General features: G+C 36.8%; 1 pseudogene; it reads right to left on the bottom strand.

The window, feature by feature from the left end:
• Window positions 1-44,455: 44,455 nt before the first annotated feature.
• LOC109557064 (ubiquitin-conjugating enzyme E2 variant 1 pseudogene) lies at window positions 44,456-44,739 on the bottom strand (annotated as a pseudogene).
• Window positions 44,740-72,089: the final 27,350 nt, after the last annotated feature.

Below are 72,089 nucleotides of genomic sequence, written 5' to 3'. Positions count from 1 at the left end.
ACATACCCATGTATGTGCAATGCTTTAAAATTCACGTGTATGAGATAATAAAGTAAAAAGATTTCATCCTCATAAAGACTACACCATTACATAAATAATTACATTTCATCAACAGCAAAAAGCAAAGGAGAAAAGGAAAGATACACCCACCTAAATGCAGAGTTCCAAAGAATAGCAAAGAGAGATAAGAAAGTCTCCCTCAGTGATCAGTGCAAAGAAATAAAGGAAAACAATAGAATAGGAAAGACTAGAGACCTCTTCAAGAAACTTAGAGATACAAGGGAACATTTCATGCAAAGATGGGCACAATAAAGGACAGAAGTGGTATGGAGCTAACAGAAGAAGAAGATATTAAGAAGACGCAGCAAGAAAACAGAGAACTGTACAAAAAAGATCTTCATGACCCAAATAACCATGGTGGTTGATCACTTGCCTAAAGCCAGACATCCTGGAATGTGAAGTCAAGTGGGTCTTGGAAAGCATCACTAAGAGCAAAGCTAGTAGAGATGATGGAATTCCAGCTGAGATATTTCAAATCCTAAAAGATGATGCTGTGACAGTGCTGCACTGCACTCAATATGCCAGCAAATTTGGAAAACTCAGCAGTGGCCACAGGCCTGGAAAAGGTCAGTTTTCACTCCAATCCCAAAGAAAGACAATGGCAAAGAATGTTCAAACTATCACACAATTGCAGTCATCTCATATGCTAGCAAAGTAATGCTAAAAATTTTCCAAGCCAGGCTTCAACAGTATGTGAGCCATGAACTTCCAGATGTTAAAGCTGGATTTAGCAAAGGCAGGGGAACCAGAGGTCTAATTGCCAACATTCGCTGGGTCACTGAAAATGCAAGAGAGTTACAGAAAAACATATATTTCTGCTTAACTGACTATGCCAAAGCCTTTGACTGTGTGGTTCACAAAAAAAAGGGAAATTTCTTAAAGAGATGGTAATACCAGACCACCTTACCTGCCTCCTGTGAAATCTGTATGCAGGTCAAGAAGCAACAGTTGGAACTGGACATGGAACAGCAGACTGGATCCAAATTGGGAAAGGAGCATGTCAAGGCTGTATATTGTCACCCACCTTATTTAACCTATATGGAGAGTACATCGTGTGAAATGCTGGGCTGGGTGAAGCACATGCTGAAATCAAGACTGCCAGGAGAAATATCAATAACCTTAGATACACAGATGACACCACCCTTATGGTAGAAATTGAAGAAGAACTAAAGAGCCTCTTGATGAAAGTGAAAGAGGAGAGTGAAAAAGTGGGCTTAAAACTCAACATTTATAAAATGAAGATCATGGCATCCAGTCCCATAATTTTATGCCAAATAGATGGGGGAACAATGGAAATGATGACAGATTTTATTTCCTTGGGCTCCAAAATCACTGGTAAAATTAAGATATTTTTGTTTTTGAATAGAGCTATGACCAACATAGACAGCATGTTAAAAAGCAAAGACATTACTTTGGCAACAAAGGTCCATATCTAGTCAAAGCTAAGGTTTTTCCAGTAGTCATGTATGGATGTGAGGGTTTGACCATAAAGAAAACTGAGCACTGAAGAGTTGATGCTTTTTAAATGTGGTGTTAGATAAGACTGTTGAGGGTCTCTTGGACTGCAAGGAAATCAAAGCAGTCCATCCTAAAGGAAATCAGTCCTGAATATTAATTGAAGGACTGATGTTGAAGCTAAACCTGCAATACTTTGGCCATCCGATGGGAAGAACTGACTCATTGGAAAAGCCCCTGATGCTGAGAAAGATTGAAGGCAGGAGGAGAAAGGGATTACAGAGGATGAGATGGTTGGATGGCATCACCAACTCGATGGATGTGAGTTTGAGAAAGCTCTGGGAGTTGGTGATGGACAGGAAGCCTTGAGTGCTGCAGTCCATGGGGTTGCAAAAGTCAGACATGACTGGGTGATGCAACTGAACTAAAGATACCACCATAGCATTACACAACAAAATTCGGTAAGGAACATTTAATATACAAAATCTCCAATGAATTGACATGATTTTAGGGCTGTCCTCATGGCTCATACAATAAAGAATCTGCCTGTAAGGCCAGATACCTGGGTTCCATCCCTGGGTTAGGAAGATCCCCTGGAGAAGGGAATGGCTATCTACTCCAGTATTTTTGCTTGGAGAATCCCATGGACAGAGGAGCCTGGAAATCTGCAGTCCATGGGTCATGAAGAGTCGAATACAACTGAGTGACTAACACTTTCACTTTTTTTCATTATTACATAAAAGAGTAGATAAACCTTACACAATGGGAAAAACTCTAAGAATCTTATTTCTTATAATAAAAGTTTTGGTAAACATCCTCAACAACAACAAAACTTCAGGAGCAAAGAAGCCTAAGTTTATATTATCTGTTGAGTAACCTAGTGCCTACAATTTCAGTGCTACCAAAAAATGATGTGTCTGTTTTGAAGATTAGGTGAGATGCTACCTTATGGTCGGGAAGTACACTAGCTATAACAGGTGCTTGAGTGGAAAATTATCCAACATCTGCAGAAGTTGGTGCAGAACATATACAGAAGCAGGTAGACACCTGCCTCAGGTAACTGCTCTGTGTCCAATCCAACATACTGGCCCAGTTCACAGCCAAAGATCTACCACCGTAGGAATAGCTTTAGTAATTTTAGTTTAGGCGTATTTAAAGCAGATATAAAGAGTTTTCCATCAAAACCTTAAAAATGGCACTTTTTTTTTTTTTTTCACAATCCAACTATATGGTGAATTCCACAAAAAGAACTGGTTGCATAAACGCTTGTTGCTGTTTTAGTTTCTAAGTCTTGTCTGACTCTTCTGTGACCACATGGACTGTAGCCCACCAGGCTACTCTGTCCATGGGATTTCCCAGGTAAGAACACTAAAGTGGGTGACCATTTCATTCTCCAGGGGATCTTCCCAACCCAGAGATCAAACCCACATCTCCTGCATTAGCGGGCAGATTCTTAACCACTAAGCCACCTGGGAAACTCAGTGACTAATTTTGCCCTAATTGATATCTATAGGACATTTTATCCCAAAACAATGAATTTTCACCTTTTTCTCAAGTGCACATGGAACCTTCTTCAGGATAGATCACATCCTGGGCCATAAATCTAGCCTTGGTAAATTCAAAAAATAATAGAAATCATTCTAAGCATCTTCTCTGACCACAATGCAGTAAGATTAGATCTCAATTACAGAAGAAAATCTATTAAAAATTCCAACATATGGAGGCTGAACAACATGCTGCTAAATAACCAACAAATCACAGAAGAAATCAAAAAAAGAAATCAAAATTTGCATAGAAACTAATGAAAATGAAAACACGACAACCCAAAACCTGTGAGACACTGTAAAAGCAGTCCTAAGGGGAAAGTTCATAGCAATACAGGCATACCTCAAGAAACAAGAAAAAAGTCAAATAAATAACCTAACTCTGCACCTAAAGCAACTAGAAAAGGAAGAAATGAAGAACCCAAGGGTTAGTAGAAGGAAAGAAATCTTAAAAATTAGGGCAGAAATAAATGCAAAAGAAACAAAAGAGACCATAGCAAAAATCAACAAAGCCAAAAGCTGGTTCTTTGAAAGGATAAATAAAATTGACAAACCATTAGCTGGACTCATCAAGAAACAAAGGCAGAAAAATCAAATCAATAAAATTAGAAATGAAAATGGAGAGATCACAACAGAAAACACAGAAATACAAAGGATCATAAGAGACTACTATCAACAATTATATGCCAATAAAATGGACAAGATGGAAGAAATGGACAAATTCTTAGAAAAGTACAACTTTCCAAAACTGGCCCAGGAAAAAATAGAAAATCTTAACAGACCCATCACAAGCACAGAAATTGAAACTGTAATCAAAAATCTTCCAGCAAACAAAAGCCCAGGTCCAGACGGCTTCACGGCTCAATTCTACCAAAAATTTAGAGAAGAGCTAACACCTATCCTACTCAAACTCTTCCAGAAAATTGCAGAGGAAGGTAAACTTCCAAACTCATTCTATGAGGCCACCATCACCCTAATACCAAAACCTGACAAAGATCCCACAAAAAAAGAAAACTACAGGCCAATATCACTGATGAACATAGATGCAAAAATCCTTAACAAAATTCTAGCAATCAGAATCCAACAACACATTAAAAAGATCATACACCATGACCAAGTGGGCTTTATCCCAGGGATGCAAGGATTCTTCAATATCTGCAAATGAATCAATGTAATGCACCACATTAACAAATTGAAAAATAAAAACCATATGATTATCTCAATAGATGCAGAGAAAAACCTTCGACAAAATTCAACATCCATTTATGATAAAAACTCTCCAGAAAGCAGGAATAGAAGGAACATACCTCAACATAATAAAAGCTATATATGACAAACCCACAGCAAACATTATCCTTAATGGTGAAAATTGAAAGCATTTCCTCTAAAGTCAGGAACAAGACAAGGGTGCCCACTCTCACCATTACTATTCAACATAGTTTTGGAAGTTTTGTCCACAGCAATCAGAGCAGAAAAAGAAATAAAAGGAATCCAAATTGGAAAAGAAGAAGTAAAACTCTCACTATTTGCAGATGACATGATCCTCTACATAGAAAACCCTAAAGACTCCATCAGAAAATTACTAGAACTAATCAATGATTATAGTAAAGTTGTAGGATATAAAATCAACACACAGAAATCCCTTGTATTCCTATACACTAATAATGAGAAAACAGAAAGAGAAATTAAGGAAACAATTCCATTCACCATTGCAACAGAAAGAATAAAATACTTAGGAATATATTTACCTAAAGAAACTAAAGACCTATATATAGAAAACTATAAAACACTGGTGAAAGAAATCAAAGAGGATACTAATAGATGGAGAAATATACAATGTTCATGGATTGGAAGAATCAATATAGTGAAAATGAGTATACTACCTAAAGCAATTTATAGATTCAATGCAACCCCTATCAAGCTACCAACAGTATTCTTCACAGAGCTAGAACAAATAATTTTACAATTTGTTTGGAAATACAAAAAACCTCGAATAGCGAAAGCTATCTTGAGAAAAAAGAATGGAACTGGAAGAATCAACCTGCCTGACTTCAGGCTCTACTACAAAGCCACAGTCATCAAGACAATATGGTACTGGCACAAAGACAGAAATATAGATCAATAGAACAAAATAGAAAGCCCAGAGATAAATCCACGCACATATGGACACCTTATCTTTGACAAAGGAGGCAAGAAAATACAATGGATTAAAGACAATCTCTTTAACAAGTGGTGCTGGGAAAACTGGTCAACCACTTGTAAAAGAATGAAACTAGACCACTTTCTAACACCATACACAAAAATAAACTCAAAATGGATTAAAGATCTAAACTTAAGACCAGAAACTATAAAACTCCTAGAGGAGAACATAGGCAAAACCCTCTCTGACATACATCACAGCAGGATCCTCTATGACCCACCTCCCAGAATATTGGAAATAAAAGCAAAAATAAACAAATGGGACCTAATTAACCTTAAAAGCTTCTGCACAACAAAGGAAACTATCAGCAAGGTGAAAAGACAGCCTTCAGAATGGGAGAAAATAATAGCAAATGAAGCAACTGACAAACAACTAATCTCAAAAATATACAAGCAACTCCTACAGCTCAACTCCAGAAAAATAAATGACCCAATCAAAAAATGGGCCAAAGAACTAAATAGACATTTCTCCAAAGAAGACATACAGATGGCTAACAAACACATGAAAAGATGCTCAACATCACTCATTATCAGAGAAATGCAAATCAAAACCACTATGAGGTACCATTTCATGCCAGTCAGAATGGCTGCAATCCAAAAGTCTACAAGCAATAAATGCTGGAGAGGGTGTAGAGAAAAGGGAACCCTTTACACTGTTGGTGGGAATGCAAACTAGTACAGCCACTATGGAGAACAGTGTGGAGATTCCTTAAAAAACTGGAAATAGAACTGCCTTATGATCCAGCAATCCGGCATACACACTGAGGAATCCAGAAGGGAAAGAGACACGTGTACCCCAATGTTCATCACAGCACTGTATATAATAGCCAGGACATGGAAGCAACCTAGATGTCCATCAGCATATGAATGGATAAGAAAGCAGTGGTACATATACACAATGGAGTATTACTCAGCCATTAAAAAGAATACATTTGAATCAGTTCTAATGAGGTGGATGAAACTGGAGCCTATTATACACAGTGAAGTAAGCCAGAAAGAAAAACACTAATACAGTATACTAACGCATATATATTGAATTTAGAAAGATGGTAACAATAACCCTGTATATGAGACAGCAAAAGAGACACTGATGTATAGAACAGTCTTATGGACTCTATGGGAGAGGGAGAGGGTGGGAAGATTTGGGAGAATGACATTGAAACATGTCTAATATCATGTATGAAACGAATCACCAGTCCAGTTTCGATGCACAATACTGGATGCTTGGGGCTGGTGCACTGGGACGACCCAGAGGGATGGTATGGGGAGGGAGGAGAGAGGAGGGTTCAGGATGGGGAACACATGTATACCTGTGGCGGATTCATTTCAATAAAAAAAAAAAAAAAGAAAGAATTATATATGGAATATCATGTCAATGAATATGTAAAATTTATGCTAGCTAATAACAAATTTTAAAAATGATATGGTAGAACAAGTACCTTTTTCATTTATTTTTTAATCTTTTGGCTGCTGTATAGCATGGAGGATCTTAGTTCCCCAGCCAGGGGTCAAACCCAAACTCCCTGCAGTGGAAGTGCAACATCTCAAACACTGGACTGCCAGGATTGTTCCAAGTACCTATTCATGGTAAGTCAAATCACTTATTAGAATCCCTAAGAAAATACATTATTTCAGAAAGATACATTCACAATTCATTATGTTGTCTAATCATAAAGACAGTTTTTTAAAGAACAGATTAAAAATAATTGCATTTTACTTAACAGTTGTCTGTTGCTGTTGTTTTTAATTGCTCTTTTTTTCTATCATAACTTTCCTGGTAGTATATAAACAATATCAAGAAAGCAAAGACCAAACACTCTGGTTGAAAGAAAACAAGAGATTTCAAACCTTTTGTTTAGAGATGAAGTAACTTGCATGCTAAATTTGCCACACTACTTTTTTGTTGCCATGGATACAAGCTACATTTCAAATTTTCCTATTCTTCAAATAACTGATATCAGAAATGCTGCAAGAGCTCAGATTTTGATGATCATGGGATTAGAGTTAGGGTTAGGAATTATATGCACTTGACAACTACTGTTCTATTTATATTTTGGTTGACTCCTAGAGAAGAAATCAATGATATTGCTTTGGAGCCATAAAGGAGAGACAGTGGAAGTAAAAGAATCGTTATCCCAGGATTTCATTTGATTTTTGTCTAAGAGAAAATTCTATGGCACAAGTATTCTTGACTAAAGCAAAACTCCAGTTCACTTTGCCATACATTATTTTTTTTTTAGGTAAGAGGCATTGTTAATTCTTTTAATCCTGTTATGCTGTTCAGTTATACCCCTGAATCAATTATATCATACATTTATGTCACTGGAAATGGTTTTCATGGATAATCTATCCTTTGTTCAAAACATTGCTTGGCAAGAATATGTTAATTCATTACTTCCAATCATGCATAGATGAAATATAAAGTTTTCTTCCTTATGGATCAGCCATCCTATTTTCTTACTGGTGTAATATAATTATTGTATTGGTCTAAAACAAATCCATTTGTAACAGAATTATATTCATTATTGGTTAGAGACTTCACATGTCCACATTGTCCCATATACACAGTTTTGGTCTATCATGTGGAAGTTTAAAATAAGAAAGGTTTTAAAATTGCGCTTTACATACTCAAAACCCTCTAGTTAGAGTTTCTTTCTAAAATATTTGCTATTATCCAGTATTTATGAAAGTGATTTTTACTAAAGCCCTATACAAATAATATTCTTCCCAATATTCTTCTTGATTTTTACCACTGTTTCCTCCATAGTATTTTTCCCTTTGTTGAAAGTTTCACTTTATTACTTTCCTGTATTGATTATGCTATGTCAAGATCATTTCGGTCTAACACTTTACCATCTCTCAATTATTTCAGAATCTAATGAATTAGTCATTAGAACTTCAACATATTTGAGAGGCCATTTTTACCCCATAATTTCTAAAAGTATGAATAGATTTGTGTACCTTATTCTTGACATTAGGAAGACTTGATATTTAGAATAGAATAACATTTGTGTTCTTAATATTCATCAATATTTCCTTCTAATTTTAAAGTAAAATATATTCACACAAAAGAAAGCTATCAAATGTATTAAATGTAATGAAAACATATAGAACATTTTGTTTTTTCATGTTTTCATGCAAACTATACAATTACATATGCTATTATGTTCAAGCATCAGACCACTCAATGTTTTATTCTTCACTATTTTTATAAGTCAAGTGTGCCTTAGAAAGCATCACTATGAACAAAGCTAGTGGAGGTGATGGAATTCCAGTTGAGCTATTCCAAATCCAGAAAGATGATGCTGTGAAAGTGCTGCCCTCAATATGCCAGCAAATTTGAAAAACTCAGCAGTGGTCACAGGACTGGAAAAGGTCAGTTTTCATTCCAATCCCAAAGAAAGGCAATGCCAAAGAATGATCAAACTACTGCACAATTGCACTCATCTCACATGCTAGTAAAGTAATGCTCAAAATTCTCCAAGCCAGGCTTCAGCAATATGTGAACCGTGAACTTCCTGATGTTCAAACTGGTTTTAGAAAAGGCAGAGGAACCAGAGATCAAATTGCCAACATCCGCTGGATCATGGAAAAAGCAGGAGAGTTCCAGAAAAACATCTATTTCTGCTGTATTGACTATGCCAAAGCCTTTGACTGTGTGGATCACAATAAACTGTGGAAAATTATGAAAGAGATAGGAATACCAGACCACCTGATCTGCCTCTTGAGAAATTTGTATGCAGGTCAGGAAGCAACAGTTAGAACTGGACATGGAACAACAGACTGGTTCCAAATAGGAAAAGGAGTTCGTCAAGGCTGTATATTGTCACCCTGCTTATTTAACTTATATGCAGAGTACATCATGAGAAACACTGTACTGGAAGAAGCACAAGCTGGAATCAAGATTGCCGGGAAAAGTATCAATCACCTCAGATATGCAGATGACACCACCCTTATGGCAGAAAGTGAAGAGGAACTCAAAAGCCTCTTGATGAAGGTGAAAGAGGAGAGTGAAAAAGTGGGCTTAAAGCTCAACATTCAGAAAATTAAGATCATGGCATCTTGTCCCATCACTTCATGGGAAATAGATGGGGAAACAGTGGAAACAGTGTCAGACTTTATTTTTCCGGGGTCCAAAATCACTACAGATGGTGACTGCAGCCATGAAATTAAAAGATGCTTACTCCTTGGAAGGAAAGTTATGACCAACCTAGATAGCATATTCAAAAGCAGAGACATTACTTTGCCAACAAAGGTTCGTCTAGTCAAGGCTATGGTTTTTCCAGTGGTCATGTATGGATGTGAGAGTTGGACTGTGAAGAAGGCTGAGCGCCAAAGAATTGATGCTTTTGAACTGTGGTGTTGGAGAAGACTCTTGAGAGTCCCTTGGACTGCAAGGAGATCCAACCAGTCCATTCTGAAGGAGATCAGCCCTGGGATTTCTTTGGAAGGAATGATGCTAAAGCTGAAACTCCAGTACTTTGGCCATCTCATGGGAAGAGTTGACTCATTGGAAAAGACTCTGATTCTGGGAGGGACTGGGGGCAAGAGGAGAAGGGGACGACAGAGGATGGGATGACTGGATGGCATCACTGACTCGATGGATGTGAGTCTGAGTGAACTCCAGGAGTTGGTGATGGACAGGGAGGCCTGGTGTGCTGCGATTCATGGGGTCGCAAAGAGTCAGACACGACTGAGTGACTGATCTGATCTGATCTGATTTTTATAGTTATAGAAAATTGATTAATCTAGACATATAAATTGATACTCATAATTATTCATGTGTACTTGGAGATACACCATTGGAGTAGGGGATAAAAGCCATCAAATTTTACTGTTTTATCCTTTTTGGCCTCTTTCTCCATTATTCTTTGTCAATTTTCATGCTCTACAATTTATGGGAGACAAATTATATATTTAATGTTAATTCTTACAGACCTACATATAATAGAGGGTGTCTGGTCAATACATTATCGAGAATAAAACTAGTTAATGAAAAAATAAGTAGCATAATTTTATAATCTTAGATTATTTTTAACTTTACAATATTGTATTGGTTTTGCCATATATCAACATGAATCCACCACAGGTATACACTTGTTCCCCATCCTGAACCTTCCTCCCTCCTCCCTCCCCATACCATCCCTCTGAGTCATCCCAGTGCACCCGCCCCAAAGATCCAGTATCATTCATTGAACCTGGACTGTCTACTCATTTCATATATGATATTATTCATGTTTCAATGCCATTCTCCCAAATCATCCTACCCTCTCCCTCTCCCACAGAGTCCACAAGACTGTTCTATACATCAGTGTCTCTTTTGCTTTCTCATATACAGGGTTATTGTTACCATCTTTCTAAATCCCATATATATGCGTTAGTATACTGTATTGGCGGAGAAGGCAATGGCACCCCACTCCAGTACTCTTGCCTGGAAAATCCCACGGACAGAGGAGCCTGGTAGGCTGCAGTCCATGGGGTCGCTAAGAGTCGGATACAACTGAGCAACTTCGCTTTCACTTTTCACTTTCACGAATTGGAGAAGGAAATGGCAACCCACTCCAGTGTTCTTGCCTGGAGAATCCCAGGGACAGGGGAGCCTGGTGGGCTTCTGTCTATGGGATTGCATAGAGTCGGACATGACTGTAGTGACTTAGCAGCAGCAGCAGCATACTGTACTGGGGGAGAAGGCAATGGCACCCCACTCCAGTACTGTTGCCTGGAAAATCTCATGGATGGAGGAGCCTGGTAGGCTGCAGTCCATGGAGTTGCTAAGAGTCAGACACGACTGAGCGACTTCAATTTCACTTTCCACTTTCATGCATTGGAGAAGGAAATGGCAACCCACTCCAGTGTTCTTGCCTGGAGAATCCCATGGACAGAGAAGCCTGGTAGGCTGCAGTCCACGGGGTCGCACAGAGTCGGATACGACTGAAGTGACTTAGCAGCAGCAGCAGCATACTGTATTGGTGTTTTTCTTTCTGGCTTACTTCACTCTGCATAATAGGCTCCAGTTTCATCCACCTCATTAGAACTGATTCAAATGCATTCTTTTTAATGGCTGAGTAATACTCCATTGTGTATATGTACCACAGCTTTCTTATGCATTCATCTGCTGATGGACATCTAGGTTGCTTCCATGTCCTGGCTATTATAAACAGTGCTGCGATGAACATTGGGGTACACGTGTCTCTTTCAATTCTGGTTTCCTCAGTGTGTATTCCCAGCAGTGGGATTGCTGGGTCATAAGGAAGTTCTATTTCCAGTTTTTTAAGGAATCTCCACACTGTTTTCCATAGTTGCTGTACAATTTTGCATTCCCACCTTAAAATCTTACATTCTTATAGTTGGAAAAAATGACACAAAATATGAAAATCTTATTGCCATCTGAGTAGAGAAAAATTCAAGGTTTTTTTGTGCCTGAAATGTTAATATTTGATAATTCCATATGCAGAAAGAGATTTTTTTCACATTATTTTTCCTTTATAATAGATCCTTGTTTGTTATCTATTTTATATATAGTAGTGTATATATGTTAATGTAAAACTCCTAATTTATTCCCCACTTCCACTCTTGTAATCAAGTTTGTTATATATGCCTGTGAGTCTATTTCTGCTTTGTTTATAAGTTCATTTGTATCTTTATTTTTTTAGATTCCACCTATAAATGATATTATATGCTATTTTCTTTTCTATGTGGTTTACTTCACTTCATGCAAAGAGTTGACTCATTGGAAAAGACTCTGATGCTGGGAGGGATTGGGGGAAGGAGGAGAAGGGGACGACAGAGGATGAGATGGCTGGATAGCATCACTGACTCGATGCACATGAGTTTGAGTGAACTCCTGGAGTTGGTGATGGACAGGGAGGCCTGGCATGCTGTGATTCATGCAGTCGCAAAGAGTCATACATGACTGAGTGACTAAACTGAACTGAACTTACTTCACTTAGTATGATAATCTCTATTGCTACAAATGGTATTATTCCATTATTTATTATGGCTGAGCAATATTCAGTTGTGTGTGTATGCATACAAACCACATCTTCTTTATTCATTCATGTGTTGATGGATATTTAGGTTACTTCTGTGTCTTGGGTATTATAAACAGTGTTATAGTGAAAACGGAGGTGTATGTATCCTTTTGAATTATGATTTTCTCCAGATATATGCCCAGAATTGGGATTATAGGATGATATGGTAGCTCTGTATTTAGTTTTTAAGAAATCTCTAGACTGTTTTCCATAGTGCTGAACCAACATACATTCCCATCAACAGTATAGGAGGGTCCCTTTTTTTCCACATCCTCAACAACATTTATTATTTGCAGACTTTTTGATAATGGTCATTCTGACTAAAGAATAAGAAAATAATGGAAAAGATCAATGATACTAATTGCTAGTTTTTTTTTTTTTTTAAGATAAAATTGATAAAACTTTAGCATGATTCATCAAAAAAAGGGGGAGGGTAGGGAGGAGGCCCAAATAAATAAAATTAGAAATAAAAAGGAGGAATTCTAGCTAAAACCACAGAAAAAATACAAAGCACCATAATACAGTACTATAAACAACTTCATGCCAATAAAATGGCAACCTAGAAAAAACTGACAAATTCTTATAAAAATATAATCTCGCAAGACTGACCCAGGAAGAAATAGAAAATATGAACAGACCAATTACAAGTACTGAAATTGAATCTGTGTTTAAAAACTCAACAAACAAAAGTCCTGGACAAGTTGGCTTCACAATTGAATTCTATCAAATATTTAGAGGAGAACATAGGCAAAACACTCTCTGACATAAATCACAGCAGGATCCTCTATGACCCACCTCCCAGAATATTGGAAATAAAAGCAAAAATAAACAAATGGGACCTAATTAAAATTAAAAGCTTCTGCACAACAAAGGAAACTATAACCAAGGTGAAAAGACAGACTTCAGAATGGGAGAAAGTAATAGCAAATGAAGCAACTGACAAACAACTAAACTCAAAAATATACAAGAAACTCCTGCAGCTCAATTCCAGAAAAATAAATGACCCAATCAAAAAATGCTTGGGGCTAGTGCACTGGGACGACCCAGAGGGATAGTATGGGGAGGGAGGAGGGATGTGGGAGGAGGGTTCAGGATGGGGAACACGTGTATACCTGTGGCGGATTCATTTTGATATTTGGCAAAACTAATGCAATTATGTAAAGTTTAAAAATAAAATAAAATTTTAAAAAATGGGCCAAAGAACTAAATAGACATTTCTCCAAAGAAGACATACAGATGGCTAACAAACACATGAAAAGATGCTCAACATCACTCATTATCAGAAAAATGCAAATCAAAACCACAATGAGGTACCATTTCATGCCAGTCAGAATGGCTGTGATCCAAAAGTCTACAAGCAATAAATGCTGAGAGGGTGTGGAGAAAAGGGAACCCTCTTACACTGTTGGTGGGAATGCAAACATTTAGAGAAGAGTTAATACTTATCTTTCTGAAACTATTCCCAAAAATTGCAGAGGCAGGACCACTTTGAAACATTCTATAACTCTGATACAAAAACTAGACAAATGTGCAACAACTAAATGAACTTTGCAGGCCAACATCACTGAGCACAGACACAAATATACTCAACAAAATACTAGCAAACCAAATCCAACAATACATTAAAAGGATAATACACCATGATCAAGTCAGTATTATCCTAGATATGCAAGTATTTTTCAATACCTGTAAATCAATCAGTGTGACATACCTCATTAACACAATGTACCTTACTAAAATGGAATTGTGTTCAGTTCAGTCGCTCAGTAGTGTCTGACCCTTTGCAACCCCATGGACTGCAGGATTCCAGGCCTGCCTGTCCATCACCAACTCCCGGAATTTACTCAAACTCATGTCCGTTGAGTCGGTGATACCATCCAACTACTTCATCCTCTGTCATTCCCTTCTCCTCCCACCTTCAATCTTTCCCAGAATCAGTTCAGTTCAATCCAGTCACTCAGTTGTGTCCAACTCTTTGCGATCCCATGAACTGCAGCACCCCAGGCCTCCTTGTCCATCACCAACTCCCAGAGTTCAACCCAACTCATGTCCATTGAGTTGATGATGCCATCCAACCATCTCATCCTCTGTTGTCCCGTTCTCCTCCTGCCCTCAATCCTTTGCAGCATCAGGGTCTTTTTCAATGAGTCAGCTCTTTGCATCAGGTGGCCAAAGTATTGGAGTTTCAGCTTCACAATCATTCCTTCCAATGAACACCCAGGACTGATCTCCTTTAGGATGGACTGGTTGGATCTCCTTGCAGTCCAAGGGACTCTCAAGAGTCTTCTCCAACACCACAGTTCAAAAGCATCAATTCTTTGGCTCTCAGCTTTCTTTACAGTTCAACTCTCACATCCATACATGACTACTGGAAAAACCATATCCTTGACTAGATGGACTTTTGTTGACAAAATAATGTCTCTGCTTTTTAATATGCTGTCTAGGTTGGTCATAACTTTTCTTGCAAGGAACTAGTGTCTTTTAATTTCATGGCTGCAGTCACCATCTGCAGTGATTTTGGAGCCCAAGAAAGTAAAGTCTGTCACTGTTTCCACTGTTTCCCCATCTATTTGCCATGAAGTAATGGAACCAGGTGCCATGATCTGTTTTAAGCCAACATTTTCACTCTCCTCTTTCCTCTTTCACTTTCATCAAGAGGCTCTTTTGTTGTTCTTTGCTTTCTGCCATAAGTGTGATGTCATCTGGATGTCTGAGCTTATTGATATTTCTCCAGGCAATCTTGATTCCAGCTTGTGTTTCATCCAGTCCAGCATTTCTCATGATGCACTCTGCATATAAGTTAGATAAGCAGGGTGACAATATATAGCTTTCACACACTCCTTTTCCTATTTGGAACCAGTCTGTTGTTCCATGTCCACTTGCAACTAACACACACACACACATACACACACACATAATGCAATATACAATCACAATTATTCTTGTGTTTACTAAATAGAATGATAGGGCCATTTTATTACTACTGTCTCCCAGTACCTAGTACATTCACTGACCTAAGTATTTTCCAGTTGGTAATGAAACCACAGATAAAGGTTACAGTTAATACATATGAAACATATTTGCCATTTTTGATCAGATCCATGAAGATGAAAACTCCTTATTTTCTTCCATTTTTAAAGAACTTATTTTTTTCACACAAAGGCTGTAACTGTTCCTAGCAAATCTGACTTATTTTGTTTGAGATCCAATTTTAACATCAGTGTCAATCACAAAGTCTAAAGTGACGGGGTTGTAATTCACATTCATTAAGATAATACAAGTAAATTAAGCAATTAGATATGTATTCAGTCATCCTTAAATGAATGATCCAGTATTTAAAAGTAGCAAAATTTGGAGAGTCATTAAAGGTACAAATGATTCGGGTCATTTCAATTTTACAAAATTGAATTCAGAAAACGGTGGAGAAGATAGTGGTTAAGTAACTAGAATTTGAATGTCAATTCTGGCTGCATAATCTTGAAGAAGTCACTTTCTTAGTCTTTGTTTTTCATCATCTATGAAAATAAGAACAGTACCTTCTGTCCCTCCTGTACAAGAATTCTGAGAAGGATAATGAGAAGGATCATCACCAAATTTATAGTTAATCAGGAAAGAGGAGCAATAAAACAAAAAGTACAAAAAAATTGAGTAAAGATGGCACTGTAATTTCTTAAATAAGGTCATGAAAAGTAATGTTTTCTAACTCCTTTACTATGGTTGAACTTGTGATTTGTTTATTTAATCTATGATATATCATTTAGACCTCATGCAGCCTTGCAGGAGATGTACTAAATGTACATGAAAAATAAGGAAATGTATTTGGAAAGATTAAACTAATGGATTTAAGAATTTCTAGGACTCCGATTTGAACTCTAAGCAGTTCTATGTGATTTCAAAGTTAAAATTTTTGTTCTTTCTGTAATATCTGAAGACTATCCTGCATTGAGGTAAAGAATCTGCTTGCAATGCAGAGACCTGGGTTTGATCCCTGGGTCAGGAAGATCCCCTGGAGAAGGGAATGGCAACCCACTCTAATATTCTTGCCTGGAGAATCCCATGGACAGAAGAGCCTGGCTGGCTGTAGTCCATGGGGTGGCAAAGACTGGACACGACTGAGCGACTAACACTGCTGTGTTGTAACCTGGTTCTCTTATTGTACTATTAGATTGTCCAGATTCTCAGTTGAAATAAAAAAGTTTTAAATAGCTCTTTTTAAAGAAATATTATAGCAAAGATTTGTTTTATCTCTTTTTCTTTTCTCCAATGAATTAATTGGCAGATTTGGTGTTATGTCAACAGAACTATTATGATAAACATTAGTCTGATAAAACATGATAAAACATTTTGTAATGAAAATCAATCCCAGCATTTTATCTAAGCTTTAAAAAGCAAGTAGAATAAATTGCAATCATAATTTTTGCCAACATTAGTGTATATTATTCTTGCTTTAAAATGGAATTATCTTCAAATAAATCCATACAAACAATATTTGGACACAATACAATGAGTTAGTTCTGTTTCTGTACAGTCCATTAGATAATTTCTGCACCATGTATATAGACTTCTATATTGAGGTGACACTAAAATAAGACACAGAGGTTGATGGATATTTTACAATGAGTCTATTCTACATTGCAATCCTATGTATAACTCATGATTTTAAAATTTCTGCTGAAAAATTCAGGTAACTCAATGTAACCTAATAGAAGATGCCATGCCACCATAAATATCACTTGTGATGATTAAAACTTTTTATAGAGATGTTTAGAGTAACCTGGAAAAAATCAATGTGTTTAAAAATAGAAATAACAGGACAAATTTAAAGATATATTCAGTACAGGACAGCTCTTGACAGATGGCAGGAATACATAAGAATTTACTAAATGAATGAATGATAGAATGGGGAGGCAATCAAGTATGAACTCAAACTTACACCCTATTAAGTGTAAATTTTATTTCTTTCCATTCTTAATGCTTGCACGTAGAACATAAATTACTTCAGAATAGGGAAGCAAGGAAAAGGTCTTTGTATACAAAACCCTGGACTTTATGCTCTTTCCTACTTTAAAAAATAAAAAGTAGCAGAGGGGTTGAGTCCTCTGAGAAATCAAAGATGTTTTACCCTCTGCCTGTGGCTCACAGACAGCTTTCTCCATGGAACACTTGATCAACAATGTGTTTGAGCTGTGAGCGCCTGGGTTGCCCTGCTGGGAGCATGGTACTCTGTCTGTTAAAGATGTATATTGCTGTCTGTAAGTTTTGTCAGCAGGAGTCTGGGGGAAAAAACGCAAAAAAATTCAACAGAGGTAATTCACAAGGGATGAAATCAGTAAAGCAGAGGTGGCAGAGTGTTTCAGCATCCACCAGGAACACTATCAGAAAAAAATGAAAGTACTACTTTGGATTGTAAGGAGCAGCATGGGGTGAATGCCACAAAGAGAGAAAATAACACAAATTGTCTACCTGTGATAAACTAGTCAAGTTCCTGGAGTAGTGGTTTCAGAACATCCTCCCTTCTTCCTTCTGGTCAATTGAATGCCTTTCAAGTGGGGGTGATTCAGAGCAGGGGTTGTATTAGAGTAATCAAATGTTTGAGGATAAAACATTTGGAAATATATAATGTCTAAGTGGTTATGGCCAGTGAACACTCACTTGGGCAAAAGGAAAGTGTGAAAAATAAACTATTTTTACATAGATAAAAAGCCTCTTTAACTCTTCTAGGACTTTAAAGCATACCACAAGCCATTTGGGGCAAATAAAAGGAATTTTTCTATCTTATACAATGTGACATTTTGAAAGGTTGACATTCACCCCAAAGAGATTATAATAGACTATCATAAAATTCCACCCCTCACCCTACTTTTTACATCCTGATGTCTAGCAGTGTTTCCCAAATCAGCAAGGCATTTGATATTGCTCACGTAATTATAGTGCTTGAAAGACAAAAATAGAAGCAAAGAAGTCAAAGGTGGGATTTCCATCTTATCTAACATTTAGGATGTTACTTAGCATTGTGTGACTTTGAAACAGCCATAATAAACAGAGATATACTGTTCCTTTTTTGTTTTAAGAAGCAAGAGCCTCATTATTCATGCATTCATTTAGCACGTACTATTGTAGATTTTAGTATTCGATGTTTTGCATGCCTCTAATACAAAATCAAGTAAGAATGCCATTAAAATTTTACAAAAGTATTATGAAACCTATCAACCACCTGACATCTAATTTAAATCAGACCTGCCATTCATTTTTAATAACATTTTTGAATCTCTGAGGTGGAAGAAATCAATACATATTTTTAGAAAAACAAAATCAGCAGGAAGTAGAAGACCCTCAGCAGCACTTTGATTTTCTTCTGGAAAAGGAGCAAACGACGTTGTTTTGTTTTTTCTGTTATCTAAATGTTCCCGAATTCCTTTAGTCATCCAGCAGTGTGCTGTTAAAGAAACATTTTTACTAAAAAGCTAAAGCCTTCAAAGTGATTGTTTACTCTGATCCTTGCACATCTCTTCCTTCCTCTCTATCTTTCTCTTTGTGCCTTGATTACCTAAAAAGACAAATAAAAGTGTATGAAAAAGACTCTATGTCTTTCGTTTTTCCAAGACTAACAGGAATCAAGGAAGGTGACTACCACAGAGTCTAGGGAGCATCTGCTAGAGGGAGGGGGCAGGGCAGGAGACCACTACAAACACAGACAGGAATGATTACGAGAGTGGGAAATGTTTAATAGAGAAAGTGGTTTTCAAAAATATTTTAAGGCCTGAGGGAGACATGACTGACGCTTTTGAAGACAGAATTTTTACCTGAATGATCATAAGCCTGGTTTCAATGATTAAGGAAAGCAGATTTCTGAAGGCAATGTGTTTTCCTAAGTAAGAGTGAAGACATTCTAAATAAAGATGCTCGTTCACTGCTAATACATCAATTATCAAATGATAAGTGTTCTGGAATGTCAGGGAGCTAATGGACCAGAGTCCATATAGCCATCATAATAATGTACCATCTTTATATATCAGGCTTTTTTAAAGTGGATCCCAACCCAAATTTCTATCTGTAGAGTCCACCACTCTCCCGTCCTGATTTGCTAGCCCAGAGCTTCTCAATTCCAATATTACTAATATTCTGGGCCAGATAATTATTTGTTGTGAAGACTTGTCCAGTGCTTGGGGATGTTAGCAGCACACCTGGCTTTACACACTAAATACCAGTATCCACTCTCTGCCGTGACAATAAAACAGTCTCCAGACTTTGCCGTGTGTTCCTTGGGGTAGGGAGGGAGGTGACAAAATTGCCTGTCATCCAGAACCACTGTGCTAACTTCAGTGAACTGGTAAACTACTTCTGAATTAATGAATTTCTTTTTATTTCTGTAATATGCACAAAGCTTCACTACCCTGTGCTTTTCCCATTATTTTCTATGATTTCAATAATTTCCTAACTGTTTTAGCATGTTTCTTATTCTTTAATGTGTGAAAGTGTTAGTCACTCAGTTGTATCTGACTCTTTGTAACTCCATAGATTGTAGCCTGCCAGGCTCCTCTGTCAATGGAATTCTCCAGGCAAGCATACTGGAGTGGGTTGCCATTCCCTTCTCCAGGGGACCTTCCTGACCCAGAGATTGAACCCAGGGTCTACTACATTGCAGGCAGATTCTTTACCATCTGAACCACTAAGGAAGCCTGGCTCTTATTCTTTAAAACCAAACAAAAATAAATAAATAAATAAAACCAAACAAAATGTAACTCCCTGTAAAATTTCTGACATCCCCAAATAGTCACTTCCTTTACTTAACTCTTAAAGCAGTCTATATAAACCTATATTATATAATACTCACCTGTGTAAATATGCATTTCCCTACTGAAATTAAAAGTAGTTAAGGGCAGTAATTAATTTTATCCCATTTTCCCACCTACACAACCCAATATAATATGTAATGCCTAGTTATATCAATAAAAAATAACCACAAAAACACCAGCAAGCATCAGGGTCTATTAAGGTACTACTCTAAGCACATCATATGTACTTGCTCATATTATCCTCACAGTACCATTGTGAGGTAGCACAATTACTACTCCCATTTTACAGATAAAGAAACTGAGATCTATAGAGGCTAAGTAGCTTATCCAAGTAAGACATGATTGGTTTAAAACCAGACGATCTGACTTCATACCTACATTTTGTAACACTGTTATGCAATACCAGCCACCCAAGTAAAATAATTAATATGTACAAAATTAAAGCTGTTAAAGCATCAATTTATACAGTGAGAACATGGCTTGGTATTATCAATTGCTGATAAAATAGAAATGTGCAGACCACAGGGATACAGCTTAATAAAATATAGTAGATCTAATGGATGAAGATACAACTTGAGAGATAACTTCAATGAAATCCACTGTCTGCCATTTGATATAAGCTAGGCTTGACAAACAACAATAAAGAGGCAAAGATTGGTCACTGAACTTAAAGAAAATTGTAAAAGTGAGAAAATTAGCTGAATTTATAGAAAAGCCTGCTTTTGTCTAAAATACAAAGTAGAATAAATAGCTCTATTCTTTCAGATGACATCAATCCTCATGTAAGCATCAGTGGTCTAAGTATGAGGCAAATTATAACTTTCCAGTCTCTATTAAACCTCTACAGTATTTTATTTCTACAGTAAAATATACAGGTGCACAAATATGCTTCTTAAATTACTCATTGTCTTTAACAAATTGCTTTAAAGTTCAACCAGTATAATGAATAAAATAAATGTGAAAGTAGTAGATCGGTTTTTTTCCAATAAGAAATCAAATAAGTCTTTATAGATGCATTTAGAAATTCATTAAGATTCTTATATTCTTCAAAGGTCACCTCTGCAGATAATTTCACTAAGAAGCACAAAGCTCTTAGGACATGCTCATATCTGTCTGAGAATAACCTTGAAATTCTCAGCAGCTCTTACACAGTCATTGATGGTTGGGACTATCAAACTGTATCTATCCCTTAGGTACCTCTTTTTGCCAATAACATGATGTACTAGAATCAATAGAATCATGTTACAAGCATGGAGTATATTCAGAAATTCCTTGCAGATATGGAAAAATATCAGAAAGTTTTTTTTTCTTCAGCCATTTGAGAATAAAGCTACTTTTTTTTAAGTCTGCTAAGGTTGAGCAAAATTAAGCAGGGATGTAAACAGTTTAAAATTCATGTATACTCTCTATTTTCAGTCTTTTGCTAAAGGATAGGAACTAGTTATTCAGCTATTGCAGACCTGAAGTGAAGAAAATTCGCTCAATCATGTCTGACTCTTTGCGACCCCATGGACTACACCCTACAAGGCTCGTCCATCCGTGGAATTTTCCAGGCCAAGAGTACTGGAGTGTGTTGCCATTTTCTTCTCCTTAGTTAAGCATTGTATGCAAATGAATTATTTTAAAATAACTGAACACCACTGTATAGTTTAAGTTACCACTGATTTCTGCAACAGTTAACCCATCCCCTCCTAAGTCAGTAAGTTGACACTAGGTGTAAATTTTTGCCTTTTCATACTGTTCATGGGGTTCTCAAGCCAAGAATACTGAAGTGGTTTGCAATTCCCTTCTCCAGTGGACCATGTTTTGTCAGAACTCTTCTCCACGACCCATCCATTTTGGGTGGCCCTAAACAGCATGGCTCATAGTTTCGTTGAGTTAGACAAGGCTGTGATGTGATCCATGAGATCAGTTTGGTTAGTTTTCTGTGGTCAACATTCAAAAAACTAAGGTCATGATATCTGGTCCCATCACTTCATGGCAAATAGCTGGGGAAACAGTGGAAACAGTGACATATTTTGTTTTCTTGGGCTCCAAAATCACTGTAGATGGTGACTGCAACCATGAAATTAAAAGATACTTACTCCTTGGAAGAAAAGCTATGACCAACAAAGACAGCATATTAAAAAGCAGAGACATTACTTTGCCAACAACGGTCCATCTAATCAAAGCTATGGTTTTTCCAGTAGTCATGTATGGATGTGAGAGTTGGACTGTAAAGAAAGCTGAGCTCTGAAGAATGGATGCTTTTTTTTTTTCCCCATTTTATTTTTTTAAATTTAATTTTATTTTTAAACTTTACAATATTGTATTGGTTCTGTGATATATCGAAATGAATCCGCCACAGGCATACACGTGTTCCCCATCCTGAACCCTCCTCCCCCCTCCCTCCCCATACCATCCCTCTGGGTCGTCCCAGTGCACCAACCCCAAGCATCCAGTATCGTGCATCAAACCTGGACTGACAACTCATTTCATATATGATATTATACATATTTCAATGCCATTCTCCCAAATCATCCCACCCTCTCCCTCTCCCACAGAGTCCAAAAGACTGTTCTATACATCAGTGTCTCTTTTGCTGTCTCGTATACAGGGTTATTGTTACCATCTTTCTAAATTCCATGTATATACGTTAGTATACTGTATTAGTGTTTTTCTTTCTGGCTTACTTCACTGTGTATAATAGGCTCCAGTTTCATCCACCTCATTAGAACTGATTCAAATGTATTCTTTTTAATGGCTGAGTAATACTCCATTGTGTATATGTACCACTGCTTTCTTATCCATTCATCTGCTGATGGACATCTAGGTTGCTTCCATGTCCTGGCTATTATAAACAGTGCTGTGATGAATATTGGGGTACAGGTGTCTCTTTCAATTCTAGTTTCCTCAGTGTGTATGCCCAGCAGTGGGATTGCTGGGTCATAAGGCACAAAATAGACTTTAAAACAAAGGCTGTGAAAAGATACAAAGACGGTCACTACATAATGATCAAAGGATCAATCCAAGAAGAAGATATAACAATTATAAATATATATGCACCCAACACAGGAGCACCACAATATGTAAGTTGTAAGGCAAATGCTAACAAGTATGAAAAGAGAAATTAACAATAACACAATAATAGTGGGAGACTTTAATACCCCACTCACACCTATGGATAGATCAACTAAACAGAAAATTAACAAGGAAACACAAACTTTAAACTATAAGATAGACCAGTTAGACCTAATTGATATCTATAGGACATTTCATCCCAAAACAATGAATTTCACCTTTTTCTCAAGTGCACATGGAACCTTCTCCAGGATAGATCACATCCTGGGCCATAAATCTAGCCTTGGTAAATTCAAAAAAATTGAAATCATTTCAAGCATCTTTTCTGACCACAATGCAGTAAGATTAGATCTCAATTACAGGAGAAAAACTATTAAAAATCCCAACATATGGAGGCTGAACAACACGCTGCTGAATAACCAACAAATCACAGAAGAAATCAAAAAAGAAATCAAAATTTGCATAGAAATGAATGAAAATGAAAACACAACAACCCAAAACCTGTGGGACACTGTAAAAGCAGTCCTAAGGGGAAAGTTCATAGCAATACAGGCATACCTCAAGAAACAAGAATGGATGCTTTTGAACTGTGGTGTTGGAGAAGACACTTGAGAGTCCCTTGGACTGCAAGGAGATCAAACCAGTCCATTCTAAAGGAAATCAGTCCTGAATGTTCATTGGAGGACTGATGCTGAAGCTCTAACACTTGGTCACCTGATGTGAAGAACTGACTCATTGGAAAAGACCCTGGTGCTAGGAAAGATTGAAGGCAGGAAGAGAAGGGTATAACAGAGGATGAGATGATTGGATGGTATCACCAATTTGATGGACATGAGACTGAGCAAGCTCTGAGAGTTGGTGATGGACAGGGAAGCTTGGCATGCTGCAGTCCATGAGGTTGCAAAGACTCAGACAGAACTGAGCAACTGAACTGAACTGATATTTAACTTAGCCAATGTCCTAGTCTAAGCAATTGCTTCTTTCTGGGCAGCCTTCCATGTGGTGACTCAGGTTCTTTTCATACTGTGGCTCTCCCCTCCTCTCCATCAAAGCCTATATTCATCATCATCTATGTTCAGTTAATGGGTGGGAAGAAAGAGTGAGAATCACTTGAGGGAGATTTCTAAGGGCCAGGATTCTAAGTCACACACATCATGATGTGTCTTTCCCGCAGGTCAGAACTCAATGGCATGGCAGGCAACTCCAAAATGAGGAAGGACCAAGATCAGCAGAAAAGTAAACAGAGTTTGGAAAACACACAGTATTCTCAGCCACAGCATTATGAACAATGAGTTAGTGAAATACATAGATTTACACATCACACACACATAAATATTTTATACATATATAAAGCAAAGTAATTAAATTGCTTCTTCAGTTTTGTTTCTCATTTTAACCACCAATCATTCCCACTCAAGTAGTCTAGTCATGTTGTTTTTATATTTCCTTCTTGTTTTTGTAGATCTTACTTTGCTGATCTTTGCCCTTCCTGTGTCTTGCAATGTCTTCTCTCTTTCAAACTATTTAGTTGTATTTCCTATAACAATTGTATTAGTCAAGTACTAGTATTCCCTCTCTCTCTTTAGATTGGAAAAAGGATACAATGGATTTCAGAATACTAAACAATTAGACACCGAGCTCTTGGAAAGACTAGAGATACAGCTGGGGCTCAAAAACAAGTAGAGCCCACAAACCAAATCTGCAAGGGCTCCATTTCTAATTCTCATCTTTGCTACATTATGGGTGTCAGATTCATTCTCTTTCTACAGAAAACCTGCCCAAAATGTTGGAAAACATTGATTTTATATCTTAGGAAGTTCATCAGTGAAGAGTAACTTTTTCTTTATTTCAATTTTAAAATTCCACTTGGTTTTGTCATATGCTCAACTCTAGATCAATTGAGGGGTTTAGCTGGGAGGTCATGGAGCACAATGACAACTTCCTTGGGTGTGAGATATTTTGCAAGGATGTGGAACAATTCCCAGAAGAGGTAGGGTTGGAGGAGAGAGGTAAAGTTGAGGAGATTGGAGGTAAATTCCTGGTACTTGAATACAAAATAACATATCTACTTCTGAAGAAACTCAGATTTTCCTCATTAAGATTTTCAGCCCAGTTATTATGCTGCAAAGATTTGTATACTTTGCTGGAAATCTCTTTGCTACTAAACTGACTAAATGACTTTCTTTCTTTCCTCTTTCCTTGTGATCATGATTTATACATAAATTTCTTTTTCTCATTTTTATCACTTTAATCTCTGAATCACCATGTACCATACAATATTGAACTTCCCTTAAATACCATGTACCATTTTATATTACTCTCACGATAATTTCTAAAGTTGCATTCTCTCTTTGCCCACGTATCTACCAAAAATATATTTTGGTCTATAGCTTCATAAAGAGTAAACCTTCACCCTTTTTTGATTATGACCCAAATACAAATTATTTTATTCATCATGGCTTAGTTCAGACTCCACACATACATGCACATATACATGCTTTTGTAATGAAAGAAAAAAAATGTGAAAAATATTTGTGTGATTGGTCTTATATTTATTGTATCATATTTCATTTGTAAAATTCTAGTCACTAACAAGTAAATTTATTTCACAACGCTTGGCTCTAAGGTAACAAACTCATAGAAAATAGACTATACGGGACATATTGGCCAATGTCATTTAGTGGTCCTCCTGGTTACCTGCTAAGCATGCAGACCTGGCATTGTCTTAACCACCCATCTTGGAAGTTACAGAGTGACTACAGCATCACCAACCCTAAAACAAACTAGAGCATTCCATCTTTAAGAACCAGAATATCAAATTTCTGGATTATGTTCTGTCCTCAAGGGGTTAAAGGCCACCCAAAATAGTAATAGCTCTGGAATGAAGAGTTCTCTGAACTTGTTATTTTTTTGTTTACAAAACAGGAGGAAAATGATACAGAAGTTAAATCACCCCATAATTCTAAAGAACATATCCTGAAGCAGCTTGGTAAGAATATGAATAAACCACCACAAAGCAGCATTTGTGCATTACCTCCCCACCTCCGAACAAAAAGAGTGATTGTGTTTTCTCTACTGTTTTCAAGTAAACCTTCAGTGTAAATTACTTTAGTCAAGACTTGATGAAGTACAATTTTACTAGGAGAAATAGAGAGCAATGGGCATCCAGGCAGAATGAATATCAGAGCAAGTTACAGGTCATTTAATCACATTATTCCCTTTCTATGCATATCATCTGAGAAGACTTCAGATTGGATAATAATAGCATGCTAATAATAATTGCAGTCACATACCACACAATGACAGAGCACCAGGCACTATCCCTGCTTTATGTCATTTAATTCTCATGACAGCCTTATGATATGGGGGCAGATATCATTCTTTGCCTCACAGTGGAATTTGGTTATGTTAATTTGCCCAAATACTCACTGCTAGATGTTTAGAAATCAGAATTTAAACCCAGGTCTGTCATTTTTCTGTCATTATTTAGTCACTCAGTGGTGCCCAACTCTTTGCCACCCCACATATTGTAGCCCAATAGGCTCCTCTATCCATGGGATTTTTCCGGACAAGAATACTGGAATGAGGTGCCATTTCATTCTCCAAGGGATCTTCCCAACCCAGGGATTAAACCCATGTCTCCTGCATTGGCAGGCAGGTTTTTTACTACTGAGCCACCAGTGAAGCCCATCTCATTCCTTAGTTGAAGCTTTTAACCACACTCCGTGTTGTTCCCTGTTCTCTACCTTCCCAGCTCCCAGCTGCCATGTTATGATTCATCACTTCTGAAGTTGTTGCCACCATTATCTGATACGTGTTCTAACTGTCATGTAGGAATTTTAGTGAAACAGTTCTTTGAGTTGTTACTCATTTTCTTTTTCTTCTTCTGAGCTGCACTGTCCAAAATGGTAGACACTAGTTACATATGGCTATTTAAATTAATTAAAGTTAAACTTTTAGTTTTTCATTTGCACGAGCTACATTTCAAGTGCTCAATAGCTGCATGTGGCCTGTGGCAACAATTTTATCCAGCAGAGATATAACATTGCAGAAAGTTCTCTTGGACAGGATTGTTCTTGACTTTACCCTAGAAATCAGATATTGTTTCTACTGTGCTGCCCTGAAGAACAACATGAGGCATATAAGTTCTGACCATTTTTTATATTCTTTGAACCAATGAAATGTGATTTGATTCCATTTTATTCCCTCTCATCTTTAGTTATGACTCATTAAAATTAATTTCCTGAGTCCTGAGAACACTTCAGCTATGCTCATCAATCTATATGTATGTGTTTACATTTATTCCATTGTTAGAAGTACTTCAATCTTAACAACAACAGCTACCTTGTAAAACTGATTAAATATCTATTTAATTCTGTTAGCCCATATGGCCAAATGCCAATAATTCCCCAGAAATTAGTTAATGCAAATGAAAAACTTGACTGTTATCTACAGAATCTTCATATGCCCTAGTCATTCATTCACTGTTTCTTTCATTGAACGTGGACCAAGTGTCTACTACTGACAGGCAGTATGACAGGTACAGGAAAGGTATAAAAATATGGTCACAACATCATGGGTCTTATAGATGCTATGAAATGTATCCTCCATGGGGGCAGGCTTTCCATTTCTTTTGAATTCTGGTGTATTACCAGCGCCATTTGACACCCAATAAGCAACTCCTAGATATATTTTTTGAAAAAATGAAAGAATGAGTTATTTTTATTTATATTTATTCTTTTATGCCTGTCATGACAAGATACATATAATAGAAAAATAAGGTGAAAGGAGCTGGCAAAAATACTGATCGCATTCAGTTTGCCCATTCCCCAGAGACTTGGTTTCAATGTAATTTAATTTAAAGCAAAATTTTCTCTCATAAAAACTTCAGATAAATCTCGAAAGTGTTACTTAGATACTGCTTTTCCTAATAGGTTTAAAATGTAAGCTAAATTAGAAATTGAAACAGCAGGCCTAAAATTAGATATGAATTCCTTTGTGGTACTGGTCATCACACTTCACATACCTGATTCCATAGAAGCATTATTGGAATTAAGCCGAGGTGAACCCCAGATGTTCAAGAAACACTCACTCTTCCAGGCAAAATTAAAATAGAAACCCCTCATTCTGGCAGTTGAAATGCTAACAGTTGGCATGAAGCCTCTTAGAGACTAATGAGAAAGATGAGAGCGCTAATACTACTTTGAGAGTCTATTTCATTATTCATCTGCTCTCTGCGGAGGCTTTACAAACATTAACTAATGCTCAAAAACATCCCTAAGAGGTAGTTTATCATTGATGTCTTTGTCTTCTAACGTGGAAACCAAGGCACAGCAAAGAATGCATTTATTTGGTCAAGTTCTTCTAAAAAGATGACAACTACAAAATGAAGAAGCCGTATTTTTCTAAATTTCAAACTCCACACAATCCTTTTAATAATAATAGTTATACACAGATAAATATTAGAGTTGCTAAACTGTTTTCAGGTGAAAAAAAATCACTGGGTTATTTTACAGATCCTTCTAAGCTGACACAGCCAAATTTTCTGAAGGGGAGAAAAAGTGTTCTTTAATCATTCTTCCTTAGGTTAAACTATAGCAAAATGACCTAGAAAACCCATCATCTGGTATAAGATCCTTGTGAATTGTTGGCATTTAAAAAAGAGCCCCTGAATTATTTAGATCGCCTTGCCCTGCTCTTCAGTTCACTGTGCTACATTACACCATGTTTTCAAATAGTATTAAAGCATAAGTTCAATAATATCATATCCTAAAACATATAAATAGCAGGAAAGAGGAGAAGTGAAAGGCAAGGGAGAAAATGAAAGATATATCCATCTGAATGCAGAGTACCAAAGAACAACAAAGAGAGATAAGAAAGCCTTAAGTGAACAATGCAAATAAATAGAGAAAAACAATAGAATGGAAAAGACTAGAGATTTCTTCAAGAAAATTAGACATACCAAAGGAATATTTCATGTGAAGATGGGCACAATAAAGGACAGGAAAGATTGAGGACAAGAGGATAAGCAGGTGACAGAGGACAAGATGGTGGGATGGCATCATTGACTCAATGGACATGAGTTTGAGCAAACTCCGGGAGATGGTGAAGGACAGAGAAGCCTGGCATGCTTCAGTCATGGGGATCACAGAGTCAGAGACTACTGAACCGTCGAACAACAAAATATAACTATAGTATTATTTAGACAGTATTTCCTTTTTTGGAATATTTAACTTTGATACAGTTTACTAATTTGAGTACTTCTGCAATGAACAATTTTTGTCCATAAATCTGTGACCTAATCCTCACTTATTTGTTACCTAGTAGGTTCCTAGAATAAAATTCAAAGGGCATGCTCAAAAGTATAGGGGAATTTTTATCACTCTTTCTACTCTCCTAATGTTCTCTTCTAAAAGAGTATAAATCTGGCATCCCATTAATGGTATGAGAGTGCTTTCTTTGAGGCATTTTCCCCAAACTTGATTATAAATATTTTCTAATTTAAAAAAATACATCATTGATTAATTTATGATGGAGTGTGAATATTTCAACCAGTGCTTTTTTTTTTTATTTTATTTTATTTTTAAACTTTACGTAATTGTATTAGTTTTGCCAAACATCAAAATGAATCCATCACAGGTATACATGTGCTCCCCCTCCTGAACCCTCCTCCATCCTCCCTCCCCAGGACGACCTCCAGGTCGTCCCAGTGCACTAGCCCCAAGCATCCAGTATCGTGCATTGAACCTGGACTGGCATCTCGTTTCATACATGATATTTTACATGTTTCAATGCCATTCTCCCAAATCTTCCCACCCTCTCCCTCTCCCACAGAGTCCATAAGACTGTTCCATACATCAGTGTCTCTTTTGCTGTCTTGTACACAGGGTTATTGTTATCATCTTTCAAAATTCCATATATATGCGTTAGTATACTGTATTGGTGTTTTTCCTTCTGGCTTACTTCACTCTGTATAATAGGCTCCAGTTTCATCCACCTCATTAGAACTGATTCAAATGAATTCTTTTTAATGGCTGAGTAATACTCCATTGTGTATATGTACCACTGCTTTCTTATCCATTCATCTGCTGATGGACATCTAGGTTGCTTCCATGTCCTGGCTATTATAAACAGTGCTGTGATGAACATTGGGGTACACGTGTCTCTTTCCCTTCTGGTTTCTTCAGTGTGTATGCCCAGCAGTGGGATTGCTGGATCATAAGGCAGTTCTATTTCCAGTTTTTTAAGAAATCTCCACACTGTTCTCCATAGTGGCTGTACTAGTTTGCATTCCCACCAACAGTGTAAGAGGGTTCCCTTTCCTCCACACCCTCTCCAACATTTATTATTTGTAGACTTTTGGATCGCAGCCATTCTGACTGGTGTGAAATGGTACCTCATAGTGGTCTTGATTTGCATTTCTCTGATAATGAGTGATGTTGAGCATCTTTTCATGTGTTTGTTAGCCATCTGTATGTCTTCTTTGGAGAAATGTCTATTTAGTTCTTTGGCCCATTTTTTGATTGGGTCATTTATTTTTCTGGAGTTGAGCTGTAGGAGTTGCTTGTATATTTTTGAGATTAGTTGTTTGTCAGTTGCTTCATTTGCTATTATTTTCTCCCATTCTGAAGGCTGTCTTTTCACCTTGCTGATAGTTTCCTTTGATGTGCAGAAGCTTTTAAGGTTAATTAGGTCCCATTTGTTTATTTTTGCTTTTTTTTTTTTTTGCTTTTTTTTAAAAATTTCTTTATTTTTAAAAATAAACCCTCCTCCCTCCTCCCTCCCCATACCATCCCTCTGGGTCGTCCCAGTGCACCAGTCCCAAGCATCAAGCATCGTGCATTGAACCTGGACTGGCATCTCGTTTCATACATGACATTTCACATGTTTCAATGCCATTCTCCCAAATCTTCCCACCCTCTCCCTCTCCCACAGAGTCCATAAGCCTGTTCTATACATCAGTGTCTCTTTTGCTGTCTCGTATACAGGGTTATCGTTACCATCTTTCTAAATTCCATATATATGCGTTAGTATACTGTATTGGTGTTTTTCCTGGGAGGTGGGTCATAGAAGATCCTGCTGTTATATATGTCAGAGAGTGTTCAACCAGTGCTTATTATTCTTTTTGTTTCACCTTTAGTGAACTTTTCTATTAGGTGTAAATCAAACACTGAAATAATTATATTCTTTTAGCTAAAAAAAAAAAAAAAGGATAATGCTTGAACCAATACAAATAATTTGAAATATTTTTATTTAAATATATAAAATATATATGCTATTTATTGACATCTACAAAAGTGAAAAGTGAAGTCACTCAGTTGTGTCTGACTTTTTGCAACCCCTTGGACTGTACAGTCCGTGGAATTCTCCAGGCCAGAATTCTTTAGTCGGTAGCTGTTCACTTCTCCAGGGGATCTTCCCAACCCAAACCGAGGTCTCCTGCATTGCAAGCAGATTCTACAAGGTGTCCTCAAATAAAAAATGACATCACTAGAGTGAATCTAATTTTAATTTGTCAGACACTGGATGAATAGAATTATTAAAATTATATTCAATTCATTCTTTTTATAGAATGTGGTTCTTTACTAGAAAACATAGTATTTAAACTGGATTTTATATCCAGTCATTGACTTTTAGGCACTCTCATACCATTATTGGGCATCCCTGGTGGCTCAGAGGTTAAAGCATCTGCCTGAAATGTGAGAGATCTGGGTTCGATCCCTGGGTCAGGAAGATTCCCTGGAGAAGGAAATGGCAACCCGCTCCAGTATTCTTGCCTGGAGAATCCCATGGACGGAGGAGCCTGGTGGGATACAGTCCATGGGGTCGCAAAGAGTCAGACACGACTGAGAGACTTCACTTCACTTCACTTCATTGACTTTTAGAAGTCCCATAGCTTGCCTTAACACCTGAAAAGCATTATCACAGATAAACAGGACAAACAACACCATCTTAACTGCATATTAACTTTCTACTCACCAATAATTCTCCCAAAGTCTCATTATCAGTTATTCCTCACATAGTTTTCACCATATGTATGGAACTCTCTTTGTCTATAACCCAATGGAAGATATTGAATGAATTTAGCTCAGTATTTACAGCGTATTTTACAGTCTTTGAAGAGCTTTGCAATCACTCTACTCAATAAAACAATAACTGTATAAATTAAGTAATATTATCCCAAAAATGAATAAACTGAGAGGTTTAGTGCATTGCTTAAGGCCATCTTAAGGAGAAGTAAGTAACAAAGTAGAGATTAAGATTTAAATGTTTCTGATGTTATGTATTTTGCACTTTGCTTTGTTCTATTAAAAGAAAACCATCTTCTACTCTGGAAGAAGTTTAACTTTTTGGAGGTTGAAAATATTCCTAAATATAAACCTTTTAATATATTTTAGGCTTTTGAAATATCAATATGGCTTATCTGTTTTATGGAACACATATTGTATTTAAATGTAGTTTAAGCCTTCTAGTATTAACTGATACACAAAATCCAAAATGAATAATTCATTCATTCAACAAAAGTATTATAGATAATTAATAAAGCCATAAAATATCTGGTGCTAAGACTATAAAGAGTCAACAAGCTAGTCTCTACCTCAACAATTTTTGTCATTTATTTACAGTTTATGTTAAAATACAGAAATACTAATAAAATACATGCTTTTAAATATATTTAATATTATGCAAGATAATTTATGCAACCACAGAAAATTCAGATAATCCTTAAAATCTTATCCAACTGAATCAATATGCTATGTTTATTCTCCTTTATATATAAAGGAGCTTTCAAGTCAGTTCACTGCAACTGAGAACCAAATTCAAATTGCAAAGGCATTTGATACATCCATAGTTTCATGAGTTACATGATGAAAAAAGTATTAAAATAGTCTTTTACAAGTACAGACTTAAGGTTTCAGGAAGGCATTCTAAGAGTTAAATGTTGATTGAAGAAAGAAATTATTTAAACACAACAAATATCTTTAACTCAAAGAGTGTTTTATATGACTGTATATTAACACTAAACTTGTGTTCCTTGAAATTTGATATTTTCTTTGTGTGGGAAGAATTAATTCACTTTGTCTCTAAGCTACAAAGGAGTGAATGTCACAGGAGAAACAGCTTGAATTCTCATAATCTCAAAGAGGAGTTATTGCAGCAGATATTGGATAAGATACATTTCTAAAGGACCAATACATTTAACAAGAGACAGTGGGATAGCCTAATGAAGTTTGAGGTCCCTTATGCAATTAACAGTTTGAAGTGTTGTCTACTGTTGTCTTTCTTATTGGTTATATTAACTTTGTTAAAATTATTTACTTGCTTTGTGTGTAAATAGATTTTTTAACACTACTGCTTTCCCACTTCATTTCAGGCACAAAAATCTTACTATTTTAGGGAATCATTTGAGAAGGATAGCAGCAAATTATTTTTATGGCAATAAAACCTCACAAATAACAGAAATCACCTAATAGTATGGGAGTCATGTTGCATTCCAAAGTCTCTGTGCTGGAAACAAAGAAACTAAGAAAAAATGTTTAAGTTTTATTTGAGTTCACAAAACGCATATATTTTCTTTCGATATAAGTATAACTTTTTTTTTTTTTAATGAATAATATACTCAAGAAGGCGATGGCACCCCACTCTAGTACTCTTGCCTAGAAAATCCCATGGACGGAGGAGCCTGGTAGGCCGCAGTCCATGGGGTCTCGAAGAGTCGGACACGACTGAGCGACTTCACTTTCACTTTTCACTTTCATGCATTGGAGAAGGAAATGGCAACCCACTCCAGTGTTCTTGCCTGGAGAATTCCAGAGACGAGGGAGCCTGGTGGGCTGCCGTCTATGGGGTTGCACAGAATCAAACACGACTGAAGCGACTTAGCAGCAGCAGCAGCAGTATGAAGTGAAGCGAAGTCGCTCAGTCGTGTCCGACTCTTTGCGACCCCATGAATCGCAGCACGCAAGGCCTCCCTGTCCATCACCAACTCCCGGAGTTCACTCAGACTCACGTCCATCGAGTCAGTGATGCCATCCAGCCATCTCATCCTCTGTCGTCCCCTTCTCCTCTTGCCCCCAATCCCTCCCAGCATCAGAGTCTTTTCCAATGAGTCAACTCTTCGCATGAGGTGGCCAAAGTACTGGAGTTTCAGCTTGAGCATCATTCCTTCCAAAGAAATCCCAGGGCTGATCTCCTTCAGAATGGACTGGTTGGATCTCCTTGCAGTCCAAGGGACTCTCAAGAGTCTTCTTCAACACCATAGTTCAAAAGCATCAATTCTTCGGTGCTCAGCCTTCATCACAGTCCAACTCTCACATCCATACATGACCACAGGAAAAACCATAGCCTTGACTAGACGGACCTTTGTTGGCAAAGTACTTGCATGTAAATCCAAAGTGTAAGAGTTTCCAGGCAGTAAGTACCTTAAAGAGCTAACTCAAATGTTACATGACATCTTGTTGTGAGAGCTTCAAGGGAGCTTGAGACTTGAATTGGACTTGGGTAAAACTCTGTTATAGTCCATCTGGTTATAGACTTTTTATGTGGAGTTTTTCTTTATGTTTTCTTCCATAGAAATGTGTACTACTGAGAGAGAGAAAAAAACCAGTGCTTTTACTCTTACATGAAATGGAAGGGTAATAAATTATGTATTTTTAGGGGAAAAAACCTAGATGCCTAGTATGGGTTAATTAAATTATGTAAAGACAGCCACTTACTCCCTTTTTAAATGAGCATCATCATTTCTATTCACTTTAAATATACTATTGATTCATAAGACATTAATGTAGGGTTTAGTACCTGAAACATTCCAACGTTCTCAAATTTAAGTTCCTGAAATTAAATTTGCCTATTTGCCTATAGTTGAACTGAACAAGACAGAAATAATTCTTTCCAATCAGAGAAAATTGCAGATGAAATTACGGGGATAATTTCAGCCCAATAATTTAAAGGAATTTATCCTCACTTTCACACACACACACACACACACACACACACACGGGTTTTATATTGAATATTTCTCTCTTCCTTTAAATTATAGCCTACTGTGGAAGGACAGAGTTTTCTTTATAGTGTGTCTTCAAAATTGGATAATTTGAAGCAAGATATAGAGGTACAAAATATGTTGGGAATAGGACAGGACAAGATAGGTATGATGAAATGCAGGCCAGGAAGGGAAAGGAAGTGGCCAAAATAGCAATAATACTCTAATCTTGATTATGCCCTCACTCACCACAAATTTGGGTGTTTGAAGCTAAAAAGATAAGAGTAGAAAAAGATCATGAAGGGAAAAAAAGGAGAAAGTGTGTGAAAATGGACACCGAAAATCGACATTATGGAAAGTGCCACAGCTTGATTTGCAAATTCTCAGGAGTAGCTGTTCTAGTATCAATGCTCACCAATCACTGCCAGCTGCACTAAGCACTCCAAATACTCTGGAGGGTCCTTAAACAGTATTTGCTATAGAGCAGAATTCAGTATGTGAACCATAGTCAAAGAATTTTAGTTTGCAAAAGGAAATCATTATAACTCACTCTGTATGAGTCTCTAGAAAATAGAACAAAGTTCTATGTATGTATGTATATATAATTTACTGTTCCCTAAGTTGCTGATTTACTCCAAATTGGGTAGGGCAATATCCAGTATATGGAAATCTAGATTATGTATTTTAGACTAGTTTCAACATAAAGTTCACCCTTCTTTCCATATTAGTATTAAAGTATTCTTTTCTGCAATATTCAGAGTGTTACGCACAGTCATATCCTGACTGTCTATTGCTGGGGTCACTTTCCCAATCTGCCTTAAGAGTAGTTTTTTCTAGCGTGTTTTTTTGGCAGTCAACACAGAAGAAAAACACGAAAAAGTATTTCTTCATCAGGTGTCCATTCTAGGCACAGTACTAATCTCATTATGTAAAATATTAATAATGCCTTTTAAGATATTCAGGATAAGAAAACAGTTTCAAGTTAAAATGTACATTTTGACTATGTGGCTCATACAGACTCAATCTCTTCCAACTGAAAACTAAAATGAAGTTGTATGATACTTTTAGTTAAATAAAATTATTATTTTGTAGCCCCAAAGTAAGAGATGTATATATTTTATTTTAAACTTTTTAAAATATTACCATTTTACTGATCTTTCTTACATTTTTCATATCAGGAAATTAAATGCATGTTCTGTCTTCTGGCAAGGTGAATAAAAATTAAATATTCATTTAAATAATCTGCATGCTTATACTCAACAATCCACATTTAAAATATTATTAATATGTTAAATTATTAAACATAAATCATATGACTAAAACTTTCAGCTTGTAAAAGTCACCAAGGTAAGTCATGGCAATCTCAGTGTCATTTGCTTTTCTTATATAAATTGAATGTTTAAAAAGGCATGTAGAGTTTACTTACATAAAAATAGCTATACAAGAGTAATTATTTCATATGTGAAAATGAAACAACAAACTTAATTTATCATAAAACAACTTTCTAATAATATTATTAATTCTAGGTTTTCTCTTAATAGGTCTTTCATGAAATTTAAGTACTTAGACATTAATTTTTTTTTCCAAAAAAAAATAGCTTGGGCACATACATGTACTTATTGACCAAGAGTTATACAAATGTATTGAAAATAGTAAGGACAAAAAAATCCACAATGAGGAATCTAATTATGGAAATTCCATTTAAAGTAATTAAAGCAACATGATAGTATTAATATAGATTTTCTAAATGCTGATTTTCACTTATTCTATTATAAGCCCTAGAGATAATCATCAAAAGCATGTTTCTAAATGTTATAACATTTAAATGGAATTAAAAGATTCACTGAAAAACAAAAATGTACTCCAAGACTCATATGTGAATCCATTCACTTGTAGCCAAAACCTGCAACCCAGCTAGCAAGCATGATCTTTTCCGCCATGGCTAACACAAACTATGGCACTTTAATAAATGATCACATTTGAAAATGTAAATGTATTTCTCTCAAGGAAAGATCAAACAGAACTCTTGTTTAATTCATGTCATGAATATAGTTTTCAGTTCAAATACTCTTTCAAGATGTTTCCCTGGTGAAATTCATATATCATATTTACATAAACATATAGAGAGTGAGTGTGAAAAACTGTAGGAGAAGCTTTACACTTTTCAAGTCCTTTAATGAGAGTCAGCAAACACCATCAAGACAACTCATAAGCCTCTGTGAAGTGAGATTCATTTTAATGAAAACCTCTCTCACACACCTCATTTGTAGAATTATACAGAGCAGCTTAAATTCCTCATCTGTCACGTAGAGTTTAAGCTTATTGAAATGCATCTTGGACCACAAAATTCCCTTTTCTTTTTTCTCAGTTTCACTACTGCTGAGTTTTTGTTCTAAAGTCCATTGATTGGTTCTGACAAGAAAGTTAAGTCCTATAGTTGGCTTTAAGAAAGACGAAAGACTGATTGTCAGTGTTGTTAAACATCTATCTGAATGGATTTGTGAAATGATAGATGCTCTGAAGGATAATTCCTTCAGGCAACCAGAATTTTTTTTCAAAGTTTTAAAATTTATCTCCTTATTCAGATGACCAATGGACCCACTCTGACTTGAATTTTGTTGATTAATTTGTCTAGTAACACCAGTAGTAAAGCATATGTATTTTTTTAAGTATAAATTCACCAGAACAAACTACTCAAAGTCAGTAACAAAAATACAATAAGCTATAAAGTGTGCTCTAGCTGAGAAGAAGTACGACAAAACTTTTGTAAGATCAAAATGTGAAAAATAGAATTACTTATTTATAGCTGGTTGGGGCATATTCTCAGAACTCGTTTTGTTTCTGTTTTCCACGACTTCAGGAACCTTTTGAAACACAACTGCCATATGTACAATATTTTTGCATCTCATTTGTGCTCAAGACTTAAATTTTGTTTTCATTTAAAGTGTTAAGGATTTCCATAGAAATTCCAGAAATATTAAATATTGGGTTTGGACAATCAGTTAAGTCTTTGTTGATGTATTTGAAGATACTATAATTCATTATTTTTACAAACTGGATTGCTTCTGCTATAAGTTATTTCCCATTAAAATGATCAAAAGTCTCATTACCAAATACAGTATTTTTGTTTCTAATAAGTAAAAGCTAGTGTAATTAATATTAATAATATGTTTTGATTATCCTTGATGAAGTTACTTATACTTGGTCAAAAGTATATTTTACATAATTTAAAATAAGTATAATTACCTGACATTAGCCTATCTAAGGTCTTCCCTGACAGCTCAGTTGGTAAAAAATCCATGTGCAATACAGGAGACCCCAGTTTGATTCCTGGGTTGGGAAGATCCCCTGGAGAAGGGAAAGGCTACCCACTCCAGTATTCTGGCCTGGCGTATTCCATGAACTATATAGTCCATGGGGTCACAAATTTAGGTTATTCAGGGACTCAATTGAAAGATGATAGAAAACTTTTCTAAAAATAACCCTAGAATAATTCTATTTCTCTCCTATTTTCTCTTGGAAAAGTCAGACTTACCATTCACATTAGGTATTCTGAAGACCAGAGGACTAGCAGTGTGGAACCACCACGTATATGAGCACTTCTAATATGCGCTGGTGGCTCAGTGGTAAAGAGTCCACCTCCCAGTGCAGGAGACAGGAGACTCTGGCTCAACCTCTGGGTTGGGAAGATATCCTGGAGGAGGAAATGGCAACCTACTCCAGTATTTTTGCTTGGGAAAATCCATGGACAGAGGAGCCTGGTGGGTTACAATCCATGGGGTCAGAAAAGAGTGGGACATGACTTGGCAACTAAACAATAGCAACAACAACATGCACTGTTGGAGGTTCTCTGAGGCCTGTGCCTGTCAGCACAGTACTATACAGATGAAAGTAAACCGTGTGTTGGGACCCCCACATGAGGGCTGCCTCAGGGGCCCAGCCCAAGTCCCCACTCTACATCTAAATCTGCCTGCATTTACTGGAAATGCTTCACTGGCAAGGAAACCACATACAACTAATCACAGTCCTCCAAGTCTACTTTAGCTAACTCACTTTAGCCTTATAAGGAAATCCCAACCTCTTAGCCAATCAAGTCCTGTTTCCCAAGTTGTCTCTTCTAAAGCTTTATAAAACTGTCTCCTGCCCCAAATCCCTCAGGACCTGATCCATTGCTTGTAAGGTGCAGTACCTCCCCAGTTCATGGATTATTTCCTTTGAGTAAAGAACATCATTACTAAATTGCATTATTTTTGTCATTTGAAGGTACCATTTAATGTAAAATTAATAGATTATTTTACTTGGGTATATTTAATGTCAAATGAGCTTCTCTGGTGGCTCAGTGGTAATGAACCTGCCTGCCAAAGTAAGAGACAAAGATTCAATCCCAAAGTTGAGAAGACCCCCTGGAGAAGGAAATGATAAACCACTCCAGTATTCTTGCCTGGGAAATCCCATGGACAGAGGAGCCTGCTGGTCCAAGGTTTCAAAAGAGTCAGACACAGCTTAGCAACTAAACAACAATGCATGAAAAAATTATTTTCAAGGGTTTATAAAACACTAAGACGATTTCTGATTTTAAGAATCTCATCATAAATGATTGATAGAAATTAGAAACCTGGCACAAAACTTGTATGGTTATTGTGATTCGTAATAAAGAAATCTATATTTCAACTTTATCCAAGTTCCTGGCTCAGAGCTTCTAAAACCTTTGGAATTTTGTAAGTGATAACAGGAATAAAGGTGTCTTTTGTTATTCACAAGACTCTTTCAACCACACCTGGCTTTATATTAAAAGGTGAATTTTGGAAAGCCCCCAAGAATGGGGCTGGCTTCCAGAGGAACCATGTGATTCCTCACAACTCTCAAGTTCTCTCTTGAACTCGAGCAGGAGGTGATGGGAACATTCTATTTATAGTCAGCTAGTTAGAAGTACAGAAAATAACCTGGACTTGGAAGTATTGGAAATTTGCCTTTTCCTTTGCCTCTGCCAAATTGTTCCTTTGCCTGAACAATTTGCCTTGGACATCGGAGGGGTTTGTAATCTTGTAAGACTGAGCCCTTAACCTACAGGATCTGTTGCTAACTCTAGTTAGTATCAAAACTAAGTTGAATTGTTGGGCACCCAGCAGATGTGGCAGAATTGGTTGGTGTCAGGAAACTCTTCACATACCTAGTTCCAAAAGCATTAGAAGTGAAGTGTTGATGGAATTGAGAAAGGAGTACATCAAGGCTGTATACTGTCACCTGCTTATAAAATACATGCAGAATACATCATAAGAAATGCTGGGCTGGATGAAGCACAAGCTGGAATCATGATTTCCAGGAGAAATATCAATAAGTTCAAATATGCAGATGACACCACCCTTATGACAGAAAGCAGAGGAACTAAAGAGCCTCTTGATGAAGGTTGAAAGATGAGAGTGAAAGAGCTGGTTTAACAATCATTCAAAAAACTAAGATCATGGCATCCAGTCCCATCACTTCAGGGCAAATAGATGGGAAACAATGAAAACAATGACAGACTTTATTTTCTTGGGCTGAAAAACCTCTGTAGATGGGGACTGCAGCAATGAAATTAAAAGATACTTGCTCCTTGGAAGAAAAGCTATGACCAATCTAGACAGCATATTGTATGGCAAAACCAATATAATATTGTAAAGTAATTAGCCTCCAATTAAAACAAATAAATTTAAAAAAACACTCAACATTCAGAAAACTAAAAAAAAAAAAAAAAAAAAAAATAGTGCTACCAAAAAAAAAAAAAAGCAGAGACATCAATTTGCTGACAAAGGTGCATCTAGTCAAAGCTATGGTTTTTCCAGTAGTCAGTATGGATGTGAGAATTAGACCATAAAGAAGGCTGAATGCCAAATAATTGATGCTTTTCAACTGTGGTGTTGGAAAGTACTTTAGAGAGTCCCTTGGACTGCAAGGAGATCACAGTAGTCAATCCTAAAGGAAATCAATCCTGACTATTCATTGGAAGGGCTGATGCTAAAGCTGAAGCTCCAAATCTTTGGCCACCTGATGTGAAGAGCTGACTCATTAGAAAAGACCCTGATTCTGGTAAAGATTGAAGGCAGGAGGAGAAGGGTATGACAGAAGATGAGATGATTGGATGGCATCACCAAATCAATGGACATGAGTTTGCGCAAGCTCCAGTAGATGGTGAAGGACAGGGAAGCCTGGCATGCTGCAGTCCATTGGGTTGCAAAGTGTCGGACATGACTGAATGGCTGCACAAAAATAAATTGATGGAATTTAACCTGCCCAATAACTGTAATTGCTGCAATGGCAGTACCATAGTTTGTTTGTTTGTTTGTTTTGTAAATCTATGCAAATAATCAGGACCTATTAAATTGTTTAGTGTTATAGTATCTTAAGATACATTTATTTTCTCATTGTTAAGTAAATGTTGAAATTTATTTTAGACTTGGCATGACACAATAAAAATCAAATCTCAAAGAGCGGAAATTACCTTTCAGTAAATAAAGCATATAGAAATCGAGATTTTTTTTTAAAAAACATGTATTTCATGTGCCTGGAATAATTAACTTCTTATTTATTTATATATCAGTTTTTTCCACATGATACACCAAATATGTAGTATTTTTTCCAATACTTCTCCATCTCTCCAATTGTAGCACACCCTTTAAAGTGAAAGTGAAATTTGCTCAGTCATGTCTAACTCTTTGCAACCACGTGGCCTATACAATCTGGAGTGGGTAGCCTTTCCCTTCTCCAGGGGATCTTCCCAACCCAGGGATCGAACCCAGGTCTCCTGCATTGCAGATGGATTCTTTACCAGGTGAGCCACCAGGGAAGCCCAATAATACTGGAGTGGGTAGCCTATCTCTTCTCCAGGGGATCTTCCTGACCCAGGAATTGAACTGGGGTCTCCTGCATTGCAGGTGGATTCTTTACCCTTTGATAATTTGCTACAATAGCTCACAGAACTCAGGAAGACATTTTACTTGTGTGTATCCATTTATCATAAAGATACAAATGAACAATTAGATGAAGATTTACATAGGACAAGGTCCAGAAGGATCCCCAGATCTGGAGCTTTTATTCTCTTGCAGTTCAGATGTGGTGCCATCCTCTTGGCACGTGGATATACCTGTCAATCTGAAAGTTCACCAAAAGAACTCTGCCATTTAGGGATTTTTAAAGAGGTTTCTTTACATAGGCAGGATTTATTGATTATTGGTCATTGCTGATTAGTTCAATATCCATTTCCTCTCCCCTCCCCAGCAGGTGTTAAGATTGAAATTTCCAAGCTTCTAATCAAGGCTTGGTGTGCTGATGACCATCTTCTATCCTGAATATATCAAACAGCCAACAAAGTGTCATTTCCTTATAACAAAAGCCATCCCATCACCCTTAAAACTCAGGAAATTATAAGAGTTTTAGGAGTTATATGCCAGTGAAAATGAAAGTTGCTCAGTTGTGTCTGACTTTTTGCAACCCCATGGACTGTATAGTCCACGGAATTCTCTAGACCAGAATCCTGGAGTGGGTAACCTTTCCCTTCTCCAGGGGAATCTTCCCAACCCTGCAATTGAACTGGGGTCTCCTGCATTGCAGGCAGATTCTTTACCAACTGAGCTATCAGGGAAGCCCTATGTGCCAGTAACTGAGGACAAATACCATTTTCTTGTGTCACAGTACGTCTGTCTGTCTGGTTGTCTGAGAACACAATGAATTGCTTTTATCTCAGTATTTATCTACATTTTCATCAGTTAGTGGTCATGAACAGAAAAGTAGAAAAATACAGCACTTTGCCAGGAAGTCAAGCCCTCCAACTTCAGGAATCTGCCATGCATACTAGGTTCTTTCCTAATTCCTGCTGAGAACAATGACAAATAGAACATGTACTGAATTCAAGGTTCTTTTTATTCCAATTATCAGATTCTAAACTAGATTCAAATGAATTGCAAAAATGACTAAATGTTATTTAAAACTTCAAAATTTAAGAAGAACTTAAAATTTCTTCAATCTTCAAAAGCAAAAGCAATTACAGGAAAATAAAATTTATTCAGAGGGATTATTTGTGTTACCTAGTGTGTTCAAGAAGTTTATCCAAATTTAACCACTCAAGACTTTAAGAGCTAGCACATCTGAGTAACCCAGAGACTATTTGTTTCATTATATCAAAACCTGAGCTAAAAAATAAATATATATTTATGTCAGCTAATGATGACAGCAGAGAATGCAGGGCTAGGGACCTAATATGAATTTCCTAGGCTGATGAAGAGGAATTAAATATGGTTCCAAAAGTAAATGAGGGAAGACAGAGACTCTTTTAAACCTTACCTGATGGCCTCTGGTCAAAGGTGAAAGTGTAAGTTGCTCAGTCAGTCATGTCAAACTCTTTGTGACCCCATGGACTATAGCCCACTAGGCCCCTCTGTCCACAGAATTTTCCAGGCAAGAATACTGGAGTGGGTTGCCATGCCCTTCTTTAGGGTATCTTCCTGATCCAGGGATAGAGCCCAGGTCTCCTACATTGCAGGCAGATTGTTTACCATCTGAGCCACCTGGTCAAAAGGTAGGAAGTATCAAAATAAGTGTTTGGTACTGACAGTGCAGAAAGGAACTGAGGAGAAGGAAAGAAAAAGTAGAATCCCTTAATAAAAGTGTGGGAGAGAAGATATGGAAAAGCCATGAATTCCTTACCTCAGGCCAATTACAGAGGGCAGCATGGGGTTAGAATATATCCTTCTGTTAAGAATAGTGGAGAAGAATGGGGAAAGAATATTTGGGAAGTTGGCCATTAAGACTTAAAAAAAAAGAAAGAAAGAAACCAGGGGTACAGAGAAGCACATTCACGCACTCAATAATAGTCCCACAGGTTGTCACCTAAAGTTTTAACATCTAAGAAATCGCCCAAGCTGGAAGGTTATTGCAGAGAGGGAGAAGGCAAGGTGGCAGGGGGAGGTGATGGAAGACAAGATAGAGACCCCAGGCCATATAATCAGAAGCAAAGTGGTTGTGTGATGTCATTTTTCTCAGTTGAGTTAGATATGACCTATAAGTTGTGATGGAAATTAAATGTATTTTCTTAATCCAAAAGTTCAACTAAATGGATAGTGGCTACACTTGACAGGATTTCTTGTTATAGCAAAATTTATATATCTCAAACAAACACAAAGTTAGAAGGATCATTTACAGTATCTTAAGATAAATTGCTTTGAATGGGAGTTTCCTTTCCTGTACTGTAAGGTCTCCAACACATATCTAGAGGATTTACTGCTGTGAAAAATGAAGAATGTTTAAACAGAATAAAGCGGGAGGGAGGGCTTATTTTGTTGTTTTTCTCTTTGATTAATTACTATAACACTGTCTTTCAGGTGATTGCAGGAGTTTCATATTGATTTTCAACATTCTTAGGTGCCAAAGCTCTTATAGGACAACTTTGATGCTATAAGAATTCTGCCATTTTCCTAACAGATACAGCTCTTGAGGTTCATTATTAGCCCTATTCAGTCCATTCATATTATTGCTATAAATCTTATGAGGGGAAGGTGCTTCTGAGTATTTAGGTCTACATTCTATTTTAAACTATAGATTCAGTTTTCATACCTTTTTCTTAGAGGTCGAATTAGCATCTCTGGCTGTTTCGTGTCGTGTGTGTTGTCTTTTAGACCTCAGCTACCTGTGGCATCTTCTCTTTTCTGGCATGCTTTGAATTCTAACATGAGGGGACTCTGTTCTTGAGCCTGAAGTAGCTGTCATCTTGCAACACTGTCCTCAAATTCCAGCAGATTTGTTTTTAATCTTTAGTATACAAACTTAATGAGTTTGTAACCACTAAAACTCCTTAGTTTAATCAATTTCCCAAATTCCATGGTGCTCCTAAGATTAGCCATGTCACTTTTAGACACCAGTGGTCACAAAAGAACATAATTGGTGTGTAGTTTTAACAGTCAGTAAGAGGTTTTCTTTTTTTAATTAAAAAAAAAAATTCCTGAAGAAGAATGGCATGGGGTCAAATAGTGATGTATGGAAGTATTGGATAAATATTGGCTCTGGAATCAAAACAACTTTGCCTCAAATGATGTTTTCGCCTCAAATCATGCCTTCTCCAACTTCATCACTTATAATCCAAATATATGACTATTATCTTCCTGTTAAAATACAGCTTGCATAAGTTTTGCCTCTTGTTTAAAAATATAATTACAAAATTACATTGTGCTACATTAGAATCATGATAGTGGATGAAGTTAGAAAATTAAAATAATAGTAAAGGTTGGAAAGAGGACTTGAGCAAAAATAAACGCTTAATATTTCCTGCTACAATGCAGGGGGCCCCATGTGGTGCAGTGGTAAAGAATCTGCCTGCCAGTGAAGGAGATACAAGAGACACGTGTTTAATCCCTGGGTTGCAAAGATCCCGTAGAGTAGGAAATGGAAGCCTACTCCAGTATTCTTGCCTGGAAAATTCCATGGGCAGAAGAATTTAGCCCACTGTAGTGGGCTACAGTCCACAGGGTCTCAAAGAGTCAGATACAACTGGGTACTAAGGTTATATACATACATGGTCTATAGTTGATCACAGTGGCTAGCTGTTAGTGACCCTAATGAGAGCCTTTAGACCATCCTAGATATAATAAATAAGGAGCAACTTTGGGAAAATGTTGTTGTTCAGTCACTAAGTCATGTTTGACTCTTTGCAACCCCACGGACCATAGCTCAACAGGTTTTTCCGTCCTCCACTACCTCCCAGAATTTGCTCAAATTCATGTCCATTGACTTGGTGATGCTATCAAACTGTCTCTTCCTCTACTACCCCCTTCTCCTTTTGTTTTCAATATGTCTCATCATCAGGGTCTTTTTCAATGAGTCAGCTTTTTGCATCAGATGGCCAAAGTATTGGAGCTTCGGCATTAGTCCTTGCAATGAATATTCAGGGTTGATTTCCTTTATGATTGACTGGTTTGATCTCCTTGCTGTCCAAGGGACTCTCAGGAGTCTTCTCCAGCACCACAATTCTAAAGCATCAATTCTTCAGTGATCAGCTCTATTTATTGTCCAACTCTCACATCCATGCATGACCACTGGAAAAACCACAGCTTTGACTATATGAAACTTTGCTGGCAAAGTGATGTCTCTGCTTTTTAATATGCTGTCTAGGTTTGTCATACCTTTCTTTCCAAGGAGCAAGCATCTTTTAATTTTAAGGCTGCAGTCACCATCTCCAGTGATTTGGGAGCACAAGAAAATAAAATCTGCCATTGCTTCCACTTTTTCTCCTTCTATGCCATGAAGTAATTGGACCAGATATCATGATCTTAGTTTGCTTTATTTTTTTTTTCTTAGTTTGCTTTAATGTTGAATTTCAAGCCAGCTTTTCACTCTCCTCTTTCATCAAGAAACTCTTTAGTTCCTCTTCAATTTCTGCCATTATAGTGGTATCATCTGCATATCTGAGGTTGTTGATGTTTCTCCCAGAAATCTTGATTCCAGCTTGTGATTCATTCAGCCTGGCATTTTGTGTGATGTACTCTACATATAAGTTAAATAAGCAGGATGACAATACACATCCTTGTCATACTGCTTTCCCAATTTTGAAGCAGTCAGCGAATGAGAGACTTAAATATTTAGTATCTCCATTTATATTTGACCCTTTAGACATGTCTCGGAACTATATATTAACAAATGTGATCAAGTTCTGTGATTTGAATTTCCTAGGACTTCTCTCTGTACATGACAACGGCTTTTAAGCAGTAAGTTCTTGTAGACCAAGTAAAAGGAATTTTCCATCTTTTAATAACTATTATTCCCCTCTATTTCTTGTGCTAATTCATTATTTGACTATTTGATAGAGGGAGAGTCAAAAAGTCAAAGTGATGTGTCAGAAGTCTTCCTTAAGACTGCATATTCTTCCCCTAGCCTCCAGATGTTTGACACAAGTCTGAAGTTCAATAAAAAACAATTTAGAAAAAAAAAAAATCTATGTATCTTTTGCCAAGTTGTAACTGTCAAGAAAATGTCAAACAATAAACATACATCTTCAGAGGTGAAAATTATCAAGGGTCCTTTTATTCCCCTCCTTTAATATAATAGGTCTTGCATAGATTTCCTTCTCTCTGCAACAGTAGAGATTTTGTACTTTCTCCAGGAAGTTTAAGAGAATGATTATTTTCCCAAGAAATGAGTCATTAAAAGGCACAGAGCCATACTTAACTACCTAAGTGTCAGCTTTATATTGAATATGATGAGGTATATTACAAAGTTTTGCTGAAGATTATTTGTAGCCATAGGAAAAGAACATTAACACTGCCAAGTATGTTGTAGAGATGAGGATAACTTAGTTCTTCCTAGTAAAATAGTGAACTTTCATGTTATTAAATGTATTACACTTAAAATTCCCTCATATATCACATTTTAAATCCCCACTGAAAATTCTGTATGTTCAATATTAAATGCTCACACATTCAAATGAATACTAACATTATTTTCTCTCATTAAAATTAAGCTCCTTTTCCAAAAGAAATTATATAAACTCATGTTCCCTAATAAAAAATTATTGTAATGGGAATGTGACTGTGGTAAGTAATATCCTGTATACTTTAAACTGCCTAAGATGCCACATTTTCCAGAATCCCTGGGAATTAAAATAACTACATTTTTCTATGTATACATTGAATTTTGGCCGATGATAACATTTAGTTCATTTATATTCTTTCATATACTGTGCCCTTGATTTCATCATAGATCTCTCTCAGTTTTCTAACTCCATTTATCCATAATCTAAATTTGAAGCATACATTTTTAGGTTATAATCAAGAATAGGAGTTAATAGTTTCTAGTTGGAGAGAGTAAAACAGGAACAGGGACTCTGGGTTAGAAAACTTCCTTTCTTCCTTCCTTCTTTTTTTCCCTCCTTCCTTCCTTTTTTAATGAAGTATAAATACCATAGGAGTAATGCCCCATGAATCATCACAAAGTGAACAAACTTAAGAGACTAACAGCAAAGTTAAGATATACAAAGCAATTTGTACTCAGGAAGATCCCTCTTTGCCCTTCCTAATCCACTGTCTCAGTTTTCTACACACAAGATAACCAAGCAACTTCTCTGGTGTCCACTGGCTAGGGTATCATGTTGCCAATGCATGTGGAATTTTTGGTCAGGGAACTAAATCCCACATGGTGCAGCTAAGAGTTATACCTCAGCTAAAGATTCTGCATGCCGCAACTAAGACCCAAAGCAGCCAAAAAATGGTAACCAATGTCATTTTGAAATGTCAAGGAATAGTTTTGAACCTTATATGGCCTGTGTGTGTGTGTGTGTGTGTGTGTGTGTGTGTGTGTGTCTTAAAACTTGTCTTAAAAGTTTTAAGACATTTCTCCTCTACATTTGAATGAGATCCTTGCTGGGTACAATAATCTAGGTTGTAGATTTTTCTCTTTCATCACTTTAAGTACGTCCTGCCATTCCCTTCTGGCCTGAAGAGTTTCTATTGAAAGATCAGCTGTTATCATTATGGGAATCCTCTTGTGTGTTATTTGTTGTTTTTCCCTTGCTGCTTTTAATAATTGTTCTTTGTGTTTGATCTTTGTTAATTTGATTAATATGTGTCTTGGGGTGTTTAGCCTTGGGTTTACCCTGTTTGGGACTCTGGGTTTCTTGGACTTGGGTGGCTATTTCCTTCTCCATTTTAAGGAAGTTTTCAACTATTATCTCCTCAAGTATGTTTTCATGGCCTTTCTTTTTGTCTTCTTCTTCTGGGACTCCTATGATTCAAATGTTGGGGCATTGGACATTGTTCCAGAGGTCTCTGAGCTTGTCTTCATTTCTTTTAATTCTTTTTTCTTTTTTCCTCTCTGCTTCATTTATTTCTACCAGTATATCTTCCACCTCACTTATCCTATCTTCTGCCTCAGTTATTCTACTGTTGGTTCCCTCCAGAGTGCTTTTGATCTCAGTTATTGCATTATTCATTATTGATTGACTCTTTTTTATTTCTTCTAGGTCCTTGTTAAACATTTCTTGCATCTACTCAATCCTTGTCTCCAGACTATTTATATGTAACTCCATTTTGTTTTCAAGATTTTGGATCATTTTTATTATCATTATTCTGAATTCTTTTTCAGGTAGACTCCCTATCTCCTCTTCTTTTGTTTGGTTTGGTGGGCTTGTATCATGTTCCTTTAACTGCTGAATATTTCTCTGCCTTTTCCTCTTGTTTAGATTGCTGTGTTTGGGGTGGCCATTCTGTACGCTGGAAGTTTGTGGTTCCTCTTTATTGTGGAGGTTCCTCCCTGTGGGTGGGGTTGGACGAGTGATGTGTAAAGGTTTCCTGGTTAGGGAATCTTGCACCAGTGTTCTGGTGGGTGGAGCTGGATTTTTTTCTCTCTGGAGTGCAATGAAGTGTCCAGTAGTGAGTTTTGAAGTGTCTATGTGTTTGGTGTGACTTTTGGCCACCTGTATTCTAATGCTTAGTGTGTTGTTCCTGCGTTTTTGGAAAATTAGCTTGGTATGTCTTGCTCTGGAACTTGTTGGCTCTTGGGTGGAACTTGGTTTCAGGGTAGGTATGGAGGCTTTTGGATGAGCTCTTGTAAATTAATGTTCCCTGCAGTCAGGAGTTTTCTGGAGTTCTCAGGTTTTGGATTTAAGCTTCCTGCCTCTGGTTTTCAGTCCTATTCTTACAGTAACCTCAAGACTTCTCCATCCATACCACACCAATCATAAAACATCTCCTTTTGAAGACAGTGTGCTGCCTTTCTTGGTGCCCGGTGTCCTCCACCAGCGTTCAGAAGTTGTTTTGTGGAATTTGCTCAGCATTCAAATGATCTTTCAGTGAATTTGTGGGGAGAAAGTGGTCTCCCCATCCTATTCCTCCACCATCTTAGGACCACCCCTCGCCAATGTCCTTTTCAGTGACTGATCTGATGTATTGAACAAGCTGGGAAAATGCCTTAACAGATGTTAGATTGGAGCCCCAAATTCAGCTCCAGAAACCAGCTTTGCTGCAAGTAAGCCTTCAGACTCTCAGATGGATTCTGGGGCCACTCAACTGCTCCTCTGAGCTGGGAGAGAAGGGAGTCTTTCATGAGGGGTGGAGCTCACGCAGAAGATGAGAGAATTCAGCACCACCAAGCCAGCTCTTCAAAAAATGCTAAAGGATCTTCTCTAGACAGGAAACACAGAAAAGGTGTATAAACTCAAACCCAAAACAACAAAGTAAATGGCAACGGGATCACACTTATCAATAATCACCTTAAACGTAAATGGGTTGAATGTCCCAATCAAAAGACAAAGACTGGCTGAATGGATACAAAAACAAGACCCCTATATATGCTGTCTACAAGAGACCCATGTCAAAACAAGGGTCACATACAGTCTGAAAGTGAAGGGCCTGAAAACATATTTCACACAAATGGAGACCAAAAGAAAGCAGGAGTAGCAATACTTATATCAGATAAAATAGACTTTGAAATAAAGGCTGTGAAAAGAGACAAAGATGGACACTACAAAATGATCAAAGGATCAATCCAACAAGATATAACAATTATAAAAATATATGCACCCAACATGGGAGCACCACAATACGTAAGGCAAATGCTAACCAGTATTAAAGGGGAAATTAACAGTAACAGGATAATAGTCAGGGACTTCAATACCCAACTCACACCTATGGATAAATCAACTAAACAGAAAAGTAGCAAGGAAACAAAATTTAAATGATAAAATGGGCCAGTTAGACCTAATTGATATCTATAGGACATTTCACCCCAAAACAATGAATTTCATCTACTTCTAAAGTGCACACAAACCTTTTCCAGGATAGATCACATCCTGGGCATAAATTTAGCCTTGGTAACTTCAAAAAAATTGAAATCATTCCTTGCATCTTTTCTGATCACAATGCAGTAAGAGTAGATGTCAACTACAGGAAAAAAAAACTATTAAAAATACAAAAATATGGAGGCAAAACAACACACTTCTGAATAACCAACAAATTGCAGAAGAAATGGAAAAAGAAATCAAAATATGCATAGAAACGAATGAAAATGAAAACACAACAACCCAAAACCTATCAATTCAGTTCAGTTCAGTCATTCAGTCATGTCCAAATCTTTGAGACCCCATATACCACAGCACGCCATACCTCCCTGTCCATTACAAACTCCAGGAGTTTAACCAAACCCATGTCCACTGAGTCAGTGATGCCATCCAACCATCTGATCATCTGCCATTCCCTTCTCCTCCTGCCCTCAATATCTCCCAACATCAGGGTCTATTCAAATGAGTCAGCTCTTCACATCAGGTGGCCAAAGTATTGGAGACTCAGCTTCAACATTAGTCCTTCCAATGAACACTCAGGACTGATATCCTTTAGGATGGACTAGTGGACCTTCTTGCAGTCCAAGGGACTCTCAAGGGTCTTCTCCAGCACCACAGTTCAAAAGCATCAATTCTTTGGCTCTCAGCTTTCTTTAGAGTCCAACTGTCACATCCATATATGACTACTAGAAAAACCATAGCCTTGACTAGACAGATCTTTGTTGGAAAAATAATGTCTCTGCTTTTTAAAATGCTGTCTAGGTTGGTCATAATTTTCCTTCTAAGGAGTATGCTCTTTTAATTTCATGGCTGCAATCACAATCTGCAGTGATTTTAGAGCCCTCAAAAATAAAGTCAGCCACTGTTTCCCCAACTATTTGCCATGAAGTGATAGGACTGGATGCCATGATCTTTGTTTTCTAAATGTTGAACTTTAAGCCAAATTTTTTTACTCTTCTCTTCACTTTCATCAATAGCTCTTTAGTTCTTCTTCACTTTCTGCCATAAGAGTGGTGTCATCTGCATATCTGAAATTACTGATATTTCTCCTGGCACTCTTGATTCCAGCTTGTGCTTCATCCACCCCAGAGTTTCTCATGATGTACTCTGCATATAAATTAAATAAGCAGGGTGAGAATATACATCCTTGACATACCCCTTTTTAAGTTTGGAATCAGTCTGTTGTTCCATGTCCAGTTCTAACTGTTGCTTCCTGACCTGCATCTAGGTTTCTCAAGAGGCGGGTTAGGTGGTCTGGTATTCCCATCTCTTTCAGAATTTTTCACAGTTTATTGTGATACACACAGTCAAAGGACATTGACTATGTCCTTTATTTGGCATAGTCAATAAAGCAGGAATTGATGTTTTTCTGGAACTTTCTTGCTTTTTTGATGATTCAGTGGATGTTGACAATTTGATCTCTGGTCCCTCTGCCTTTCCTAAAACTAGCTTGAACATCTTGAAGTTCACAGTTCATGTATTGCTGAAGCCTGGTTTGGAGAATTTTGAGCATTACTTTACAAGCAAGTGAGATGAGTGCCATTGTGTGGTAGTTTGAGCATTCTTTTACATTGCCTTTCTTTGGTATTGGAATGAAAACTGACCTTTTCCAGTCCTGTTGCCACTGCTGACTTTTCCAAATTTGCTGGCATATTGAGTGCAGCACTTTCACAGCATCACCTTTTAGGATTTGAAATAGCTCAACTGGAATTCCATCACCTCCACTAGCTTTGTAGTGATGCTTTCTAAAGCCCACTTGACTTCGCATTCCAGGAAGTGTCTGTAATCTAGGTGAGTGATTTGTCACGTCTGGCTCTATGTGAGTGATCATACCATAATGATTATCTGGGTCATGAAGATCTTTTTTGTACAGTTCTTCTGTCTATTCTTGCTACCTCTTAATATCTTCTGCTTCTGTTAGGTCCATACCATTTCTGTCCTTTATTGAGCCTATCTTTGCATGAAATGTTTCCTTGGTATATCTAATTTTCTTGAAGAGACCTCTAGTCCTTCCCATTCTATTATTTTCCTCTATTTCTTTGCACTGATCAATGAGGAATGATTTCTTATACTCTCCTTGCTATTCTTTGGAACTCTGCATTCAAATGGGTATATCTTTCATTCTTTCCTTTGCTTTTCACTTCTCTTTTCATAGATTTTTGTAAGGCCTCTTCAGACAGCCATTTTGCTTTTTTGCATTTATTTTTCTTGGGGATGGTCTTACTTTCTTTCTCATATACAATGTCACAAACCTCCGTCCATAGTTCATCAGGCACTCTGTCTATCATATGTAGTCCCTTAAATCTATTTGTCAGTTCCACTGTATAATCATAAGGGATTTGATTTAGGTACACCTGAATGGTCTAGTGGTTTTCCCCACTTTGTTCAATTTAAGTCTGAATTTGGCAATAAGGAATTCATGATCTGAGCTATAGTCAGCTCCTGGTCTTGTTTTTGCTGGTTTGTATCGAGCTTCTTCATCTTTGGCCACAAAAAACCTAATCAATCTGATTTCAGTGTTGGCCATCTGGTGAGGTCCATGTGTAGAGTCTTCTCTTGTGTTCTTAAAGAGGGTATTTGCTATGACCAGTGCTTTCTCTTGGCAAAACTCTATTAGTCTTTGCCCTGCTTGATTCTGTACTCAAAGGCCAAATTTGCCTGTTACTCCAGGTGTTTCTTGACATCCTACTGGATTAAAGATCTAAATGTAAGACCAGAAACTATAAAATTCCTAGAGGAAAACTTAGGCAAAACACTCTCTGACATAAATCACAGCAGGATCCTCTATGACCCACCTCCCAGAGTAATGAAAATAAAAGCAAAAATAAACAAATGGTTTCCTCAGTGTGTATGCCCAGCAGTGGGATTGCTGGATCATAAGGCAGTTCTATTTCCAGTTTTTTAAGGAATCTCCACACTGTTCTCCATAGTGGCTGTACTAGTTTGCATTCCCACCAACAGTGTAAGAGGGTTCCCTTTTCTCCACACCCTCTCAGCATTTATTGCTTGTAGACTTTTGGATCACAGCCATTCTGACTGGCGTGAAATGGTACCTCATAGTGGTTTTGATTTGCATTTCTCTGATAATGAGTGATGTTGAGCATCTTTCCATGTGTTTGTTAGCCATCTGTATGTCTTCTTTGGAGAAATGTCTATTTAGTTCTTTGGCCCATTTTTTGATTGGGTCATTTATTTTTCTGGAGTTGAGCTGTAGGAGTTGCTTGTATATTTTTGAGATTAGTTGTTTGTCAGTTGCTTCATTTGCTATTATTTTCTCCCATTCTGAAGGCTGCCTTTTCACCTTGCTAATAGTTTCCTTTGATGTGCAGAAGCTCTTAAGTTTAATTAGGTCCCATTTGTTTATTTTTGCTTTTATTTCCAATATTCTGGGAGGTGGGTCATAGAGGATCCTGCTGTGATGTATGTCGGAGAGACTTTTGCCTATGTTCTCCTCTAGGAGTTTTATAGTTTCTGGTCTTACGTTTAGATCTTTAATCCATTTTGAGTTTATTTTTGTGTATGGTGTTAGAAAGTGGTCTAGTTTCATTCTTTTACAAGTGGTTGACCAGTTTTCCCAGCACCACTTGTTAAAGAGATTGTCTTTAATCCATTGTATATTCTTGCCTCCTTTGTCAAAGATAAGGTGTCCATATGTGCGTGGATTTATCTCTGGGCTTTCTATTTTGTTCCATTGATCTATATTTCTGTCTTTGTGCCAGTACCATACTGTCTTGATAACTGGCTTTGTAGTAGAGCTTGAAGTCAGGTAGGTTGATTCCTCCAGTTCCATTCTTCTTTCTCAAGATAGCTTTGGCTATTTGAGGTTTTTTGTATTTCCATACAAATTGTGAAATTATTTGTTCTAGCTCTGTGAAGAATACCATTGGTAGCTTGATAGGGATTGCATTGAATCTATAGATTGCTTTGGAAGGGAAAGAGACACATGTACCCCAATGTTTATCACAGCACTGTTTATAATAGCCAGGACATGGAAGCAACCTAGATGTCCATCAGCAGATGAATGGATAAGAAAGCAGTGGTACATATACACAATGGAGTATTACTCAGCCATTAAAAAGAATTCATTTGAATCAGTTCTAATGAGGTGGATGAAACTGGAGCCTATTATACAGTGTGAAGTAAGCCAGGAAGAAAAACACCAATACAGTATACTAAGACATATATATGGAATTTAAAATATGGTAACAATAACCCTGTGTACGAGATAGCAAAAGAGACACTGATGTATAGAACAGTCTTATGGACTCTGTGGGAGAAGGAGAAGGTGGGAAGATTTGGGATAATGGCATTGAAACATGTATAATACCATGTATGAAACAAGTCGCCAGTCCAGGTTCGATGCATGATACTGGATGCTTGGGGCTAGTGCACTGGGACGACCCAGAGGAATGGTATGGGGAGGGAGGAGGGAGGAGGGTTCAGGATGGGGAACACATGTATACCTGTGGCAGATTCATTTCGATATTTGACAAAACTAATACAATATTGTAAAGTTTAAAAATAAAATAAAATTAAAAAAATTTTTTTAAATGCCAGCAAAAAAAAAAAACAAATGGGACCTAATTAAAATTAAAAGCTTTTGCACAACAAAGGAAACTATAAGCAAGGTGAAAAGACAGCCTTCAGAATGGGAGAAAATAATAGCAAATGAAGCAACTGACACAGAATTAATCTCAAAAATATACAAGCAACTCCTACAGCTCAATTCCAGAAAAATAAATGGCCCAATCAAAAAATGGGCCAAAGAACTAAACAGACATTTCTCCAAAGAAGACATAAAGATGGCTAACAAACACATGAAAAGATGCTCAACATCACTCATTATCAGAGAAATGCAAATCAAAACCACAATGAGGTACTGTCTCATGCCAGTCAGAATGGCTGCTATCAAAAAGTCTAGAAGCAATAAATCCTGGAGATAGTGCACAGAAAAGGGAACCCTCTTACCCTGTTGGTGGGAATGCAAACTAGTACAGCCACTATGGAGAACAGTGTAGAGATTCCTTAAAAAACTGGAAATAAAACTGGCATACGACCCAGCAATCCCACTGCTGGGCAAACACACTGAGGAAACCAGAATTGAAAGAGACACATGCACCCCAATGTTCATCGCAGCACTGTTTACAATAGCCAGAACATGGAAGCAACCTAGATGTCCATTGGCAGATGAATGGATAAGAAAGCTGTGGTATATATACACAATGGAATATTACTCAGCCATTAAAAGGAATGCATTGAATCAGTTCTAATGAGGTGGATGAAACTGGAGCCTGTTATACAGAGTGAAGTAAGTCAGATAGAAAAACACCAATACAGTATATTAGTGCATATATATGGAATTTAGAAAGATGTTAAAGATGACCCTATATGCGAGACATCAAAAGAGACACAGATGTAAAGAACAGTCTTTTGGACTCCGTGGGAGAAGGCAAGGGTGGGATGATTTGAGAGAATAGTATTAAAACATATATATTATCATATGTGAAACAGATCACCAGCCCAGGTTTGTTGCATGAGAGAGGGTGCTCAGGGCTGGTGCACTGGGAGGATGCTGAGGGATGGGATGGGGAGGGAGGTGGGAGGGGGGTTCAGGATGAGGAACACATGAAAAAAAAAAAGTCTTAAGACAACTTTTTGAGTAGTTTTAGATCCATAACAACAGAGATTTCCAATATACACCTTGAACTTACACATGAATATCCTTCTCCACTCAATACCCTTCACTAGAGTGGGACTTTTGTTGCAGCTAATGAACCTCTGTTGACACATCATCACAACCTGAAGTCCATAATTTACAATTTATTTTTGATGTAGTACATTCTATGGGTATGGACAAAATTTAATGACATATATCTGCCATTATGGGCTTCCCTGGTGGCTCAGATGATAAAGAATCCACCTGCAGTGTGGGAGACCTGGGTTCAATTCTTGGTTTGGGTCATGGCAACCCACCCCAGTATTCTTGTCTGGAGAATCCCAATGGACAAAGGCCATGTGGCCTACGGTCCATAGAATCACAAAGAGTCAGATAGGACTGAGCAACAAAGCACAGCACATCTACCATTATAGTATCATAAGAAGTATTTTCATTGTCCTAAACATCCTTTGTTCTGCAATCCCCTCATTCATCCCCTGGCAACTATGTATCTTTTAACTGTCTCCTCAGTTTTTCTTTTTTCCAGAATATCATGTAATTGATATCCTATACCATGTAGCCTTTTCAGATTGGCTCTTTTATTTAGTAATGTGCATTTAAGTGTTCTTCATGTTTTTCCATGGTTTAATAGCTCACTTCTTTTTAGTAGTGAAGAATTTTCCTGTGTCTGGATGTAATACAGTTTATTTTTCATTTATTTACTAAAGGACATCTGTGTTGCTTCCAAGTATGGCAGTTACAAATAATGTTTCTATAAATATCTATGTGCAAGTTTTTGTGTTCACACAAATTTCCAGCTTCTTTGGATAAATAGCAAAGAGTATGGTTGTTAGATCATATAGTAAGAGTGTGTTTACTTTTGTAAGAAATCTGAAATTGTCTTCCAAAATGGCTGTATCATTTTGCATTTCCCCTAGCAGTGTATGAGAGTTCCTGCTACTTTTTATCTTCAGCAGTATTTGATGTTGTCAGTGTTCCAGATTTTGGCCATTTTTATAGGTATGCAAGCCTGGAGAATCCCAGGGATGGGAGAGCCTGGTGGGCTGCCGTCTATGGGGTCGCACAGAGTCGAACACAACTAACGTGACTTAGCAGCAGCAGCAAGGCTTTCAGGGTCTAGTGGTAAAGAATCCTCCTGCCAATGCATTAGGCACAAGAGACACAGGTTTGATCCCTGGTTGGGAAGATCCCCTAGGAAATGGTAACTCGCTCCTGTATTCTTGCCTGTAAAATTCCATGGAGAGAGGAGCCTGGAGGGTTACAGTCCATGAGACTGCAGAGAGTAGGACACAAATGAGTGACCAAGCATAAAGAATAGGTATGCAGTGGTGTCGCAGTGTTGTTCTGAGTTACATTTCCCTGATGACATATGAATGAGACATCTCTACATATGCTTTTCAGCTATCTTCTTTGGTGACTTGTCTGTTAAGATCTTTAGCTCATTTCTTAATTGGATTTTTCTTATCATTAAGTTCTTTGTATTTTTGGATACCAGTCATTTATCAGATGAGCATTTTGCTATACTTTCTTCTAGTCTGTGGCTTGTCTCCATAATCTCTTGACACTGTATTTCATAGAACTGAGTTTTGTTTTTTTTTTTAATAATGAAGTTCAGTTTATCAAGTTTTTGATGACTGTGCCTTTAATGCTATATCTAAAAAGTAATAGCCACCACCATGGTTACTAGATTTTATGTTATTTTCTAGAAGTTTTAAAGTTGTGCACTTTACATTTGGGTCTATAATCTATCTTGAGCTAGTTTTGGTGAAGGCTGTAAGGTCTTTTGTTTAAATCCTTTTTTTTAATGTATATATACAGTTGCTCCAAAATGATTTGTTGAGAATCTCATTTTTGTTCCATTGTATTGCCTTTGCTTGTTTGTAAAAGATCTAGTGACTAACGAATGCTGGCTTATTTCTGAGCTTTCTATTCAGTTACATTGATCCAGTTTTTTCCTCAGTATCATGTTGTTTTGATTACTGTAGCATTATAATATGTCTTAAAGTTGAGTTTTGTTTATGTTTAGTTGCTAACTCATGTCCAACTCTTTTGCAACCCTATAGACTTTAGCCTGCCAGGCTCCTCTGTCCATGAGATTTCCCTGGCAAGAATACTGGAGTAGGTTGCCATTTCCTTGTGTAAGGCATCTGCCTGACCCAAGGATCAAACCCATGTCTCCTGCATTGCAGATGGATTCTTTACAGCTGAATCACTGGGGAAGCCTGAGGTTGAGTATTATCAGTCTTCCAACTCTCTTCTTCTACTATGTTCTATTCACTATCCTGGTTCTTTTGCCTCTCTATATACATTTTAGAATCAATTTTTCAATATCCATAAAATAACTTGTTAGGACTATGATTAATATTTTATTGAATCAATAAATTTGGGAAGAAATGAAATTTTGATAATATTCAGTCTTTCTATCCATGAACATGGAATATACCTCCATTTATTTAGTTCTTTGATTTCATTCATCAGAGTTTTTTAGTTTCTCTCATATAGATCTTGTACATATTTTGTTAGATTTATACCTATGCATTTCATACTTGGGGATTGATAATGTAAATTTTATTTCACTTTAAATTTCAAATTCTATGTCTTTATTGCTAATATATAAGAAAGTAATTGCCTTTTTTATATTAACCTTGTATCTGCAGTCTTGCTACAATCACACATTAGTCCCAGAAGAATTTTTTGGCAATTCTTTCAGATTTTCTGCACAGATGATCATTTCATGTATATAAAAAGACAGTTTTAGTTCTTCTTTCCCAATTTGAAAACTTTTTCATGTCTTATTACATTAGCTGGAATTTCCAGCACAAACTGAAAAGAAATGGTGAGAGGGAACATCCTTGTCTTGTTGCTGATATTAGTGGAAAAGCTTCAAGTTTCTCACCATTAAGTATGCTGCTATATTATGTTTTAGGCTTTTTGTAGATATTCTTTATCAAGTTGAGGAAGTCCCCTCCATTTCAAGTTTACTGAGAGTTTTTATTATGAATGGGTGCTTATTCACCTATTGATATGATAATATAGTTTTTCTTTATAGCCTATTAATGAAGATGGATTACATTACTGATTTTCAAATGTTAAAATGAGTCTTGGTTACCTGGGACAAATCACACTTGGTGATTATGCAATATTCTCCTTATACATTATTGGATTTATTTGATTTGGTCATATTGTGTTGAAGATTTTTGAATCAATATTCACATTCATGAGAGATATTATAGTTTCTTTTCTTATAATTGTGTGGTTTTTGTATTAGGTCTTGCTGCCCTTATAGAATAAATTCAGAAATATTTCCTCTGCTTCCTACCCTATAAGGATGGTAAATACTTCCTTCTTTCTCTACAAGAAATTATAGAGAATTGATACGATTTCTTTAAATGTTTTGTAGAATTTACTAGTGAACACATCTGGTCCTGATCTTTTCTGTTTTGGAAGGTTTTCAATTATTGATTCAATTATGTTAAGAGATATAAGCCCATTCATATAATCTGTTTCTTCCAGTGTGCATTTTGGCAGATTGAATCTTTTGGTAATTGGTCTATTTCATCTAAATTATTAAAAATAAGTGCATAGATTTGTTCTTAGTATGTCCTTATTATCCTTTTAATTTCCCTGGGATCTGTAGAGACTTTCCTTGATTTCCAATATTAGTAATTGTGTCTTCTTTCTTTTCCTCAGGTTAACTTGGATACAGGATTATAATAACAGATTCTAATGAACTTTTCAAAAAACAAGCTTTGGTTTCAGTGATATTTTTTTTATAGTTTCCTTTTATCAATTTCATTGGTTTCTGCTCTACTTATTATTTCTTCCTTGTACTTATTTTGTTTTTAATATGCTATTCTTGGTCTTGCTTCATGTGGTGGTGGAAACTTAGATTATTGATTTTAGATCTTTCTTTTCTAATATATATGATTATTGCCATAAATTTATATTTAAACATTCTTTTAGTTATGACTCACAAATTTTGAAAATTATATTTTCATTTAAGTTAGTTCAAAATATCTTTTAATTTCTCTACACAGAACAGATAAAATAATCCTTGTACATTATGAAAAAAATTATTCTATGATTACTGTCCTTTAAGAGCCAGACATCCTGGATGCAAAGTCAAGTGGGCCTCAGGAGGCATCACTATGCTATCACATCACTATCTATCACAAAGCTAGCAGAGGTAATGAAATTCCCGCTGAGCTATTTCAAAGATGATGCTGTTAAAGGGCTGCAGTCAATATGCCAGCAAACTTGGAAAACTCAGCAGTGGCCACAGGACTGAAAAAGGACAGTTTTCATTCCAATCCCAAAGAAAGGCAATGCTAAATAATGCACAAACTACTGTACAATTGCAATCATCTCACACGCTAGCAAAGTAATGCTGAAAATCGGGCAAGATAGGCTTCAACCGTATGTGAACTGAGAACTTCCAGATGTTCAAGCTGGATTTAGAAAAGGCAGAGGAACCAGAGATCAAATTGCCAACAACAGTTGGGTCATAGAAAAAGCAAGACAATTTCAGAAAAATATCTACTTTTGCTTCATTGACTATGCCAAAGACTTTGACTCTGTGGATCACAACAAACTGTGGAAAATTATTAAAGAGATGGCAACACCAGACCACCTTATCTTCCTCTTGAGAAGTCTGTATGCAGGTCAAGAAGCAACAGTTAGAACCAGACATGGAACAGCAGACTGGTTCCAAATCAGGAAAGGAGTATGTCAAGGCTGTATGTTGTCACCCTGCTTACTTAACTTATATTCAGAATGCATCATGAAAAATGCTAGGCTGGATGAAGCACAAACTGGAATAAAGATTGTCAGGAGAAATATCAATAACCTCAGATATACACCATCCTTATGGCAGAAAGTGAAGAAGAACTAAAGAGCCTCTTGATGAAAGTGAAAGAGGAGAGTGAAAAAGCTGGCTTAAAACTCAACATTCAAAACACTAAGATCATGGCATCTGGTCCCATCACTTCATGGCAAATAGATGTAGAAACAATGGAAACAGTGACAGACTTTACTTTCTTGGGCTCCAAAATCACTCCAGATGGTGACTGCAGTCATGAAATTAAGACGCTTCCTCCTTAAAAGAAAAGCTATGACCAAGCTAGATGCATATTAAAAATCAGAGACATTACTTTGTTGACAATGGCCCATCTAGCTAAAGCTAACGCTTTTTCCAGTAGTCATGTATGGATGTGAGAGTTGGACCATAAAGAAGGCTGAGCACTGAAGAACTAATGCTTTTGAACTGTTGTGTTGGAGAAGACTCTTGAGAGTCCCTTGGACTGAAAGAAGATCACATAAGTCAATCCTAAAGGAAATCAGTCCTGAATGTTCATTGGAAGGACTGATGCTAAAGCTGAAGCTCCAATACTTTGGCCATGTGGTGTGAAGAGCTGACTCACAAAAAAAGATCCTGATGCTGGGAAAGATTGAAGGCAGGAGGAGAAGGAGATGACAAAGGATGAGATGTTTGGATGGCATCACCGACTCAATGGACATGAGTTTGGGTAAACTCTGGAAACTGGTGATGGACAAGAAGGCCTGGCATGCTACAGTCTATGAGATTGCAAAGAGTCGGAGACGACTGCATGACTGAACTGAACTGAACCTAAACTCTCCCGTGGTTTCTCATTGCACCAGAGATTAAATCCAAAATCCTATCATAACCTACAAGACATCTGATCTCTTTTCAAATCTCCTTAATTAAGTAGTTTACAAAAATTATACTATAGTTATAATAATACACAACAAAAAACTCAACTAGAGATAATTACTTACCTTGATTTATTCATCTGTATAAGAAATACAAAATATTAATACATTAGTATATGGTATTCCATATGTGTTTTCTCAGTTAAATCTCACAAATACTATTGCAAATATATTCTCTTCTTACATTTTCACACATAGAAAAGAGTGAGGCTCAGGAAGACTAAGAAAGAGCAAGTAAAATAAAATTTGCAAATTGTTTTTCAAAATTCATTCTTCCATTTTGCCAAAGACCATTTTCATTGTAGTGTAATGAAAAATGATAATGCAAGAAGATTGTATGGGATTAGAATTTTTCAAATTTCCAGGGATCCTTTAAGATTATCTTGCCCACAATACATTCAATCTTTCTTAAGCATTTCCACCATAGATTATACAACTAGAAAATCCACATTTGTATTAAAATCTTTCCATATAACATACATATTCTTGACAATGATTTACTCTCAGTGGGCATTCTGCATTCTTAAAGAATATTGTTATCAACATTGCACGTGTGCTAGAACATAGGTCCATATGCTTAGATAATCAAAACCAGGTTTTTCTATCTCTAATAGGCCTCATTATTCCCACAGAAGAATTTTAGCTGGGCATGTGACTGGCCACCTAGGAATACATTATCCAGCCTCCCTTATAGCTTGTGAAACCACATCACTAAATTCTCATTGATGGCATATGAGCAGGACAAATATGTGCATTTTCCATATGACTTGTTTAAAACTAAATTGATTACTGGGATTTCTTTTCTCTTCTTCCCATAAAGCAATATATGGATATCATGGCAATCTAGATTAACCATGTCATTTCAGTTCAGTCACTCAGTCGTGTCCGACTCTTTGCAACCCCATGAACTGCAGCACGCCAGGCCTCCCTGTCCACCATCAACTCCCAGAGTTCAACCAAGCTCATGTCCATTGAGTTGATGATGCCGTCCAACCATCCATCCTCTGTTGTTCCCTTGTCCACCTGCCCTCAATCTTTCCCAGCATCAGGGTCTATTCCAATGAGTCAGTCTTCACATCAGGTGGCCAAAGTATTGGAGTTTCAGCTTCAACATCAGTCCTTCCAATGAACATGCAGGACTGATCTCCTTTAGGATGGACTGGTTGGATCTCCTTGCAGTCCAAGGGACTCTCTTCTCCAACACCACAGTTCAAAAGCTTCAATTCTTTGGTACTCAGCTTTCTTTGTAATCCAAGTCTCACATCCATACATGACTACTGGAAAAACCATAGCCTTGACTAGACAGATCTTTGTTGGCAAAGTAGTGTCTCTGCTTTTTAATATGCTATCTAGGTTGGTCATAACTTTCCTTCCAAGGAGTAAGTGTCTTTCAATTTCATGGCTACAATCACCACCTGCAGTGATTTGGGAGCCCCAAAATAAAGTCAGCCACTGTTTCCTCTGTTTCCCCTGTTTCCCCATCTATTTCCCATGAAGTGATGGGACCAGATGCCATGATCTTAGTTTTCTGAATGTTGAGCTTTCAGCCAACTTTTTCACTCTCCTCTTTCACTTTCATCAAGAGGCTTTTTAGTTCCTCTTCATTTTCTGCCATAAGGGTGGTGTAATCCGCATATCTGAGGTTATTGATATTTCTCCCAGCAATCTTGATTCCAGCTTGTGCTTCTTCTAGCCCAGCGTTTCTCGTGATGTACTCTGCATATAAGTTAAATAAGCAGGCTGGCAATATACAGCCTCGATGTACTCCTTTTCCTATTTGGAACCAGTCTGTTGTTCCATGTCCAGTTCTAACTGTTGCTTCCTGACCTGCATACAGGATTCTCAAGAGGCAGGTCTGGTGGTCTGGTATTCCCATCTCTTTCAGAATATTCCACAGTTTATTGTGATCCACACAGTCAAAGGCTTTGGCATAGTCAATAAAGCAGAAAAAGAAATTTTTCTGGAACTCCCTTGCCTTTTTGATGATCCAGCAGATGTTGGAAATTTGGTCTCTGGTTCCTCTGCTTTTTCTAAAACCAGCTTGAACATCTGGAAGTTCAAGGTTCACATATTGCTGAAGCCTGGCTTGGAGAGTTTTGAGCATTACTTTACTAGCGTGTGAGATGAGTGCAATTGTGCGGTAGTTTGAGCATTCTTTGGCATTGCCTTTCTTTGGGATTGGAATGAAAACTGACCTTTTTTAGTCCTATGGCCACTGCTGAGTTTTCCAAATTTGCTGATATAATGAGTGCAGCACTTTCACAGAATCATTGTTTAGAATTTGAAAGAGCTCAACTGGAATTCTATCATCTCCACTACCTTTGTTCGTAGTGATGCTTTCTAAGGCCCACTTGACTTCACATTCCAGGTTGTCTGTCTCTAGGTGAAGTGAGCACACCACTGTGATTATTTGGGTCGTGAAGATCTTTTTTGTACAGTTCTTCTGTGTATTCTTGCCACCTCTTCTTAATATCTTCTGTTTCTATTAAGCCCATACCATTTCTATCTTTTATTGAGCCCATCTTTGCATGAAATGTTCCCTTGGTGTCTCTAATTTTCTTGAAAAGATCTCTAGTCTTTCCCATTCTATTATTTTCCTCTATTTCTTTGCATTGATCGCTAAGGAAGGATTTCCAACCTTGTCTTGCTATTCTTTGAAACTCTGCATTCAAATGGGTATATCTTTCCTTTTCTCCTCTGCTTTTCACAGCTATTTGTAAGGCCTCCTCAGACAGCCATTTTGATTTTTTGCTTTTCTTTTTCTTGCGGATAATCTTGATTCCTGTCTCCTGTACAATGTCACATACCTCCGTCCATAGTTCATCAGGCATTCTGTCTATCTGATCTAGTCACTTAAATCTATTTCTCACTTCCACTGTATAATCATAAGGGATTTGATGTAGACAAAACCAATACTTTAGGGAATCATACAGAATTAAAAAACTAAAGAACCCAAAGAATACTTAAAAGGAAGAGTAAACTTCTATTTTATTTACTTTGTTAATAGCTTAGTCTTTAACACATTTCTCAAAGGTCAAATACAAGGCTATCTCATTATATCTCAAGGAATCACTATCACATTTAATGCATTTGGTCACAAACTGTTTTGTTTAAATCATGCTTCCCTAACCATACATTTTAAATATGTTCTTCATATAGTGGTGCTCAATATGTATTTGCTGATTTGTTTGTTTGTTTTATAAAATTAACACATAAAGGAGTTTATCACCTAGTTAAATTTTCTAAGGACTCAGGGTTTCAAGAACTGTTGAATATCAAGCTGCTAGTTAGTAATGTCTAGAGCTTGATGACTCTTTGATTGTTCTCTCTGTTTTCCAAAAGACAGACTGGTCATCTCATTTATTTCAGTTGTTTGATTTATGGTGATTAATTCATCATTTTAAAAAATGCATTCCTAAGTAGCAAAATTTAGTAACAGGTTTCAGATATGCAATTTTAGTAAAAGTTTTAGTATTAGGACTTCTCTTATATTGATGATAGTTTAAATTCTCTTAGCTAATTATCAATTACAAAATCATGCTGACTGTTTGAAGCATTTCTTAATAAATTTTCAATATACATATTAAAACATAATCATTACATAAGCACTAATCCAATAGAAGTATGAGGCTTCTATGTAATTTTATATTTTCCAATGCCTACATTAAAAAGAAATAAAAATATATTAAATAAATTATATAATAAATTTATAATATATTCAAAAGATTATTATTTAAGTTTGTACTCAATATGAAAAATTAAGGAAAAAAATTAGTTTTTTTCTATAAAGTGTTTAAAATATGGTGTCTAATTTATCACAGAGTACATCTCATTTGGATTGTAAATTTGTGAACATTGATTCAGAAACTGATGATTCACATCACATTTTAAAATATTTCACTTTTAAAATTAAAATTAGAATACATACTAAATAAATTTACAAATCCAGTTTCTTAGTTCCATTAGCCTCTTTTCAAGTACTCAATAGCCACATGTGACTAGAGACTATTATGTTGTATAGTGTGGAAGTTTTTGTTGATTACCTTCAAGAATTTTGAAAGTATTCATAACTTATTGATAAGAAAGTGCCCATATTTTTTAAAATGTATTTTGATATCAGAGTTCAGGTATCTTGTATGAGCATTACTACATAGGAAATATTTCAAGAAATTAGCAAGAACTTTTATTTATTTCTACATAATTATTATTTAGCCTTAAGACTTTGGTCACTGAAATGCAAACACTAAACCACAAACTGTAGCCTGAAGATGCTGATGGATTTCTTGTTCTTGTCAAATTCTGATTAAATAGGTCTTGTATTTTTGAAAGATCTACAGGTATAAGACAGAAATTTCAATACTTTTTGTTTGTTTATCTAATCTAAGACAGTGGAGGATAATATATATATGAAATTTGCAGAAAAGCAATAAGATAAAATAACAGCCAATGGAATGGTTGCTTCAGCAGAGATAAACAGGGATCTGATTTATCTTCCTACCTGAACTAACTAAAAAAAAAACAAAAAACAAAAAACAAAAAAATGGACAGATTAAAAAAAAAAATCACTTAATATATCAGCTGCTGCTGCTGCTGCTGCTGTTGCTATGTCGCTTCATTCGTGTCTGACTCTGTGCGATCACATAGATGGCAGCCCACCAGGCTCCCTCATACCTGGGTTTCTCCAGGCAAGAACACTGGAGTGGGTTACCATTTCCTTCTCCAGTGCATGAAAGTGAAAAGTGAAAGTGAAGTCACTCAGTCGTGTCCGACTGGTAGCGACCCCATGGACTGCAACCTACCAGGCTCCTCTGTCCCTGGGATTTTCCAGGCAAGAATACTGGAGTGGGGTGCCATTGCCTTCTCCGAATGTATCAGCTATCAAGCAACAAAGGACAGTCAGTAATCCACAAGAGATGGGAAACAAATGAGGTGAGCCATATGAGTGCCCCAGCTTTCTGGCTTGAGACAGTTTCCTGCCTGTAACTCAGGGACTGGGAAGCTAGGGAACTAAGCACTTTGAGATGAAGAAAATTGTTATTCAGAGAACACTAGTAGCTAAAGTTTCCAGAGAAGAGTACCAGAGAGAAGAGAACTGTTCAGAGAAAGAACAACTCTAGAGACTGCAGAGCTTTGTACGTATGCATGCTAAGCCATTTCAGTTGTATCCCACTCTTTGCATCCCTATGGACTGTATCCTGCAAGGCTTCTCTGTCCATGGGATGCTCCAGGGAAAGAATATGGAGTGGGTTGCCATGCCCTTCTCTAGGGGGTCTTCCCAACCTAGGAATCCTACCTATGCCTCTTGTCTCCTGCACTGGGAGTCAAGTTCTTTGCCACTAGAACCACCTGAGAAGCTCAAGTTTTGTATACGGGCAAGCACGTATGAGCTTCTCTGGTAGCCCAAATGGTAAAGAATCTGCCTGCAATGTAGGAGACCGAGGTTCAGTCCCCGGGTTGGGAAGATCGCCTGGAGGAAGGCATTTCAGTATTCCTGCCTGGAGAATCCCTATGGATAGAGGAGCCTGACTGACTATAGCCCGTGGGATCACAAAGAGTCTGACACAACTGAATGACAAAGCATATCACACAAGAGAGTATATAGTGGTAAAGAATCCACCTGCCAATGCAAGATATGCAAGAGATGCAGTTTTAGTCTCTGAGTCATGTTCAAGAATATATATGAGAGGAAAAATACTCCAAACCCGGAATAAAGAAACAACTGAAAGGATTAGAGGGAACAGTCTTCTGAATTCTCACTGTATGTGTTAGTCGCTCAATCACGTCTGACTCTTTGCAATACCATGGACTTTAGCCCGCCAGGCTCCTCTGTCCATGAAATTCTCCAGACAAGAATACTGGAGTGGGTTGCCATTCCCTTTTCCAGGGGATCTTCATGACTCATGGATCAAACATGGGTCTTCCACATTGCAGATTCCTTACCATATGAACCACTAGGGAAGCCCTTTTCACAGTATGGGAGATGTCTATTTATACAAGCCTGAATGGAAAATTTGTTAGTTCACAAAGGAATATTATGGAAAATAATCAGAATTTACATCAGTGGTAAGACAAATTATGACTAGACTAAATGCTGTTCTATCTTTGTATAACAAAGATTAAGATCAAGCCCTGAAAGAGCAAAATGTTTCTAAATAACTTAAATGCATTGAAAAATAAAGTTCAAAACTATTTGTAGGAATTCAAAACACCAAGTACTCAAAAAGGAGAAAACCTCAAATTCTGGAAACATATAAAATATTTCCAGGCATTCAAAGAAAAAGAAAAATACAACCCATATTGAAGAGAGGAATCAATAGATGGAAACCCCAAAACAGGTATTAAAATTAGCAGAAAGTGATATTAAAATAGTAAATGCAGTTGCATTCCATATATCCAGAAAATTAACTGCAGAAACAGATGATTTAAAAGAGACTCAATTTGAAAATTTAGAGATGAAAACTTAGTATCTGAGATAGAAATAATATTACCTTGCAATTACAGAGCACTTGCCCTGTGACAAATATTAAAACTTTACATAACAGCAGATTAGACATTACAGAAGAAATACAGTGAACTTGAAAACACAACAGCAGAAACTATAGTTAAACACAGAAAAAAAAATGAAAGGTTATTAATGGACTTTGAGACAACTTTAAGTATCTTAATATATGTGTAACTGTATTTCATAAAGGAAAGTGAGGGATCAGGAAATTATTTGAAGAAGAATGGCCAAACTTTTTCAAATTTAATGAAACTTATAAATCACATATTAAAGAAGCTCAATAAATTCTGGTACATAAGGCACAGGATAACCAAATAGCCAATAGTACAGAGAAAGTCATAAAAGCAGCCAGAGAAAGAGACACATTTTGAACAAATGAACAAAAACAAGAGTGATAGATTCTTCTCAAAAATAATTAACTCAAAAACAGTAGAAGAGCATCTTTAAAGTACTAAACAAAAATTATTATTCCTCTACATTTTGATACCCAGCAATAATATCTTTCAAAAACAAAAGCAAAATAAAAGACTTTTTATACATTAAAGTCTAAAATAACTTATCACCAGCAAGAAATTCTAAATGAAGTCAACAAGACACATGGAAGAGGATGTCATAGAGATGCCTGGATTTACAAACATTAGAATGGTAACTATAAAGATAGGCAAAGGTTTTTCTTAGGATTTATAATATTTTAAAGAATTATTGATTATTTAAACCAAAAGTAATAACAATCATTTGGTTCTTAACATACGAAAAAATGCATGACAATAATAACAAAAAGATTAGGAAGGAGAAATAGAATATTATATAGAACTCTTCTACTATATATTAAATTTTATAATGTAACTTGTAAGTGGATTATGACAGGTTAAAGTCATAAATTCTAAGCAGTCATTAGAATATCCCAAATATTCCAAAATATGGCTTATAAACCAGCATAGGAAATAAAAGGGATTCATAAAAATTACCTAAAAGGAGGCATACAAAGAGGAAGAGGAGGTAAGTAGGAAAAAAGAAGATCAATATGGTAGACTGAAACTCAACGGTGTCAGTAGTTACATTAAAGATAAGTGGTTTAATCAGCTCCAACTAAAAGACAGAAATATTGAGATTGAATTTAGGGGAAAAAAAAACTTTCTTTTTTTTCAAGAAAGCCCATTTTAAGTAAAATGAACTACACTTCCTGGGAAACCATTTGGGCTTCGTTGGCTTAAAGCTCAAATTTCAGAAAACTAAGATCATGGCATTTGGTCCCATCACTTAATGGCAAAGAGATGGGGAAACACTGGAAACAGTGGCTGACTTTATTTTTCTGGGCTCCAAAATCACTGCAGATGGTGACTGCAGCCATGAAATTGAAAGATGCTTACTCCTTGGAAGGAAAGTTATAACTAACCTAGACAGCATATTAACAAGCAGAGACATTACTTTGCCAACGAAGGTCTGTCTAGTCAAGGCTATGGTTTTTCCCATGGTCATATATGGATGTGAGAGTTGAACTATAAAGAAAACTGAGCACCAAAGATTTAATGCTTTTGAATTGTGGTGTTGGAGAAAACTCTTGAGAGTCCCTTGGACTGCAAGGAGATCCAACCAGTCCATCCTAAAAGAGATCGGTCCTGGGTGTCCACTGGAAGGACTGATTTTGAAGCTGAAACTCCAATACTTTGGCCACCTGATGCAAAGACCTGACTCATTTGAAAAGGCCCTGATGCCGGGAAAGATTGAGGGCAGGAGGATAAGGGGATGACAGAGGATGAGATGGTTGGATGGCATCACCGACTCAATGGTCATGAGTTTGGATAGGCTCCAGGAGTTGGTGATAGACAGGGAGGCCTAGTGTGCTGCAGTTCATGGGGTCACAGAGTGTCAGACATGACTGAGCGACTGAACTAAACTGAACTGAACTGAATAGTTAAGTAGCACTTGTCTTATACCAAATACAGTATATATTACTGTTTATAATAGTCCTATGATGTAGTCACAGTTATCATGTACTTCTCCCACATTTTTAGATTAGGAGCATGAGGAATAGAGAAATGAGCCAAATTCTTAGACTGTGTGACATTGGTCCATATGGTCAACTAGTGAGAAGACTGGGGCAGGATGGTGTTAAGGTTCTTAATAGTGGAGTTGTGGTTTAGATAGACAGAGAAGGCTCTTCTAACTGCTGCTGTAAGTAAGAATAATTAAGGCTAGGACAAAAATCTGAATAGAAATTTAAGACAAAATTCTGTGTAGTTCTGATCAATCATTCCTCCCTCTGCCATAGTAGCCTATAAGTATCTATACAATTCAGCAATGGTTCTAGCATCTAAATGGTATTTCTTTGAATGTACATCAGACAATAATTCTGCCATATGGGACACAATTTATGTTACACAGATACACTCTGAAAAATACATTATGTGGATTACTGTGTCATCTAAAACCATGCTATTTAAAGTGTAGTCTACAAACTAGTGTCAGTTATCAATTTTTTTTTAATCAGACAACAATGATTTAAGTCCAAAATTTGAAAGGTTTTTTTTTTTTTTACAGTAATGTATTGATCTTGCAATAAGTTGGAAAAACCACAAGAAACTAAAAGGAAGAAACAAACACCGGATTCTTTGTAAGAAAGTTTGAAAAGCCATGGAGTGAAATTTTCATTTGATTATTAAGTTTCCTATTTCACGGTTTTCTTTGTAGAATTGCAGAAGAACCCTGGGCATTTTTGTTGTTAAGCATTATTAAGACATATTCTGTAGACATTAGAGTCATATGGCTAGGCTCTTTTCCTGTCAGTGGTTAAGAATAAGGACTTTGGAATCAAGCAATCCAGAATTTCAATCTTATCTCTACCACCTAGTAGACATGTGAACATAAACATGTCCTTGTATCATGATGTGCCTTGGTTAAAATTATATCTATAATAACACTATAAAGGTTATTTATTAAAAATAATTTTAAAATATGTGTGTTCGTCACTTAGTAATATCTGGCTCTTAATAATATCTGTCCATGGTATTCTCTAGGCAAGAATATTGGAGTGGGTTAACATTCCTTTCTCCAGGGGATCTGCCCAATCCAGGAATTGAACCTGGGTCTCCTACACTGCAGACAGATTCTTTACCACCTAAGCCACCAGGAAGCCCAAGTACGTGTAAAATAGCTCTGAAAAGTCTTAAAAAATCATTAAACTATGTACTGATGTACAAATGTTATCTGTGTAGTTATACTGTTTGACATGTCTCTAGTGCCCCTAGGGAATCTTGTC

Source organism: Bos indicus, chromosome 3 (assembly GCF_029378745.1).
Source record: "Bos indicus isolate NIAB-ARS_2022 breed Sahiwal x Tharparkar chromosome 3, NIAB-ARS_B.indTharparkar_mat_pri_1.0, whole genome shotgun sequence".
Taxonomy (NCBI): Eukaryota; Metazoa; Chordata; class Mammalia; order Artiodactyla; family Bovidae; genus Bos; species Bos indicus.
Note: the sequence above shows the minus strand (reverse complement) of the source record. Positions and strands in the feature narration are given on the sequence as shown.